Source organism: Aulonocara sp. 'chitande type north' Nkhata Bay, linkage group LG3 (genome assembly GCF_057382095.1).
Source record: "Aulonocara sp. 'chitande type north' Nkhata Bay isolate Kocher_YH1m ecotype deep benthic linkage group LG3, A_spYH_male_GT1.1, whole genome shotgun sequence".
Taxonomy (NCBI): Eukaryota; Metazoa; Chordata; class Actinopteri; order Cichliformes; family Cichlidae; genus Aulonocara; species Aulonocara sp. 'chitande type north' Nkhata Bay.
In genome coordinates this window covers 6,511,935-6,567,871 of record NC_141346.1, presented here as the reverse complement: position 1 = coordinate 6,567,871, position 55,937 = coordinate 6,511,935, and the positions used below count along the sequence as shown (strand labels likewise).

At 45.2% G+C, this 55,937-nt stretch overlaps 3 protein-coding genes and 1 pseudogene across 3 annotated transcripts; all 4 read right to left on the bottom strand.

Moving 5' to 3' along the window:
- Positions 1 to 11,017: 11,017 nt before the first annotated feature.
- LOC147333694 (E3 ubiquitin-protein ligase TRIM21-like) lies at positions 11,018 to 12,945 on the bottom strand. The gene has a single exon (XM_086268976.1). The coding sequence runs from the start codon at positions 12,855 to 12,857 to the stop codon at positions 11,175 to 11,177; it is 1,683 nt and encodes a 560-aa protein (XP_086125102.1). The 5' UTR covers positions 12,858 to 12,945; the 3' UTR covers positions 11,018 to 11,174.
- Positions 12,946 to 23,411: 10,466 nt separating this feature from the next.
- Positions 23,412 to 25,583, bottom strand: LOC147333693 (uncharacterized; annotated as a pseudogene).
- Positions 25,584 to 26,287: 704 nt separating this feature from the next.
- Positions 26,288 to 28,867, bottom strand: LOC147333692 (uncharacterized). The gene is made up of 5 exons (XM_086285828.1): positions 28,837 to 28,867; positions 27,252 to 27,293; positions 26,903 to 27,172; positions 26,583 to 26,822; positions 26,288 to 26,493 (listed from the first exon to the last, which is right to left on the bottom strand). The coding sequence occupies exons 1-5, from the start codon at positions 28,865 to 28,867 to the stop codon at positions 26,288 to 26,290; spliced, it is 789 nt and encodes a 262-aa protein (XP_086141954.1).
- Positions 28,868 to 33,175: 4,308 nt separating this feature from the next.
- LOC147333691 (E3 ubiquitin-protein ligase TRIM21-like) lies at positions 33,176 to 45,979 on the bottom strand. Its single transcript, XM_086268837.1, has 2 exons — positions 45,927 to 45,979; positions 33,176 to 35,635 (listed from the first exon to the last, which is right to left on the bottom strand). The coding sequence occupies exon 2, from the start codon at positions 35,624 to 35,626 to the stop codon at positions 33,956 to 33,958; it is 1,671 nt and encodes a 556-aa protein (XP_086124963.1). The 5' UTR covers positions 35,627 to 35,635; positions 45,927 to 45,979; the 3' UTR covers positions 33,176 to 33,955.
- Positions 45,980 to 55,937: the final 9,958 nt, after the last annotated feature.

The following is a 55,937-nucleotide window of genomic DNA, read 5'->3' as shown; positions in this document are numbered from 1 at the left end:
TCGTGCCTTGGAGGGAAAACCGGGATGGACATTTTTTCCTTCAATTTGGTGTCAGAAGTGGGATGGACTGACAGAAGGTAAATATGCGTCTTTCATATTTATATAAAGACCGTATTATACCTCTCTCAGTGATCGATCCATAAAAAAAACGGGATATGCTGACGAAGTTTCACTTAGTGATCCAGAGAGATACACTGACGACTTCCTCAGTCCCCGAATAAAGTAAATTAACCCTTGTGTGGTGTTGGTGGACCCGCTCAGAAAGACACAGGAAGTTGCCTGTTGTCTTGAATATTTTAATTTTGTTAAAAAAAAAAAAAAAAAACGGGTCTCAAGGGTTAAAAGCAGTAAATTAAAAGCAGAAAGACACAGGAAGTTGCCTGTTGTTTTGCGAGAAGTTGCTCGTTAAGCGAGAAGTTGCTCGTTAAGTGAGAGTTGCTCACCCAAACAAAAATTGCTAGCAATAAATTTAAAGTAACCTCAGCTGTGCCGCAGCGAAAATACTAACCTAAATCCTCCTAGCGTGTAAACCCCTCTGGAAATCACTGAACATGGGTCAGAATAATTCAAAGACCACAGACAGGTCCGATAAAAAATCTAAAGTACCTGTAAAACCAAAAATTAATAAAATACAAAATAAAGTCTCAAATAACGGCTCAGTACAACTCCCATTTCCGGTTACGTGTAACCCACGTCCACGAATCGGCGAAGACTTCCATGATTACGTATCCAGAACATGCGGAAGTGCTTATGTGACTGACTTTGTTTACAACTTACGGACTGTAAGTTCAATGCATTCTAATTTATTTCCGGAGCCCTATCCCGAACGATTATCGCCAGAAAACAGGTCAGTAAAACTGAAGGCCAGTGCAGATACTACCACGAAAGCTAAAAGTGTTAAGATAAAGTTGAATTTTGATGTAGAAGGCTCAGAGGAAAGTGAGAAACTAATGTATGCAGGATTACCCGCTCCAGCACAGCAAGGAAGTTTCAGAGGACGGAAGGATAAAAGTAGAGATATGTGTTTTTATTGTGGCTCAGTTTTCCAGCAGCCGCAGACACCCAGAGCAAAAATGAATTTGTGTATTTCATTTAACATAAAGGGTGAAATGTTTGCTGACACTGATAACAGCTTATGTTTTCTCTGCCCTATGTACCGACATGATGGAGAAGGAACATCCTCTGTGTCAGCTGGACCCTCAGCAGAGAATGAACTCAACATCCTTTTTGTCCGGTACTCTATGTCACACACTGTGCCAAAAAAACGTGTACAGACGCCACTACCAGGTAATCCCATGACTGGGAGCCACACTTTTGTTTCTCTAAGGTCAAACAGTGATTTTGTCACATAACTCAGACATAGGTTATGACATAACTACACCATGTCGTCACATAGATCTAACCTACCCTATCCACTGTACTATTTCTGCAGTTACATTGCCAGCTGAATACCAGAATATGACATTGTGGTCTAAAAGTGAGAATGATATAGGATTTATTGACTGTACACTTTATCACGTACACCTATTAAAACACAACAAGCCAGTATATGTCAAGCAACATCCCATTTCTGCCGAAAAAGCCGCAGCCCTAGATGTCATGATAGGAGATTTATTGACTACAGGAGTAATAAAGCCCACACTCCTGTCAATCCTGTGCCAAAGCCTAACAAACCTGGCGTATGGCGTTTCATACAAGACTTAAGGCAAATTAATGCAGTCAACATTCCTCTGCCACCTCTCGTTTCAGATGTTCACAGCATATTGACATGCATTGCATACACATTTTACCGTGGTGGATTTATGCTCCGCTCCTTTTTCTCAGTACCTGTGCATGAAGACACACAGCCGTTATTTGCATTCACACATAGAAATAAGCAGTACACTTGGACTCGTTTGCCCCAAGGCATGATAGACAGCCCTGCTGCTTTCTCAATGGTGGTCCGTGCTACCCTGGACAGCTTCACTCCTCCATGGCTGCACCCTGATCCACATGTGGATGACCTGCTCCTATGTGCTGAAAGTGAAAAATTGTGTCAAACTGCTACACACATGCTTCTCCAGCACCTCCAAAAGACTGGCCACAAAGCATCAGCAAAGAAAATGCAGTACTGTCAGACTTCTGTTCAATATTTGGGATTCACACTGTCTCACGGAAAACGTTCCATGACTGCAGACAGGGTCAAAGCTGTGACCTCCGTCCCTCGTCCCACTACACAGAAGGAAATGTTGTCCTTCCTGGGCATGGTGAACTATTGCAGACAGTGGATACCAGACTGTTCTTTTCATGACCACATTCTGCGTGACTGTTGTAAAAAAGAGAAGCCTCCTCGAATACTGTGGTCCACAGAAATGACTGCCTCTTTCAATGCATTAAAGGGAGTGCTGCTCTCCGCCACTCAAAGGTGCTGTCCGTGGTTGTTCAGGAATGCCGGCCTGCCTGAGGGCAGTAGCAGCTTGCTCTATCATGATAAGGGACTGCGAGAAGCTCACACTCTCACATGACACTATTCTACACACCAATCACCAGGTCACGACCATTCTAGCAAACATAACTACACAACATATGCAAATCTCACTATAAAAGCGAGTAGCACACCTGATTCGCCAGCACATTTATTGATCCTATGCTGTGTTCTTCTGACCGACAGGATGGCTCAGACAGGCTTGACGATCATGACTGCATGACACGTATACAGGAATCCACAGCACCACGTCCAGATTTAGAGCAAACACCTATCCCAGACTCAGCCACGGTTTATGTGGACGGGTCCTGTTCAAGGCCGAGAGACAACTCATTTCTTTGTGGCTATTCAGTGGTAACAGTGCCTGACATCATACTAGAGGCTCACTCATTACCATTTCACTCAGCACAAAAAGCAGAGCTCATGGCTTTAATACGCGCCTGTGAGCTACATTTGGATAAGCATGTGACAATTTACGCAGACAGCCGCTATGCATTTGGCGTTGTGCATGACTTTGGCACATTGTGGAGACAGAGAGGATTTAGATCTGCTGATGGAAAATAAATTGCTAAATTCTGATTTTGTTCAAAGACTTTTACAGGCTATACAGCTACCATCGGCCGTTGCAGTTGTAAAAACGAAAGGACACAGTACAGCTGACACAGACGAAGCAACAGGTAATGCCTTAGCAGATGTGACAGCCAAGGCTGCAGCTGCATCACAGCTCCCACCTCCGCAGGAAGTATTATCTGTGCCCCTACAGCTGCCACTTGTTACACTCCCAGACTATTTAGAAACAAATGTTGATTTAAAATTCATACAAGAGCAAGCATCTGCATGTGATTATACCTATTGGGAGAATAATGACTGTACCTTGGATGACAGAGATGGCTTATACAAAATCTTGAGGGTTTGATTGCCCTCCCATCTTCCCTGATGCCAGTCCTTGCCCGACATTTTCACTGTGTGAGTCATGTCGGACAAAGAGGGGTAATAGGGGCAATAAAATCAAGATTTGTAATTGAGAAAACATCACATGCAGTAAAAAGCATATTAGCAACTGTTTAACATGTGCACGAACTAATGTAGGAAAACCAAAAGCGAAACATCAGCATTTACCACAACCAGATTTTCCATTTCATACATTACAAATTGATTTTACACATATGCCAGCGCAAGGAAGCATCAAGTACTTACTGGTAATAGTGGATCAATTTAGTAAATGGGTAGAAGCTTATCCACCCTCAAAAGAAACTGCAGAAGTAGTCTGTCAAAAGTTGTGCAATGAAATAATACCCAGATTCGGAATACCTCACCAAATTAACAGTGATAGAGGACCTTCATTCACATGAGAAGTAATTAAAAAGTGTGCTAAAACTTTAATGACCTGGGTCAAATTACTTCCTCAAATCCTCTGCGAGATTAGAATGACTCCATCCGCAGCAACCAAATTATCTCAATTTGAAATAAGACCATTTCCAACACCATGGTCAGCTTCCAGAGGGGCACCGCTAGTAGAAGGTGATGTATATTGCATTGTCCACTGATGTTCACAACCTGGTAGAAACACTGAATAATAACTATCAGAAAGTTTGTCTCTCCCAGCCTCTCCCCTCCACAGATCCAACCCACAAGTGGAGACAAGGAGATGCGTGTTGGAGAAGTTGCTAAAACCAAGGACACTCTGGGAGGCCGCGTTTTCCAGCCCCCAGGCTGTACTGGCAGTGACGAAGAACCAGCATCCTCATAGACGGACAACCTCAGTGGATTCATGCCAGCAGGGTTAAGACCAGCCCAATCGGACCATCTCAGGCGTCGGATCAAGCAGATGACATCTCCGGCGGGCCAACGCCCGGAACCAGAGCAAATAAACACACGGGTAGACGACATCTCCGGCGAGCCAGCGCCAGGATCCAATGTACATACACACACACAATCACTGATTAACACACAACGCCTGAAAGAACAACAACAAGGTACTCAAACATCCAGCAGGAACAGAAAGCCAAAAGTACCATATGATGTCTAACCTGATAAAGCTAGACTCATTCCATCCTGATAATTGAGAAAATGAAATGCCCATTGTCATCATACGACGCTTATTCTGTGTCTCTCGAACCTGGGACCAGGCCAGAAGACAACTGAAGAACTGTTTTTCTTATATATTTAGGTTATCTATCATATCTATCGCATTAACCTTAGGATTTCTCTTTGCTATTTTGTATTGTAGACTGCAACCATGTTCACATTTCTGCAGGTCATATTTTGCTGACGATACCTCATGCTCCATTTTGCAAGACACCTACTTAATGCACTCCTCACGCTCCCTAAAATCAGTAAATGACAACATAGACGCCACTAATAAACCATTTTATGCACCCTCTAGAGCAGGAGCTAACGCCTGGTATGAAAATGCCAGAACAGCCGCTCGTGATTTAGGAAACAGTAACTGTTATGTCTGTTCAAAGGCTAATCCAGAACAGGTAATAGTAGGATACCCCATATCCGGTTTCCCCCTCACTGAGGGACTAGAGAAAATCGGCGGAGATAATGCTCTCTTTAAAGACGCTTTACAGTTGACTCTGAGCCCTCTCGACTGCCTACTTAGACACACACACACACCAACTAACCCTGAGACTCCATTAGGCGAATTATTGAAGTTATCTAATGACACCGCAGGGACCTGCGCCCCAATGAAACGCCCCAAGAATAGGTTAAAACCCTCACTGCCCTTAGGACAGATCCCTCTCCATTTTAACACTAGTATGATATGTCTGCGCAGACTAAAGTTAACTGGCCCAGACACCCACATAGATTATACAAAGGATAACTACACATTTTTCTCTGACTCCCCAGGTGCACGCTGTAATGAGACATGGCTAGCTGTCTCTATGGCTGAAGTTGTATCATATCTGGAGGAACACACACACAGTTCAAGTTCGAGCAGAGAATCGATCATTGTTCCCCCAGACGGTGTATTAAATGATACTGACTGGGGGGAGTTAGTTAAATCACACATGGTCACGCGCCTAACTAGAGCAATCCCACACGCTTATTGGATGTGCAATAATACCCTTAGATTAGCTTTACCTGTTAATTGGACCGGTACCTGTGGTCTAGTAACCGTTGATGTATGCTGTACTTTCATTCCCAATAATACCGCCCCTAACGGTTCATTCACACAAGCTATGAATAAACTTGAAGCATTGCGGATAGAACTAATTGCCAATACAGGCCACGGTCAGTGGCTACATAAGTGGCTACAGGACACGTTTGGAAGATGGAAGGAACTAATTGTAGCCTTTGTAACCGTTGCAGCATGTTTTCGATGATTATTGTCTGTTGTGTGATACCATGTATACGCTCTCGGAATTTTTGATATTAAGCTTGCTCGAGGGACCAGTTACATTTATGATTTGTTTTATGTTTATGATTTGTCTTTATATTATGTTATTACATTCTGTCTTTATACTATGTTATCATTTCATGATAAAAGGAGGGAACTGTTGTGATATTTTGATACCATCGTAGCATTTACAGGATATTGTTTTATTGTGATATTATACAGAAAAGAGTTACTCAATAAGGCCCATTTACTAGTTGTTTTTCTCTTTCTCTCTGACCCAAGAATTGATGTGTAAGACTCACAGGCTGGTACCCCAAGGTCGAAAACACCACAGAGACGAGACCACTTCCTTACTCCCATCCTCCCTTTTTCTTTATCTCTTAGAAAAAGGCTCGTTAAAGGCCAGGTGGTTTGTTTCAGAATTCACTAATGAAAGAACTCTGTATTCTATGTCTAGGAGTGTATTTTGCTGGGATGATCATAAATTGTAGCTGAACTGATAAACTACACACAGGATACTTCTTTGCTCACAAGGCAGGAAGACGTTTCCTTATTTGGTCTGTACCGGAACTTGCTGACACACGAACCTTTTTTTCTCTATATAAGCTGTTGTATACTTAATAAACCTTTGAGTCGATTGGGAAGGCAACCTAAAGCAGTCTCTGTTTTCTTGTTCTCCCAAGCTGCTCCCGAGCTCGTACTAACACGCTGAATGGCATACCTGAGTGTTACTTTAAATAATTAGGAATCTTAGAAGGAAAGGACAGAACTCTGCTTATCGCTCGTGCCTTGGAGGGAAAACCGGGATGGACATTTTTTTCCTTCAGGTGGTAACACATCTGGGACAAATCAGGCCTAATGACAGAAGGGAAGCAAAACCAAGCACACTGCACACAGGACAGGGACTATCAAAATAAAACAGGAAACACATGAGGCACAGACTTGATACTGAACAGAGGGAACACAGAGCACAGGGACAGGATTGACAAACTGCAACATGAGACACGACTGAACAAGAAAATCAGCATGAAGACAGAACTAAACCTTGAGTAAACATGAGGGCTGCAGGAAGAAAACCCAAGTAGATTAGATTAGATTAGATTAGATTAGATGAAACTTTATTAATCCCTCGGGTGGGTTCCTCCAGGAAATTCAGTTTCCAGTAGCAAAGCACCGAAAGAAGTTGCATGTTACAGATACATTAAGGGGAATGAGAGTAAGGATATAAGCATAAATACACCACATATACACATATATAGATACAGAATATACAATATGGATAAATAGGATTGCTCATTTGAGTGAGTATATTTCACCGTTGCTTTCGTATACATGAAGCGGACATACCTGAGTGGCCGCGATCTAATCCTGTTTACATAAAGTAAGCCTGCTCCCGAGCAGGTTTACGCTTACGGATCTGTTGCTATGACAGCAAGTCCCGGATGAGCTTCGGAGAACCGAACGATCCAAGATCACGCGAAATCGTCAACAATCAAATCCAGCTAACTTACTTACCCCCTACCCACCTGGCCTGTTGCCGGGTAACACTCTGCTGTTGTCTGGTGTCCAGAGGAGGCTGTCCAGGTGAGACACACATAGACAGGCTTATAAATGTTTGGACTCTTTATTTGGACTCATTTCCAACAATGTCACCCCCAATAAAGTTATGGATTATCTTGCATTAATAGGCTGCTGGTTTTCTTTACTCGTTTCAGGTGTTACCAGCAAAATAGTTGTTTAATCATCTGGAAATGTACCCAGATTTATTTATTTAGACAGAGATCTTGACCCCCCAATGTTCAATACAAAGTCACGCCGATGGTTACGTACCTGTGCGGTTTACCTGTGTGTGTGTTTCAGGACAGGAAGTGTGTACTGCACGTACTTACCTGTCAGCTCCATAACTGTGGTCTCCCTGGGAGACACCAGGTAAGTTTACAGGTAAAGTCTGGTTCACGTGTTTGTCGTGCTGTTGTTTATTTGTTTGTTTGGTTTCTATACGCTCGGCCCAGCCTCCTCCTCCTGCTCCCATCATGCACCTGGGTGAGTGGGCTCTGAGCAGTGAGTCACGTGCTCATCGTCGTCTTTAAACTTTATTTTATCTTTAAAAATTTAAGATCGGGTCATGTTTTTATTCCTGAGGCTTTAACTGTGAAAGGGCACATCCTGTTTACATCCTGGTAACAGCTCCGTCTGCTCACACTTTACTGCCGAACTGGTTTGGGGGCGTGGCGTCAAACTGAGGGTTTTCTTCATATTTACAGTCGGTGTGAAAACGTCAGAAGGTTTGAGTGAAAAGAGAGAAAAAGATGTTTGTGAGGATTCACGTTGTGGATATCTGAGGTTATCAGAGTGTCAGGAAGGGAAACCTGAAGAAAGTCAAAGAGCCGCCCAGCACAGAACAAGCCTGTCAGAGCAAAGACTTCAAAGACTCTACAGGCTGCACAGGGACGCACTGTGAGCTCACAGAGCTCCACGTCTGCAGACACCTTCAGCCACACTGCTGAGGACGAAGACCTGCAGACTGAAACGTCCTGTGGAGGTGAAACGAGAAGAAGATGCAGCTACAACCCAAAGAACAGCGTCCACACAGTGAAGCACGGTGGGGACGCTGTGGGGGGGCCACCACAGAGAGAAACAGGCGTCCTGCAGGACGTTTCCACAGGGCCGAGCCGTGACTCTGCAGAGACATAACCTCTGTGTCTGTCTCAGGTGTGTGACGGGGACGCTGACGACTTCCTCCTCCACTTCCTGTTGTGTCTGTGCAGCAGTGATGTCATGATTCGGCCGCTCAGCCTCACCTGCAGGAAACACACCAACCAGAGACCAGAAGGTAACCCCACCCTCACCACCCTGACCAACCCTGACTGCAACCTTCAGAGTCGTGTGTGTGTGTTTCAGAGGTGAGGAGGTTCACTCGAGGAGACAGAGAGTTCCTGACCAGACTGGCTCCTCCCCTTCAGCTCACCTGTCTGCACCTCCACCCTGACTGAGCTCCACCTGCTTCGTTCTGACTTCATCTGTTCTACATGTTCGTACAAATAAAACTTTATTGTTCCTCCTCCTGTCACATTGTATCTCACCTTCACTGACCCTAACGCTGGTGATCAGGGTCAGAGGTCACACGAAGCTCTCTGGGTTTAACCTCACACGAAAGGGGCGTCGCTGTCATCATCACAAAGGGGCCTATAACAGGTCATGTGACCCTTCTACAGGAAGTGATCCCTGTGAGTGGCGCCCACATCAGAGACGTTCTCAGATGGTGATTCATCAAACCTGCACCAGTAAAATCTGACAGTAGAAGGATGATGAGTGAAACTGGTTAATCTGGTGTTTGTGGCACAGAAGGTTTGACCTCCACTGTGTGACACGGGTCAGACTCCAGCTGGGCCTGCCGCTCTCAGCCTCACTCTGAGGAAGCCTACAGTCTGTCACAGTGGAAACTACACCGGGGGACCCCATCCTTGGGGTGGACCCATTTTTGTTTTAGCGTGTTTTGGGGTTTAAAAGCCACAGAGACGCGGTGCTTAGGAAAAATGCATTTCAGCTGTGCTGATGCTCCTGACACGTATAAGACTGGGGAAACCTGCATTCAGCTGGACCTGAAAAACACTATGTCCAGATAAACACAATCAACTTTTGGAGAAAAATAAAAGATTCTTCATCAGACTAACAACTAAAAACATGACACTTACCTTAACAGTATGGGCTACATCAAATATATTCAAGACCGACAACAACACTTCTCACTGCTGCTAATTTTAACAAAACTAAACAAAAAGTAGAAAAAGGCAATTCACCAAGTCTTGAAAAGTAAAACTGAAAAATAGAAACACAGAATAAAATAAAGCATCCATCCAGATCTTTACCACCAACAACATAAAATCTATCTTAATTAAATGGCCAAATTCTCCAATAAATTAGCAATAATAAAGTAAGAAAAAATAAGACATTCAATTTATGGACGCTCAAATTAACAGAGCGACATTAAACGCACCTCATTGCCTGCCGTAGCGTTCTTCGCAGCTGCACTTCACCTCAAAGGTCGGTTAATACATCGGATTGAACTTAACCAAAGTCCAATTAAAGGAAAATAAATGTTTCTAACAAATACAATGAAGAAGATTAAAATAATTCACTGTCAGTTACTGTCGCTGTGAGTTTGACGAGGTCAGCTGCTTCATTTGGTTCTGCCTAAAGTTCTCTCAGTGATCCAGTGTTTATATGATAAGATACGTGTTTAATGCAGAAAGTTGGAATTACAAGTTGGTAAGAAGCTTTTTAACAAAGGTTTGATTTAAGCTTTAAGTTCAAAGGTGAAAGAAATTTCACGTTTGATGAAGGAAGATCAAGGCTAACAAGGACATAGGTCAAAGGTCAAAATAAGGTAAGGTGAGAAAATATAATAGATATATATAATCAATCAATAAGGTGAAAATATCAGATAAAAGGGTTTTTTTTGGTTATAAGGAATAAAGAGGTCAAAGGTCAAAACAAGAGACACTGGTAGAGACCTCAAATCATTGTTACTGAAGAAGGAGGAGTTCTTTAACAGTACGACATTGATAGAGTTTGTTTGTGTGTTTGAGAGTTCAGACTGAAAGGGAGCGCACAATCGTGTGTGTGTCTGCAGCTGTTGTGTTGTTGCTGCATCGTTGCCTCAGGGGGAAAGTTGTGTGTGTGTTATGCAGACTAGCAGAGACTGCAGCTGTCAGCAGCCACACACACTTTCTATTCTTCAAATCAAATCACAGTGAAACATGTTCACTGACAGCTCAGCTTCAGCATCGTCTTCATGCTGTGACTGCAGCCGTTCAACTCTGTTTGTCTTTAACCCAAATCATCACAACATGCAAATATAATCATCAAAATGATGTGACTGGAAGGATGCAGCAGTCTGTGCTCCACCTTTCTCCTCCACACCTGCAGGTGGAGAACATGGATGCATGAATCTCTACAGAGTTCTTTGAATATTATCCGTCTCATCAGTTTTCAGTGAACAAAACTCCTCACAGAGCCAAAATAAGCAGTTTGTATCCAACATAACTCAGCTGGACTCTGATGCTCCGTATAACAGCCACACATGAGTCTGGATTCACTCAAAGCATTGAACAAACTTTATTGTAAATGAAGCTTTTGGACATTTGTTCTCTGATATTTGCTCTTCAGCTCGAGTCTCCATCAGTGGGAACATTTCCTGATTCAACTTTTCTTCTGTTCAAATCAAACTCCATGAGAATCAAAGTGTGAATCAGAGTCCTGATGATCAGATTCTATAGAAACATGGAGACTGTAGAGGATTTACACTCAATATGTTCATTTGTTCCCTTCAAGAAAAATCAATCATTCATCCAATAAAATCAGTCATTGATCAGTTTGATTGACAGGACAGATGATCAGAGGTGCAGAGTTTTTACCTCCATCATTGGTACGGGGATTGAAGTATGGGTGGAGTTTGTGAGTGAAGGAGCAGCCAGTAAAGGAGTAGATCAGAGCTGCAGCACCTACATCATAAAAGGAGACCAGACCCTCCTCATAATCCACAAACACCCCCACCTTCTCAGGACCAGGATGAAGACAGAGGGGGACTAGAGGGTCAGCAGCAGCTTTGTACTCATTTCCATTTCTCAGCCACACAGTCCAGAAACCATCCTGAGGTCTCGCTGTGATTCCTCCCTTCCTGTTGATCGACTCTGTGGCCACTCCTAAAGTCCACTCAGTCTTTCCTTTAACCTGAACCTCAAAGTAAAATCTGCCTGAAGAGAAACTCTGCTCTCCTAAAACACAAACACAGTAAGAAAATCTCTCTGGGTTGTCTGGAAGTTTCTTCTTCACATCACTATGATAAACTTGTTTTCCATCATCAGACAGGATGAGATTAGGATGAGCTGTATCAGGATCCAGAGTCACATCCACCTCATGCTGCTGCACCCTCTGCAGCTCAGCCTCAAACAGCTTCTTCTTCATGAGTTTCCTGATTGTCTCCTCCAGCTGAGCCACAGCTCTCCCCACAGTCCCCTCATATGATGGTGGATGAACTCTGACCTCTGTCCAGTCCTTGCTGGGTGGAGCAGCTTTCAGGGAGGAGAAGCTTTGGAGGAGGTGGAGGTGGTCTTCAGAGCGTGAGAGCTGCTCCACCTCAGAGCTTCTCTCCATCAGCTCAGAGATTTCCTGTTCCAGATCTTTGATGAGACCTTCAGCCTGTTTCTCTGTAGCTTCCTGTTTGTCTTCGATCTCCTTCATGAGCTCCTTCAGGCGTCTCTCAACAGACTCCATCAGAGCCGTGAGGACCTGAACACCTTCTGCTTTCTGTCTGTCTGCAGCATCTTTACTCATCTTCACCGACTCTGTGATCTCCTGAATCTTCAGTCGTCTCTTCTGGATCATCTGCTGAATCTCAGCCTCTGTCTTCTCCAGCTCTGCCTTCTTTCCTTCATATTCTTCTCTCAGAGGAACAAACTCGTGGTTCTTGTGGTCTAAAACAGAGCAGAGCGTGCAGACACATGTCTGGTCGGTCTTACAGAACAGCTGCAGGAGGTTATCGTGCTTCGTGCACATCCTGCCTTCCAGGTTCTCCACAGCATCAACCAGCTGATGTCTATTCAGACGTTTCAGTGTCAGATGAGGCTCCAGGTGAGTCTGACAGTAGGAGATCTGACACACCAGGCAGGACTTCAGGGCCTTCAGTCTGGTTCCAGTGCAGACGTCACAGGGAACTTCTCCTGGTTTGGCAGCTTGTTGCTCTGAGCTGCTGCTGCTGGCTTTCTGCTGAGCTTCACGTCTGAACTGAGCAACCATCTCAGAGAACAAAGTGTTGATCTTCAGCTGAGGTCGAGTGTAGAAAGTCTCTTTACACATGGGACACTGACAGCTCTGACTCATGTCCCAGTGCTGACTGATGCAGGTTTTGCAGAAGTTGTGTCCACATGGTGTAGAGACTGGATCAGTGAACACATCCAGACAGATGGAGCACAGAAACTGATCTTCAGATCGCAGATTGCTGGCAGCAGACATGTCTGCACTCTGAGGGAGAAAGAAGAGAAACATTTGATTCAAAATTCACTTTAAATTTCATTTTACAAAGAGAGAAACAAGCGTCAGTAGTCTGAGGAGCTTGGAGAGAAAAGCGTCTGGACTTCTTTAAGTTTCTTGAAGACGTTTCATCAGAGAAGCTTCTTCAGTTCTCAGAGTAACTGGTGGAGACCCAGCAACACACTCAGACACAAACTGGTTCATCCAAACACAAACCTAACATCGTAGTGTCTGCTGTACAGTGCAGCGTCCAGATGAACAGGATCAACGTTTGGGGATGAAGATAAATACAGTCGTTACAAAGATGTGAAATTGTTTCTCTGACTGTTTTACAGAAGGTCCAAGATTCATCCAGATCATTTGTATACTTGAATAAATCAGTTTGTTGGATATATTCCATCAATTACTGTGAAGTAAACTTCAACCTTGTTGGTGACTGAATACTTCTTATTGTACGTCCAGATCAACGAGCCATTAATATTAAACAGTGACTGTTCCAGTAGAGCTGACAGTGAGGAGGACGATGAATCACAAACCTAAGAAATGTGTTATTAACTGTTGATCCAGTATTTTAATGGCATTGATGAGAACATGTTTATTCAGAGGTGTCTGTATATTTGGTCCATTTGTGCGTCAGTAAAAACTGTCCTGTTTTCTCTCACAGATACTGGAACATCACAGCTCCTCACAAACTCAGGATGTGGAAGAAGATGAACTTTTCCAGTCACTCGCTGGGATACATCATTCATGTTATTCTGGATCCTCAGAAAACATTGATTTATTTTTGTGTTTCATATATTTGTTTGTCCAAATCAAAGATTGATGTTAGTAGAGAAGAAGCCACCATGATAAAGCCTGTGTGTGAAAATGAGATCAGTGGATTTGATCAAAATCACATTTAAGGAGGAATTCTGTCCTCCAGTTTGTTTAAATTTGTCATGATCCTGGGTCCTTTTGACCCAGCGTTTTGTGTTTTCTCTTTGCGATTTTGGTTCTGTTCTTCCTCTGGTTAGTGTTTACTCTGTTCTGCCCGTGTGTTCCTGTATCTAGTCCGCGTTTCTTAGTTTGTGTCCTTTCATGTGTAAGTTCCTGTTTTATTGTGAAGGTCTGTGTCTTATGTGAGTGTTTTCAGTTTGCCTCCCTAGTCTCGTCATGTTAATTACTCCCAGCTGTGTCCCCACCTGTATGTAATCCCCCTGTGTTCTCTGAGTGTATTTAAGTTGTGTCTTCTGTCATAGTAGTTGCTGGTTCGTCTGTGTTGTTTCCCCTCGGTCTCCCTGCGTCTCTCCGTGTATAGTTCTCCGGATCTCCCTGCATCTTCGGTTCTGGTTTGTGTTGTTAGTTTTCCCAGTTTAGGTTTCAGTTTCATGTTCCTAGCGCCTTTGTTGTTTGCATTTTTGTTGTTAATAAACACTCACCTGCACCAGAGCTGCCGCCTTTTGGTCCTATATAATTCCACACGGCTTGCCCCCGCAAACCGTGACAGAACGAACCAGCCTCCATGGACCCAGCGGCAGTAAATCCGTCCGAGGAGCTCCAGGACGACATCACATACAATGTGGAGATCCTTCTCAGCCTATGGCTGGAACATCCCCCGGAAGAGCTTCGCCGCGCAGCAGAAGACCGGCTGCAACGGCTCTTTTCCGGCCTGCCATGGCTATTGGACTCGCTTCCTCCGACCATGCAGGCTTTTCTCCGGCTCACACCGCACCTTCTCTCAGCCACTCCTGCCTCGCTGCCCGACTCGCCGGATGTGATCTTGCCCGGCCCGTCGGAGCCGTCTGCGGGGAGGAGACGCCAATCGCGCCGCAAGCGCGCCACCCCACAGCTGGACGTTCGGACTTCTAATTCGCCGGCTGTGGTGAGTGAGGACTGTTTTTCATTTTCGGACTGCATGACTGTTCATTCAGGGGCTGCGTTTTGTGTGGCGGATATCAACGCGAGCTGCTTATCGCCTGTGCAGCTACCGGCAGCTAAGTTAGCTCCCCCGCAGCCACTCTCAGCTCAGTTTCCTGTGCTTCCTTCAGTTCAGTCTCCGGTGCCACCCTCAGTTCAGTCTCCTGTGCCACCCTCAGTTCAGTCTCCTGTGCCACCCTCAGTGCAGGCCCCAGTAGCTCCAGTGCCGCCTGTAGCGCAGGCCCCAGTAGCTCCAGTGCCGCCTGTAGCGCAGGCCCCAGTAGCTCCAGTGCCGCCTGTAGCGCAGGCCCCAGTAGCTCCAGTGCCCCCGCTACCCGTAGTTCTGGCTCCAGCATTACCGGTTCCACTCATTCACTGCATGCAGGGAGAAAATTTAAGGTCCAGTCAGGGAGTTTCTCGCACTTTAGCTGCTTCAGGCACCGTTCTGCACTCCAGGGCTTCCCCAGAGGCTAGGTCTCAGTCCCCAGCTGATTCTGGACCCCTGAAGATTAAGCAGCCCTCAGAGAACAACTCCGTGTCAGTGCTGTCTGGGCAGGGCCAGTGCTCAGCACAGCATCCATTGCCTTCGTGTCTGCCAGAGGACTCCATGCCTGCTGGCTTTGTGATGGCTTCTGCTGGAGGGTCCGAGGGACCGCTCCGGCCTTTGTCTTGTGTCTCCGCTGGAGGGTCCGAGGGACCGCTCCGGCCTTTGTCTCCTGTTTCAGCTGGAGGGCCCGAGGAGCCCGTCCAGCCTTTGTCTCCTGTTTCAGCTGGAGGGCCCGAGGAGCCCGTCCAGCCTCCTGCTTCGTCAGCTGGAGGGCCCGAGGAGCCCGTCCAGCCAGCGCCAGCTGCAGCCTCATCGCCAGCTGCAGCCTCATCGCCAGCTGCAGCCTCATCCGGTCCGGCCTCATCCGAGTCTTCGTCCTCGTCTGGTCCGGCCTCATCAGAGTCTTCGTCCTCGTCTGGTCCGGCCTCATCCGGTCCGGCCTCATCAGAGTCTTCTGCTACGCCTGGTCCTGCGGCCTCTGCTACGCCTGGTCCAGCTGCATCCGCTACGCCTGGTCCAGCTGCATCCGCCTGTGCTTCTGCTACGCCTGGTCCAGCCTGTGCTTCTGCTACGCCTGGTCCTGTGCCCTCCAAGCCTCGGCCGGGGCGCCTGACACTTGGGCGCCGCCGCTGCCTTCCGCGCGGCCGGCCCCCGGACCGCCATCGCCCGAGTGGCCGCCGCTGCCTTCCGCGCGGCCGGCCCCCGGACCGCCATCGCCCGAGTGGCCGCCGTTGCCGTCCGCATGGCCGGCCTCCCGAACTGTATCCACGTCGCCGCCGTTGCCGTCCGCACGGTCGGCCCCCCGAACTGTTTTGGACTCCTGTGCTGTCGGCCCCCTGGCCGGCCCCCCGAACTGTTTTGGACTCCTGTGTTGTTGGCCCCCTGAACTCTTCTGTTTTGGACTCTGTTTTTTCCTGTGTTTTGGTGTGCTTCGTTTCTTTTGGTTTTGGGCTCGTTTTTTGTTTTTGTCTTTTGGCCTTCTGGTGCTCCGGTTTTGTTTTGCTTCGAGCCCTCCTTCCTGGGCCCCCGCCGCCCGCCCTGGTCGGGTTGTTTTCTGTTTTTTCTGGCTGTTTCTTGTTGGGCTGTCTGGAGCCAGCCTTTGGGGGGGGGGGGGGGGGGTACTGTCATGATCCTGGGTCCTTTTGACCCAGCGTTTTGTGTTTTCTCTTCGCGATTTTGGTTCTGTTCTTCCTCTGGTTAGTGTTTACTCTGTTCTGCCCGTGTGTTCCTGTATCTAGTCCGCGTTTCTTAGTTTGTGTCCTTTCATGTGTAAGTTCCTGTTTTATTGTGAAGGTCTGTGTCTTATGTGAGTGTTTTCAGTTTGCCTCCCTAGTCTCGTCATGTTAATTACTCCCAGCTGTGTCCCCACCTGTATGTAATCCCCCTGTGTTCTCTGAGTGTATTTAAGTTGTGTCTTCTGTCATAGTAGTTGCTGGTTCGTCTGTGTTGTTTCCCCTCGGTCTCCCTGCGTCTCTCCGTGTATAGTTCTCCGGATCTCCCTGCATCTTCGGTTCTGGTTTGTGTTGTTAGTTTTCCCAGTTTAGGTTTCAGTTTCATGTTCCTAGCGCCTTTGTTGTTTGCATTTTTGTTGTTAATAAACACTCACCTGCACCAGAGCTGCCGCCTTTTGGTCCTATATAATTCCACACGGCTTGCCCCCGCAAACCGTGACAAAATAAGCTTTGGGATTAAACAGCATCATCTATGTTTGTGTCTGATGACATGTTTGATCCAGGTCAGCTTGAATATCACAGCTGATGTGTGGAACTCTGACATGTTTAAAGCCTGATTATCAGGATGATTCAAACACATCTGTTTAAATAATGAGATTCATGTGAGGATCATCTGTGACTCTTACAGGATACACTAAGTCAGATAATCTTTGTAAAATGTGTGAATGACTTTTTGAAGTACTGACCAAAATCTGCTGGTTTACAGTGTCAAAGGCTTTATATCAATAAAGAATAAATAGGTGTTTTCACATCTGTAATCCTTATGATCAATCAGATCCAGAATCAATCTAATAGGAACAGGAAGTGATGAATAACCAGGAAGTGTGGAGTCAGTCTGAAGTCCAGAGCACAGCCTGAGTCCACAGTCCTGAGCAGAGCCACAGTGAGACTGAAGCAGCAGCTCGATGCTCCTACAGTGGATCTGTGGTTACATGAGCAGATTTCTATGGATCCAGTGTGACTGTGATGAGTCCTGATGAAGTGAACAGAGTGAAGATTTGTGTAGAAACAGGAAGTGTGATCAGCTGCACTCACCACTGTTGCTGAGAGGAACCTGATGGACTCCAGTGAATCTTCTTTTAGAGACAAACAGGACTCGACTGCAGCTCTGCTGCTGCTCTCTCACACTTTCACTTCTGCAAAATGACGTTGAGCTTCTTGTTTTTCAGCTGTTGCTCCGCCTCTTCTTGCCTCTCCCTTTACAGGAATCAGCCGGTCTGTACTCAGTGACTGTGTGCAGCGGGTGGGAGGAGTGAGGAGTGGTGTGTGGGTTCACACAGTAATGACGGCCTCAGGTGATCAGGAGAAACTACCTGGATTTCCTTTTTCCACAGCAGACTGAGAGCTTCAGGTGGACCCTGAAGGAGGTCTCAGACACAGGTGGTAAAAGTACATACAGTCTGTACTGAAGTAGAAGTACTACTGTTAAAAATACTCCAAGTACTAATTCAACTTCTTTACTCAAGTAAAAGTAAAAAGTACTGGCTGTGAAATGAGAGTAAAAAGAGCTGATTGAAGAACATTTCTAACACGTGTTTATACAAAGCTAACTGAACCATGTGCTGCATCAACGTGATAATAAAATAATATTATTCACTTTGTTTCTAATAAATATTCCCAGCTTGAATCAGACAAGTTGAACATGAGCAGAGAAAAAGAAGGAAATCCAAATATTCCTGTGTTCAGTTTTCTCCATTTACAGGCCGACTGTGCCTCTAAACAGGAACATGAGCAGGAAGAGGCTGAAGTGGATTCAGCAGGTGGAGGATGCCTAACATCAGCTGGAAAGATTTACTGTGACGTTTGTTTGCTGTTTTCGCCTCGTGCACGAGAACATCACCAAATAAACTCCAGACAGTTTTTAATATTTCACTGTTCAAGAGCAAAAAGACTGACGGACTGTGTTTAAGGCCACCTCACAAATGTCACACATGAAATATTCAGTGTTTATTTGCTGGTTTGTTGGCAGCAGCTCCTTAAAGTCTGTCACACATCTGTTTGACCGTCTCCAGTTAATCTGAGACACCAGTTAATCTGCAACACCAGCATCAGGCGGCTCAGCTGATCTCTGGTGTGTAGCTGCCTGATGCTGCGGTCCCATTCCTCAGTGAAAGCAACAGCAGAACAAAAACTCTCTTGAGCCACATGTTTGAAAAGAAAGCTTTTAAACAGATGAACACACTCAGTAAACTTCAGACTTTGGACAGACCTGAAGAGATTTCATTTTAGAGTCAGTCAGTGAGAGCATCCAGCACACACTCTGTTACTGTGTTATAAGATAAATGAATGCTATGAGTGAGTGAAGGATTTCAGCGTTTGACTCACCGAGGAGCAGAGACACAGATGAAGTCTTCATGTTGTCGGGACGACGACTGGCAGCAGAGTGACACCTTCAGCTTCACCACTTCCCTGTCAAGATCATCACGCTGCTGCTTCTGGACAGCGAGGACGAGGAAGAGCTGGTGATGCGCAGTTAGCTGATTTGGATCAAAGCTGGCTCCTTATTTGGTACAGAGGAGGGAAGTAGAGGGCGGAGGTGGCTGTGAGCTGGGGTTTAAGAAGCTGCTGTACATCCAATCATCCAATCAACACTTAGGAACTCTTTCAAACCAGCAATCAGCAGCATCCACCTGCCTCAACAGTCAACACACACATATCCATACTCACATCTCAGAGAAAGCAGAGAAAGATGCACACCATCCCGTGGGAGGAGCCAAACATCTAAAAATATTTGACCATGTGATCATGTATCATGAAATTTACCCCCACCCCAAAATCAAACATTTCTCCCCTAAAAGAAATGGACTTGGGGTTCAGAGTGTGTTTGGGGAGTGTGGGTTCATTTTTGCTTGTCTCCACACTGGGTGAGTGCTGAATATTTGTATATGTGTGTATGAGGGTGGTGTATGTTTGTGTCTGTGTGTGCATGTTTGTCTATGTCTATGTGTCAAGTCAGGTCTCACATACTGGCTCACTCCCGGCGGCTGCTTGGCAGGGCCTGGCATCCGTGACTCCGTCAGGCTACTTTGGGGGGTGGAGGGCCCTCAAACCTCGGGCCTCGGTCTGCTCTGGTGCAGCTGGCTGCCGGCCCTCTCTGACTTCTGTACTGTGGCTGCTGGGTGACATCCCATATAGGCATCTCCTCAGCTCTTTCAAAGAGGGTGGAGCATCCGCCCATCCGGTGGTCCTTGGGGGGGCAGAATCTATGGCTCCCCACACCCACTATCAGATCTTTACACGGAAAAACCTTTTGAATATAAGTGCACACAGGTGTGCGTCAAGATGAACCGAATCAACCTTTTGGGACTGCAGGGAGGGCACTGGCTGCCTCGAGAGCGAAATGCCGTGACCTGTTATTGGAGATACAACATCAGGAAATCTGGCTACCTGTGATTTTACCATATTAATGGCTACTTTTAAAGCGTTCCTTGAGCTTGTTGAGACCCACATTACAAATGATGTTACATCCTCAGATCAGAGCCCCAAATAAAGCTTATTGTTATTCATGTTTTTATTATTGGCTCCAATGGAGAGGTTGTTGTTCAGTTCCACCTAGAAACACAGATCCCGTTTGAGTTGCCTCAGGAAGCTCATCTAGTGCAAAACTGCCAAATCAAACATGCTGAGCTACCGGCTCCACCTGTTTATTATTTATTAATAATAAATTATAGAATGTGTTACTGTTTATCTGCAAGACCTCCATTAGGAACCTGGAATTTTTAATCATTATGCTATTATTATCATTTCAAAATGCCAATCACTGGCTGTCACTACAGGTCTGTGCTGGACTTTCAGTAACAGCCACTTCCATGCAACAACTGCCTGAAGCATAGTACACTAAAAAATCATTCTTTACAAATCCCTTTGCAGCCCTGGCAAAAGCCTGCTTTTAGTAAATGGTAGAAGGACTGGTTCTTATGTAGCACTTATATAGCGCTACTCTGACGCCACAGCCAGGGTTCAGTTTATCAGCAAGAGATTTTTATTTAAACAAAGGAATAAACTGAAGGCTTATTTTTGGCCAAGACAAACATCAAAGTTGAAGGCAGCTGGACATTTGGATGCAGAATGTACACTTTTTAAGCAATGGCAAGAAAAACAGATGAGCAGGGCCTTCATACTGAAAAACAGGACAAGCTCTAAATCTTAGCAGGGAGCTGACGGGACTGGCAGAGAGAAAATCCTCTTCTTCCCATCCTCCTTTAAATTTGATCTGGGAAACTCCATCAATAACTCAGCCCTGATGCACAAGAGAACGAGAATGAGTAGATGGTTAAAAGAGAATCCAGGAGATGGAAAGACAAGAAGAATAGAGGAGCAAAGAAATTATCACAAGGACCCACAGTGGACAAAGGGTCATAATCATATTTTGTGAAGCAATAACTTGTTGGATAACAGCTGAATGTGTACCTGCAGTGTCCTCGGACTGGAGAAAACAACATGTGAGTGTGTATCTGTAATTTTATTGGCTGATTGTCTGAAGTTCATATCCTGATAGGTGACTTGACTCAGACTTGATGACAGCGTCCTTTCTGCAGGAATGAGAAAGACGAGGATTTAAACACGAGACAAATAATAAAAGATTCTAAACCGAAGACGTCTGCCAGCATGGAGCACAAACTGGGAGTCATCAGGACGCTACAACACAGAGCGAACACCATCCCCACAGACACAGCAGCCAGGAGGAACATCACATCAAGAAGGCCCTGAGTAAATGTGGTTATCCCAGCTAGTTAGATTAGATTAGATTAGATTAGATAGAACTTTATTAACACTAGCATCCCCAGGCTTCGGGTGGGTTCCTCTGGGAAATTCGATTTCCAAAAAAGCACAGCACCGACAGAAGTTACAGAGTTACAGAATATTATATATATATATATATATATATATATATATATATATATATATATATATATATATATATATATATATATATATATATATATATATATATATTCACACACACACACACACACACACACATATATAAATACAGAGACAATATAAATAAAATATACAAAGGGGATAAATAGAATAAATAGGAATAAAAAATAAAAATACAAGTGAATTGCACATTTCAAGTATTGAGGTCTATTGCACTGTTGACTATTTACAAAAGTATTGCACAAAGGTATTGCACAAAGGTATTGCACAGTGAGGTGAAGAGGCACTACAGCTTAGTTGTTCCCTCCTTTGTCCTCCTGTCTCCCTGCCCTCTCCCCTCCAGAGAGGAGTTAAACAGTCTGATGGCGTGTGGGACAAAGGAGTTTTTAAGTCTGTTAGTTCTTGTCTTGGGGAGAAGCAACCTGTCACTGAACAGACTCTTCTGGTTGTTAATGACTGTGTGCAGAGGATGCCCAGCATTGTTCATAATGTCCATCAGTTTCTTTAGTGTCCTTTTCTCTGCCACTGTCACCAGAGTGTCCAGCTTCATGCCGACCACAGAGCTAGCCCTCCTGATCAGTTTCTCCAGCCTGCATGAGTCCTTCTTTGCTGTGCTGCTCCCCCAGCACACCACAGCATAGAAAAGTACTCCAGCAACCACCGACTGGTAAAACATCCTCAGGAGCTTCCTGCAGATGTTAAAAGACCTCAGCCTCCTGAGGAAGTACAGTCGGCTTTGGGCTTTTTTATACAGGTGCTCTGTGTTGCATGACCAGTCCAGTTTATTGTCCACCCACAGCCCGAGGTACTTGTACTTGTTGACCACCTCCACCTCCTCCCCCTCTATCTGAACCGGCAGTGGACCTGCTCTAGACCTCCCGAAGTCCACAACCAGTTCCTTAGTCTTTGAGGTGTTGAGTTGCAGGTGGTTTGTGTGACTCCATGCGACAAAGTTCCTCACCAGACTTCTGTACTCCTCTTCCTGATCATCCCAGATACACCCCATGATGGCTGTGTCGTCTGCAAACTTCTGAATGTGGCATAATTCAGAGTTGTAGCAGAAGTCAGAGGTGTACAGGGTGAAGAGAAGAGGGGACAGCGCAGTTCCCTGTGGTGCTCCTGTGCTGCTGACCACTGTGTCAGACGTGATGTTCTTCAGCCTGACGTACTGTGGTCTGTCGGTGAGGTAGTCGGAGATCCAAGCCACCAGGCAGGGGTCCACCTCCATCCTGTTCAGTTTTTCCTGAAGCATACAGGGCCGGATGGTATTAAAGGCACTGGAAAAGTCAAGAAACAGGATCCTGACCGTGCCTTTTCCCCCATCCAGGTGTGAGTGGGCTCTGTGTAGGAGGTACAGGATGGCATCCTCCACTCCGACACCCGCCTTGTATGCAAACTGTAGTGGGTCCTGGGCATGTTGTACCTGTGGTCGGAGGAGGTTGAGGAAGAGCCGCTCTAGAGTCTTCATAAGATGTGACGTCAGTGCCACCGGTCGGAAGTCATTCAGCTCATTGGGCCGGTTCTTTTTGGGGACCGGGACGATGCAGGATGTCTTCCATAGGGCGGGCACTCTCCCCAGTCGCAGACTGAGGTTGAAGACTCGTTGTAGTGGCTCCCCAAGTTCAGCAGCACACGCCTTTAGCATCCTGGGACACACCTTGTCTGGGCCTGCTGCCTTTCTGGGGCGAAGCTTCCTCAGTTGTCTCCTGACCTGATCCACTGTGACACTGGGAGATGTTTGGGAGGAGGGAAGGGGGGGAGATGTCTTGCTGCTGAGAGAGGGATTGGAGGAGGGGGGTGTCATGGTGTCAGGAAGGGGGGGAAGCGAGGGAGGTAGGAGAGTGGGGATTGGACTCTGTAGTGAAGGTGAGGGTGAGGGTGGGGGGGTTGTGGGCTGGTCAAACCTGTTGAAGAAGTTGTTGAGTTCGTTTGCCTTCTCCACAGTCCCCCCCACTGTGCTTTTCTTGGTGTTGTGGCCTGTGATGGTTTTCACACCATTCCAGACCTCCCTCATATTGTTCCTCTCCAACTTCTGCTCCACCTTCCTCCTGTAGGTGTCCTTTGCTTCCCTCAGGCAGCGTTTCACCTCCCGCTGTGCTGCTTTCATCTCCTCCTTCACTTTGCTCCTGAAAGCCTTCTTCTTCATGTTGAGGACAGCTTTGACTTCCTGTGTTACCCACGGTTTGTTATTAGGATAACACCGTACCGTCTTAGCAGGGGCGACCGTGTCCACACAAAAGTTGAGGTAGTCTGTAAGACAGTGTGTCGCCCCCTCTATGTCCTCACCATGTGGGCTCAGGAGCACATCCCAGTCTGTGGTGTCATAACAGTCCCTCAGAGCATCCTCCTTTTCTGGGGTCCATCTCCGGATGGAGCGCGTTGTGACCGGCTGCCTTTGGACGAGGGGTGTGTATTGTGGCTGTAGGTAAACCAGGTTGTGGTCTGACTTCCCTAGTGGGGGGAGGGGGGTGGCTCTGTATGCATCTCTCACATTAGCATACAGTAGGTCAATTGTCCTGTTGCTCCTTGTGGGACAATTCACAAACTGGTGAAAAGCAGCCAGAGTAGAGTCCAGTGTGGCATGGTTAAAGTCTCCAGATATAATAATGAAAGCCTCGGGGTTTTGTGTCTGAAGTCTTGCTGTGACTGTGTGTATTTTCTCACAGGCAGCTGTTGCGTCGGCCCTCGGAGGGATGTAAACACACACACAGATCACATGACTGAACTCCCGAGGTAGATAATATGGCCGCAAGCTAACAGCTAGCAGCTCCAGGTCCGGACGGCATACCGAAACTTTAACGGAGACGTGTCCAGGGTTACAGTATCTGTTGTTAACGTAGACAATGAGTCCCCCACCTCTGCTTTTTCCGCTGGGCTGCGTGTCCCTATCGGCTCTCACGGATGTGAAACCGCATAGGTCTACGTTAGCCTGCGGCGTTAGCTCGGTTAGCCACGTCTCCGTGAAGATAAACAAGCTGCACTCACGGTATAGTCTGTGGTTGTTCAGAGCGCACAGTTCGTCAATCTTATTCTGTAATGAGTTCACGTTGCCCATGATCACTGTCGGGATTGATGGTTTGAATCGCCTCCGGTGATCCGCTCTCCTCGCTCCAGCTTTGCAGCCTCTGTAGCTCCTCTTTAGCTCGGCCGGGATATTGTGTCGCATGCCGGTCTGTCCCTTTGTTTTTAGTGCCAGCAGCTCCGCTCTCGAATAGATGAAGGAGCTGGTTCCAGAAGTTTTAAAAAGTGCATTATCCATCTTGTATCGCTATATCTAAGAGGTATAAGTAGAGGAAGGTGAAAAAAAGTTTGAAAAGCCTAGTCTAAAAAAGTTAAAGTTAACAAAAAAGGTGCGGTGTTGCAGAGCTACTTGGAAAGGCTGCCGTCACTCCAGCGCCATCTTTGATTTTGCTAGTGATGTGTCGGTCGCGAAGGAAACGCTCAGAGCCGACTCTTTGACTCTTTGGTGTGTGGTAGTAACAGGTAAATGAACATATTTTTTCAATTATTTGACTATAAATACACAAACAATACACACATGCTTTCATGCTTTCAATTGTGTAATTTAAGTGATCTGCTCTGTTTGGAAGTTCAGTTAAAGCTAGAAATGTGTTTTGGAGTTTGCACGTGCTTTGTGTCGTAGTCCTCGTGCCTCGCTGGCTCACTCTGTGTTTGGCAACATGTTTTGTGTGTTTTGTTTCCTTTGCGCTCTCTCTCCTCTGCTGGGGCGGTGCTCATTACGGGCTCCCGCCCCTGGCCCACGCACCTGTGCTCACCGTCACACCTGCAGCCGATCCCAGCTGATTTGGAGCACTATTTATGACGGCGGACCTGAACCTGTATCTGTGAGTTTGAGACTATCCCTAACCTGGACGTCTTTCTCTGTGTGTAATATATATCTATATTTTTCATGTAAGATAAGTTCTCTGCTAAACAATGTGAATGGGGACAGTTTATAATTGAATTATAGTATATAATTACATAATTATTAAGGAAAATTTATTTTTCCATGTAAAATGTTTAATCTAATGAGCTCTGGGGGGTTTGACACACTTAAGACAGCACAACCACATGTGCTGTCTTAACCACATGTGGTTGTTGTTTGATCCCATGCCTCAGAGCACTAGTAGTTCGTCTTATTGACAGGGCCGTAACCTCAGGGCCGGAGGGCCAGGGGGTCATGATGCCTCTGTTAAAGGATGATCCTGAGGAATGGAGAGACGTGGACCTTGTGACCCTGGAGTGCGTCTTGTAAGTGATCTCTTTGAGAAAAGAGATCAAAGGGGGTGTTGTTAAAGACTAGTAGTTAAACATATGCCATTTTATGACCAGTAGTCAATGTAGTAAATTAGCTTAACAGCTGCAGGCCATATATTATCCTTTAGTTCTAATGGTGTGCTATGTATGTAGTTTAGTCTCTATTATACTCTTGAATAAAAGAAACATAATCATTTGTAGTTCATTAGACAAAATGTGCATTACTCTGTATCCTTGATCAGCTGTGAATGTCTGACACTGTTTTCTTGAGAATGTTTTATTGCTGAATCATGTGAAGAAGGCCATAAGAGGGAGACTAGGTGTCTGGGCAGAAGAGATAAAACCACATTCTTTACCCCCCTTCCAATTTCACACAGAAAGACAGGGAGGCAAGGTCAGGAGCCAGGCTCGCTAAGAATTAGAAAAACATGTGAAGATGCAGCTTTTATGACAAAGAGGGGGGCTGGGATTAGCTATAAAAGTCTGTGAAAGTTGCCACCATTTTGAGACATGCTGTCGAACCTCTGCAGGCATCTCTCCCGTCCGGACGTTGTAATGCTCTTATTGTGAAGTGTACCGAAATAAATGATTGTTGATTGAGCATATATACACCGAGTATTGTCCTTCCTTCAGCCCAAAGATTCAAAGAACTGCGTGTTTTCAACAACTTGCAAAGCTGCAACCAGAATAAGATCTAGAAGACCCAGAGAACCCAGAGCAGCTACAGGTGAGATGATGGAGGAGGACGATGTAGAAGGAGGGGAATTGAGATTGATAGTTGTTGTTGGTGGTGGTTTGGTGGCACTTGGTGAAATGGTGGTGGTGTCATAGACATCTGCAGGAGAGATGATAAAACTGGGTCATTGAATTTATTATAAGCTCAGCAGGTTTGCTTTAAACAGGAAGTGATGTCAGTGATCTGACCTCTGACCCTCAGAAAGCTCTGAGGAGATGATCCAAACTCATCAGTAGCACACCAGTAGAGACCTTCATCAGACTGCTGCACGTTAATGGTGATTATGTGCTCTGATTTAGGTCCAACAGGACGTCCATTAAAGTAGAAATAAGCTGCAGCTGTGCCACCAATTTTCTTTTTACAGCGTAGCGTGACATCACTTCCTGTCCTCACAGGAAGTGCAGGGATCTCCAAGATCACTTCTTTATCTGAGGAAAAGACCCACAGAGTGATGTAGAGGTGGTATAACAGTCTGCTGTTAGTCTGATGAAATGAACGACTTCATTACCTGATACAGTGATGTTGACTTCTTCACTCTTCTCTCCAGCTTCACCTTCACACCAGTAAACTCCACTGATTGGCTCGCTTTGCTTATCAAGCAAACAGGATGAACCATTGAACCTCCCGAAGCCCCGCCCACCTGCTCCACATGACTCAGTCCCACTTCCTGTGTCCCTCTTCACTGTGTATCCATCAGAGCCCAGCTGACCGTCACATGTCAGAGACACTGAGGCTGCTGTGAAGAACTGCTGAAGGTTTGGACTGATGCTCAGAGAGACTGGAGGACAGACGGACAGTTTCTATCAGTGTTTACACTCAGTGTTTGTCCTGGACCATGGTGCACTTCATCTACTCACCTGCACAAACAGCCAGTGCAGACAGCAGCAGCACACACACACCTGCAACAGGAGGTCAGAGGTCACTGAAGGTCAGAGGTCATTTAAAGAAAGACTGAGGCTGCACAGTTTTTTTTTGTTGTTGTTTTTTTTCTCTCAGGAAACTTTTTAATCTCCTGAAGTATCTGCCACAACCTAAGGAGCTTGGAAAGAAAAGCGTCTGGACTTCTTTAAGTTGCTTGAAGACGTTTCACCTCTCATCTGAGAAGCTTCTTCAGTTCTAGGATCAAACGGTGAAGAGACCCACATTTAAGCTCTGTGGGAGTTTCCCCCTGAGAGGGACAATGGACCCCCTGATGATCCTCTACCTAATCACATGAGCCAAGGTGTGGTAATGGGTGTGGGTCACAATCAGCCAGGGTTTTACTGCTACTACTTTGTACTTTCTTACTTTGAGTACATTTCCTAGTCTGTACTTTTTTTTACTTTTACTTGAGTTAATAAGTTGAATCAGTACTTCATCTTTTACTGGAGTATTTTTGAACAGTAGTATTTGTACTTCTACTTAATTATGGAAGGTCTGTATTTTTGCCAGATCTGTGAGCCACGCAGATTAAACTACACAAACACCACCGTGCACTGTAACAGGAACAGGAAGTTATAAAATACCACCGAGACAGCAACGCAGGTTAGCCTGTCTTTTCCTGTTTTCTATACATTTTTTGATCAGATGGCAATCAACGGTAAACATCACAGTGCACAGCATTGTAAACAATGGAGAACTGTGCATGGATGAGCTTTCATTCATGTGCAGAGAAGAAAGTGTGGGACTAAGAAGCCACCCTTCAAAAGCACAGTTTTCATTTTCAGATTTGCGGCCTGTTTCACTCCCACACTGCTGCTGTTTAAAGGTCATCATGTCAACGGGAATGGGAACTTTAACAGTCAAAACCGTCTGTGGTTGTTTGAATACACTCAGTCCTCTTAATGGAAAATTGGCTGTGAATAGAGGAAGTGAAGACTAGATAAAAGAGGGGACGCAGTCAGAGGACCCTGTGCTTCATGCAGTCAGAGGCTGTGGTTTCCTGACTGAAGAGATGTTTGATGAAAAGAGGTCAAGTCTCTTTTGTTCTTTTTGGTCTTCATGTTGCTGACACTTAGCTGGGCAGAAGGTTTAATCGCTGACTTAGTCCAGACTATATGGTGACTTTCCTGCAGGATTCCAGGTTAAACTGCTGAGTCTGAACCTCTGAGAGGTTTGCAGTGATGATGAGATCGATTTAAACCGAAAAACTTTCATCATGCATGTTTGAAACCATTTTCTATCACTCTTCATACATTTCAGTTAAAACTGTGAGCTCCATTATTCAACATTAACATCACGTCTTGGTTCCTGCCCAACTTCACAGCCACCAATCCAATGAAACCTGAAAGACATAAGAAGGAGAATGAACTGTTCCTCTCGCCTTGACAAAACTTTTCAGAATTTTTACATGAACTTTAAAGTCAGTAGCTGCAAGCTTGTAACTGCTGAAAGGTTGTTTTCCTGCCATATTGTTTGTTGGAGCTGTGATAAATAAATCGATGATTTTAGTGTTTGACTCACCGAGGAGCAGAGAGACCGGTGCAGTCTTCATGTTGTCTGGATGACGACTGAACGTCAGTCTGAGCAGCAGAGAGACGCCTTCAGCTTCAGCACTTCCCCGTTAACAGTCTTCAGTACGTCACGCTGCTGCTCCATCACAAAGAGACAGAGCAGCTTCTCCAGCAAACATCAGTGAATGAGATGTTCCGTTGGGTAATTCAGCTCCGAATCTATAATCCTTTTAAAAAACAAATTCCCTTTTCCCACAAAATGTTAATTGAACTCACATGTAGTTATAAGGAAAAACAGACTGTATGTGTCCAAGTCCAAACTATAAATGTATATCATCACTTTAGCTCCATCTTTGTAGAAGTAGTCGGTTTAAATCTGGTTTTACTATCTTAGAAAACATTATGAGTTGCAGCACTTTATAATAACTAAGAAGCTGTAAAATTAAAGGTGTTGAGGTGGCAGGCAGGATGTAGGACCCAAACGCAGGACTAGTGATGTGTCCTGTGTGTCGAAGCTTCGAATCGTGCGTCGGGTAATCGCGGGGGCGTTTTTCTGAAGCGCGTATCGAGGCTTGCTTTGATTACGTATGCAGTGACATTCGAGGCCTCGCGGGCAGTCCGTACCACGTAACTGATTCAGGGACTGGTTCACCGGTTCGCGCCAGATTCGAAATAACATGGGCAGGAAAACAGCTGATTCCCCATCACACCGTGTTGTGGAATTGGATTACGTACGTGCTACATAGTTACTTGTGCATTTCTTCTTCGATGGAACCAGCAAGGAAGAGATTTTTTTTTTTTAATTTTGTCTCTCCTAATAAAGTATGCACACAGTAATAAATATCACAAATGATAAACACCAAAATATAAATAAACAACACTACACATCCTATAATCTGATTTCTGTCTTTTAGTTTATTAAAAAGTGAAGCACCAAACACTAGTTTGTGTCATTATCCAGATGTACATAAGGTTTACACATCATTATAATCAAAGAGCCCGCTTCACTTGAATTGAGTAGTAGAACAAATGAATGATCACAATGCTTCGAACCATGAGTCGACCAATTGGATGGAAAGCTTCAGTTCATCATGAGGCTTCATCTCACCATCACTACGCAGGACCCAGAGACAGAATGATTAACTAAAGTGGCAGCTTTATTGCTGGAGAACACTCGAATAGAAATAGAAGAAAACAAAACTAGAAACTCAAAACTTAAGCCCAAACTAGAAACCCGGGAAAGTAGAAAATCAAACCAGGAAAGAGTGAACCAAAACATTACCAGAAGCACATAGAAAACAAAACACAGTACAGTGAGGGTACAACACAACAACTAACAGAGAAACACAGGGCTTAAATACACAAGCAGGACTACGAGAAGATGGGGAATAGGTGGTAACACATCTGGGACAAATCAGGCCTAATGACAGAAGGGAAGCAAAACCAAGCACACTGCACACAGGACAGGGACTATCAAAATAAAACAGGAAACACATGAGGCACAGACTTGATACTGAACAGAGGGAACACAGAGCACAGGGACAGGATTGACAAACTGCAACATGAGACACGACTGAACAAGAAAATCAGCATGAAGACAGAACTAAACCTTGAGTAAACATGAGGGCTGCAGGAAGAAAACCCAAGTAGATTAGATTAGATTAGATTAGATGAAACTTTATTAATCCCTCGGGTGGGTTCCTCCAGGAAATTCAGTTTCCAGTAGCAAAGCACCGAAAGAAGTTGCCTGTTACAGATACATTAAGGGGAATAAGAGTAAGGATATAAGCATAAATACACCACATATACACATATAGATACAGAATATACAATATGGATAAATAGGATTGCTCATTTGAGTGAGTATATTTCACCGTTGCTTTCGTATACATGAAGCGGACATACCTGAGTGGCTGCGATCTAATCCTGTTTACATAAAGTAAGCCTGCTCCTGAGCAGGTTTACGCTTACGGATCTGTTGCTATGACAGCAAGTCCCGAATGAGCTTCGGAGAACCGAACGATCCAAGATCACGCGAAATCGTCAACAATCAAATCCAGCTAACTTACTTACCCCCTACCCACCTGGCCTGTTGCTGGGTAACACTCTGCTGTTGTCTGGTTTCCAGAGTAGGCTGTCCAGGTGAGACACACATAGACAGGCTTATAAATGTTTGGACTCTTTATTTGGACTCATTTCCAACAATGTCAGCTCCAATAAAGTTATGGATTATCTTGCATTAATAGGCTGCTGGTTTTCTTTACTCGTTTCAGGTGTTACCAGCAAAATAGTTGTTTAATCATCTGGAAATGTACCCAGATTTATTTATTTAGACAGAGATCTTGACCCCCCAATGTTCAATACAAAGTCACGCCGATGGTTACGTACCTGTGCGGTTTACCTGTGTGTGTGTTTCAGGACAGGAAGTGTGTACTGCACGTACTTACCTGTCAGCTCCATAACTGTGGTCTCCCTGGGAGACACCAGGTAAGTTTACAGGTAAAGTCTGGTTCACGTGTTTGTCGTGCTGTTGTTTATTTGTTTGTTTGGTTTCTATACGCTCGGCCCAGCCTCCTCCTCCTGCTCCCATCATGCACCTGGGTGAGTGGGCTCTGAGCAGTGAGTCACATGCTCATCGTCGTCTTTAAACTTTATTTTATCTTTAAAAATTTAAGATCGGGTCATGTTTTTATTCCTGAGGCTTTAACTGTGAAAGGGCACATCCTGTTTACATCCTGGTAACAGCTCCGTCTGCTCACACTTTACTGCCGAACTGGTTTGGGGGCGTGGCGTCAAACTGAGGGTTTTCTTCATATTTACAGTCGGTGTGAAAACGTCAGAAGGTTTGAGTGAAAAGAGAGAAAAAGATGTTTGTGAGGATTCACGTTGTGGATATCTGAGGTTATCAGAGTGTCAGGAAGGGAAACCTGAAGAAAGTCAAAGAGCCGCCCAGCACAGAACAAGCCTGTCAGAGCAAAGACTTCAAAGACTCTACAGGCTGCACAGGGACGCACTGTGAGCTCACAGAGCTCCACGTCTGCAGACACCTTCAGCCACACTGCTGAGGACGAAGACCTGCAGACTGAAACGTCCTGTGGTCAGAGGAGGTGAAACGAGAAGAAGATGCAGCTACAACCCAAAGAACAGCGTCCACACAGTGAAGCACGGTGGGTACACTGTGGGGGGGCCACCACAGAGAGAAACCAGCCTACAGTCTGTCACAGTGGAAACTACACCGGGGGACCCCATCCTTGGGGTGGACCCATTTTTGTTTTAGCGTGTTTTGGCGTTTAAAAGCCACAGAGACGCGGTGCTTAGGAAAAATGCATTTCAGCTGTGCTGATGCTCCTGACACGTATAAGACTGGGGAAACCTGCATTCAGCTGGACCTGAAAAACACTATGTCCAGATAAACACAATCAACTTTTGGAGAAAAATAAAAGATTCTTCATCAGACTAACAACTAAAAACATGACACTTACCTTAACAGTGTGGGCTACATCAAATATATTCAAGACCGACAACAACACTTCTCACTGCTGCTAATTTTAACAAAACTAAACAAAAAGTAGAAAAAGGCAATTCACCAAGTCTTGAAAAGTAAAACTGAAAAATAGAAACACAGAATAAAATAAAGCATCCATCCAGATCTTTACCACCAACAACATAAAATCTATCTTAATTAAATGGCCTAATTCTCCAATAAATTAGCAATAATAAAGTAAGAAAAAATAAGACATTCAATTTATGGACGCTCAAATTAACAGAGCGACATTAAACGCACCTCATTGCCTGCCGTAGCGTTCTTCGCAGCTGCACTTCACCTCAAAGGTCGGTTAATACATCGGATTGAACTTAACCAAAGTCCAATTAAAGGAAAATAAATGTTTCTAACAAATACAATGAAGAAGATTAAAATAATTCACTGTCAGTTACTGTCGCTGTGAGTTTGACGAGGTCAGCTGCTTCATTTGGTTCTGCCTAAAGTTCTCTCAGTGATCCAGTGTTTATATGATAAGATACGTGTTTAATGCAGAGAGTTGGAATTACAAGTTGGTAAGAAGCTTTTTAACAAAGGTTTGATTTAAGCTTTAAGTTCAAAGGTGAAAGAAATTTCACGTTTGATGAAGGAAGATCAAGGCTAACAAGGACATAGGTCAAAGGTCAAAATAAGGTAAGGTGAGAAAATATAATAGATATATATAATCAATCAATAAGGTGAAAATATCAGATAAAAGGGTTTTTTTGGTTATAAGGAATAAAGAGGTCAAAGGTCAAAACAAGAGACACTGGTAGAGACCTCAAATCATTGTTACTGAAGAAGGAGGAATTCTTTAACAGTACGACATTGATAGAGTTTGTTTGTGTGTTTGAGAGTTCAGACTGAAAGGGAGCGCACAATCGTGTGTGTGTCTGCAGCTGTTGTGTTGTTGCTGCATCGTTGCCTCAGGGGGAAAGTTGTGTGTGTGTTATGCAGACTAGCAGAGACTGCAGCTGTCAGCAGCCACACACACTTTCTATTCTTCAAATCAAATCACAGTGAAACATGTTCACTGACAGCTCAGCTTCAGCATCGTCTTCATGCTGTGACTGCAGCCGTTCAACTCTGTTTGTCTTTAACCCAAATCATCACAACATGCAAATATAATCATCAAAATGATGTGACTGGAAGGATGCAGCAGTCTGTGCTCCACCTTTCTCCTCCACACCTGCAGGTGGAGAACATGGATGCATGAATCTCTACAGAGTTCTTTGAATATTATCCGTCTCATCAGTTTTCAGTGAACAAAACTCCTCACAGAGCCAAAATAAGCAGTTTGTATCCAACATAACTCAGCTGGACTCTGATGCTCCGTATAACAGCCACACATGAGTCTGGATTCACTCAAAGCATTGAACAAACTTTATTGGAAATGAAGCTTTTGGACATTTGTTCTCTGATATTTGCTCTTCAGCTCGAGTCTCCATCAGTGGGAACATTTCCTGATTCAACTTTTCTTCTGTTCAAATCAAACTCCATGAGAATCAAAGTGTGAATCAGAGTCCTGATGATCAGATTCTATAGAAACATGGAGACTGTAGAGGATTTACACTCAATGTGTTCATTTGTTCCCTTCAAGAAAAATCAATCATTCATCCAATAAAATCAGTCGTTGATCAGTTTGATTGAAAGGACAGATGATCAGAGGTGCAGAGTTTTTACCTCCATCATTGGTACAGGGACCGAAGTATGGGTGGAGTTTGTGAGTGAAGGAGCAGCCAGTAAAGGAGTAGATCAGAGCTGCAGCACCTACATCATAAAAGGAGACCAGACCCTCCTCATAATCCACAAACACCCCCACCTTCTCAGGACCAGGATGAAGACAGAGGGGGACTAGAGGGTCAGCACAAGCTTTGTATTCATTTCTATTTCTCAGCCACACAGTCCAGAAACCATCCTGAGGTATCACTGTGATGTCTCCCTTCCTGTTGATCGACTCTGTGGCCACTCCTAAAGTCCATTTAGTCTTTCCTTTAACCTGAACCTCAAAGTAAAATCTGCCTGAAGAGAAACTCTGCTCTCCTAAAACACCAGGACATTGAGAAAATCTCTCTGGGTTGTCTGGAAGATTCTTCCTCACATCACTATGATACACTTGTTTTCCATCATCAGACAGGATGAGATTAGGATGAGCTGTATCAGGATCCAGAGTCACATCCACCTCATGCTGCTGCACCCTCTGCAGCTCAGCCTCTAACAGCTTCTTCTTCATGGGTTTCCAGACTGTCTCCTCCAGCTGAGCCACAGCTCTCCCCACAGTCCCCTCATATGATGGTGGATGAACTCTGACCTCTGTCCAGTCCTTGCCGGGTGGAGCAGCTTTCAGGGAGGAGAAGCTTTGGAGGAGGTGGAGGTGGTCTTCAGAGCGTGAGAGCTGCTCCACCTCAGAGCTTCTCTCCATCAGCTCAGAGATTTCCTGTTCCAGATCTTTGATGAGACCTTCAGCCTGTTTCTCTGTAGCTTCCTGTTTGTCTTCGATCTCCTTCATGAGCTCCTTCAGGCGTCTCTCAACAGACTCCATCAGAGCCGTGAGGACCTGAACACCTTCTGCTTTCTGTCTGTCTGCAGCATCTTTACTCATCTTCACCGACTCTGTGATCTCCTGAATCTTCAGTCGTCTCTTCTGGATCATCTGCTGAATCTCAGCCTCTGTCTTCTCCAGCTCTGCCTTCTTTCCTTCATATTCTTCTCTCAGAGGAACAAACTCGTGGTTCTTGTGGTCTAAAACAGAGCAGAGCATGCAGACACATGTCTGGTCGGTCTTACAGAACAGCTCCAGGAGTTTATCGTGCTTCGTGCACATCCTGCCTTCCAGGTTCTCCACAGCATCAACCAGCTGATGTCTTTTCAGACCTTTCAGTGTCAGATGAGGCTCCAGGTGAGTCTGACAGTAGGTCGTCTGACACACCAGGCAGGACTTCAGGGCCTTCAGTCTGGTTCCAGTGCAGACGTCACAGGGAACTTCTCCTGGTTTGGCAGCTTGTTGCTCTGAGCTGCTGCTGCTGGCTTTCTGCTGAGCTTCACGTCTGAACTGAGCAACCATCTCAGAGAACAAAGTGTTGATCTTCAGCTGAGGTCGAGTGTAGAAAGTCTCTTTACACATGGGACACTGACAGCTCTGACTCATGTCCCAGTGCTGACTGATGCAGGTTTTGCAGAAGTTGTGTCCACATGGTGTAGAGACTGGATCAGTGAACACATCCAGACAGATGGAGCACAGAAACTGATCTTCAGATCGCAGATTGCTGGCAGCAGACATGTCTGCACTCTGAGGGAGAAAGAAAAGAAACATTTGATTCAAAATTCACTTTAAATTTCATTTTACAAAGAGAGAAACAAGCGTCAGTAGTCTGAGGAGCTTGGAGAGAAAAGCGTCTGGACTTCTTTAAGTTTCTTTTCATCACAGAAGCTTCTTCACCTCATCCTCAACACGGACCAAGGAATGAATACTGCACTTTTGGAAGAACTCCCTCCCCTGCAACCTCTTATCGTCAAAGGGACAGAGGTGGAGAGGGCAAACAGCCACAGATTCCTGGGACTGCAGGTTACATCAGACCTGAGCTGGACTCTCAACACCACAGCAACTGTGAAAAAAGCCCAGCAAAGGCTTTATTTCATTCGGCTGCTCAGGAAAGCTGGCATGAACCACCACCCTCTCACCCAGGCCTGCAGAGGACTGATAGACAGCATCCTCACCGCAGGCATCACTGTCTGGTATGGAAACACTACACAGACAGAGAGGAAGGCTCTGCAGAGTCAGAAAGTCTGCAGAGAGGATTATGGGAACAACACTTGCATCCATGGACCTGCACATACAAAGCTGCACATACAATCTCAGACACAACAGAGCGGACAGCAGCATCACACACAGAACACGATTCTTCAACAGCTTCTTCCCCACAACTGTCAGACTGACGGCAAACAAAAACACACTGAACACTTAAAATAACACAGCACTACTTAACCTCACTTTGAATGTATCATCGGTTCACTGACCATCGGGCAATACACTCACAACAGACTTGTGAAACAGATCTGTGCAACAAATGTGCAACACTGTGAGTGCGATAAGAGGTAGAGAACTACACACTCTCTGTACATTTTCTTCTTTTTCTTTGTATATAGAAAATAGTACAAATAAAATAATTCACGCGGAGTGTGAGGCATGAATTATGATCAGTTATTTTTTTAAGAATTCTAGAAATGGTTGCCAAATCATACAAAAACTCGCCAGTTTCCCCTCTCTATCAAATCTTATCTGCTCCACCCTGGCCACAGACACCATCTCATTAAGCCACCTGTTAAAACACGGGGCCGAAGAAGACCGCCACTGTAAAAGAATAAGTTTCTTTGCAGCCAGCATACCCATTGTAATTATCTGTTTTTGTGAAAAGGAAAAAGATTCGACTGATGCAAATGATCCAAGTATAGCCAATGTACCATCACGTGGTACTTTTTTCCTAAATTGGTTTGAAAACCACATAAAAAATCTGGCTCCAAAAAGCATTCAAAACAGGGCAATGCCAAAATAAATGTGCAAGGGAACCTTCACCGACTTTACCTCTGTCACATAAGGGGGATACAGAATTATAGATCCGGTTAAGTTTAAGAAAAGTGTAGTCTATGAATGACTTTAAACTGGATTAGTTTATATCTGGCATTTATTGAGCCTTTCTGAATATTGGACAAACAATTTGACCATTGGTCTTCAGACAGAGGGACCCCGAGGTCTTCAGCCCATGTTTTCTTAATTCGGTCGGAATCAACTGGGATTGTAAAGCACTTAACAAACTGAGATATCAAATGTTTAAAATCTGCTTTCCGAATTATATCAAAGTAAGTATAACTTCGTGGCTTCAGTGGAAAGTCTGAAAAGTTTTGTTGAACAAAATTCCTTATTTGAAGATAACGAAAAAAATGTGATTGAGGTAATTGAAACTTTTCTTGAAGTTGAAGGAAGGACATAAATTTGTCATCTGTATATAAGTCCTCAATGTATTTCAATCCCGTTCCCCCCCCATTCTAAAAACACCCTATCCATTTTACCTGGTTTAAACAAGTAGTTATGTATTATTGGCATTCCTACTGAAAAATCAGGTTGTTTGAGAGATTTCCTAATTTGACTTAATATCTTTAAGGAGTGTTTAACAACAAAATTACGACTGAGCGAATTGTTAAAAGAACCCGTGTTAGAAAACAATAAGACCGGTAATGAGGCTTCAGATACTGTTGCTGCCTCTACCTGGAGCCAGATCTGTCAGGCTCAGGAGGGACTCGGAGGCAGACCGTCACTTAAGTTCGTGATTTATTTACACACACAGACACCAGGTGCGAATATATACAGGTGAGGGGGCACAGGAAGAGGGTCTCCGGGAAGCACAGGCACGGGAAGAAGAGGGCTATGTACAACATCCACTGAAGCTCAGGTAGCTCGGACTCCGGCTTTAGCTCACCAACGGCGGTCCTCAGGCTGGCGAGAATCCTGGCACAGAGAGGAAAGGCAGGTGAGTAGTGGCACGACAGAAACTCGAAAAACGGCTCAGATAAGTGATGACACTGACGAGTGTTACACAATAATCCAGCGAGGAAGCACTCTCAGCAGCCGCCTTAAGAAGTGAGTGAGATGATTGCTTGCAGGTGTCCGAGCCAGGGGCTGGAGCCGTCATGACTCCGCCCCGGTAGAGCGCAGTGCAGGGGAGAGAGAGAGATGCAGCACAACAAAAACACTTGTAGCCATACAGAGTCAGCCGAGAAGGCACAGGGTCATGACAGTACCCCCCCCTCAACGGGAGCCCCTCGGTGACCCACCTGGCTTACCCGGATGCCGCCGGTGAAACTCGCGGAGCAGACCAGGAGCCAGAACCGCCGACCGGGGCACCCAGGAACGTTCCTCTGGCCCGTAGCCCTCCCAGTCCACCAGGTACTGGACGCCCCGCCCCCGCCGCCGAGAGTCCATAATGCGGGTGATGTTAAACACTTCCTGCCCATCCACGAGCCGGGCGGGCGGAGGGGGCCCGGAAGGAGGGCACAACGGGCTGGAGAGCACGGGCTTGACCTGGGAGACATGGAAAACATTATGGATACGCATATTGCGAGGCAGCTTCAGACGGACGGATACCGGATTGACCAGGGCCTCAATCTCAAACGGACCGATGAAAGCCGGGGAAAGTTTCTTCGACTCTGCACGAAGGGGAACAAAGCGTGAGGAGAGCCATACCTGTTGCCCAACTGTATAGGCAGGCGCAGGGATCCGGTGGCGGTCAGCGATCTCCTTATTGCGCTCCGCCGTCCGCAGCAGAGCGGCTCGGGTGGACCGCCAGGCCCGGCGGCACCTGCGGAAATGATGTTGTACCGATGGGACGGCATGCTCACCCTCCACGGCCGGGAACAGGGGTGGTTGGTAGCCCAATGAGGCTTCGAACGGCGACAGTCCAGTGGCTGAAGAGGTCAGGCAGTTGTGGGCGTACTCAATCCAGGGGAGCTGCTCGCTCCAAGTGGCCTGGTTGAGAGAGATGACACAGCGGAGTGCCGCTTCGAGCTCTTGGTTGGTACGCTCGGCCTGTCCATTGCTCTGAGGGTGGAAGCCCGAAGAGAGACTGACCGCGGCGCCGATCTGCACGCAGAACTCCTTCCAAACCCGAGAGGTAAATTGGGGTCCCCGGTCGGAAACGATGTCCATCGGAATGCCATGAAGCCGGAAGACGTGGGTGGTGAGCAGCTGGGCGGTCTCCAGGGCTGTAGGGAGCTTGGGGAGGGCGATGAAATGAGCCGACTTAGAAAAACGGTCAACAATAGTGAGGATGGTGGTGTTACCGGATGACGGTGGGAGCCCCGTAACGAAGTCCAGCGCTATGTGAGACCATGGCCGTCCTGGCGTGGGGAGTGGTTGAAGAAGCCCGGCGGGTGGTCGGTTGGGACGTTTGTTCCGGGCACACGTGGTGCACGCCATAACGTACTCCCTGGCGTCCTTGTCCAAGGTGGGCCACCAGAAAAACCGCTGCAGGAAGGTGATGGTGCGGCGGGCTCCTGGATGACAGGTGAACCGGGCAGTGTGGCCCCAGTGGAGTACCTGAGGTCGGACAGCAGCAGGGACAAACAACCGACCAGGGGGGCCCGTCCCCGGGTCGGGGTCAGTATCCTGGGCCTCGCGCATGAGAGCTTCGATCTCCCATGTGACAGCTCCAACAACACAGGTAGCTGGAAGAATCGGTTCTGGATCGGAGTCTCCTTCCGTACTGGAAAACTGACGGGAGAGTGCATCGGGCTTCACGTTGCGCGACCCTGGTCTGTAAGTGATGGTGAAATTGAATCTTGTGAAGAAGAGGGCCCACCTGGCTTGTCGTGAATTTAGGCGTTTGGCGGACCGGATGTACTCAAGGTTCTTATGGTCGGTCCACACGATGAATGGGTGTTCCGCGCCCTCAAGCCAGTGCCTCCACTCCTCCAGGGCCAGTTTGACCGCTAGCAGCTCCCGATCACCGATGCCGTAGTTCTGTTCTGCGGGTGAGAGACGACGAGAAAAGAATGCACAGGGATGGAGCGTACCTTCAAATCGTTGAGACAGAACTGCTCCCACTCCAGAGTCCGAAGCATCCACCTCCACCACGAACGGTTGCCTGAGGTTGGGCTGACGGAGGATGGGGGCGGTAGTGAACTTCTCCTTTAGTAGGGAAAAGGCCTCCTGAGCAGAGAGGTCCCACTGAAAAGGAACTTTGGGAGAGGTAAGCGCAGTGAGAGGTGAGGCGATCTTACTGTAGTCCTTTATGAAGCGTCGGTGGAAGTTGGCGAATCCTAGGAACCGTCGGAGTTGCTGGCGGTTCGGCGGTTGAGGCCAGTCCACCACGGCCCGGACCTTCTCGGGGTCAGGTTTGAGATCCCCCTGAGAGATGATATAGCCAAGGAAGGCCACAGTGTCAACGTGAAATTCACATTTCTCCGCTTTCACGAACAACCGGTTCTCCAGGAGGCGCTGCAGGACCTGCCTCACGTGACTCTCGTGCTCCGCCTGGGACTTAGAGAAAATGAGAATATCATCAAGGTACACAAAAGCACATCGATTAATAAAATCCCTCAGAACATCGTTAACAAGGGCCTGGAAGACCGCGGGCGCATTGGTTAAGCCAAAGGGCATGACGAGATACTCATAGTGTCCGATATGAGTGTTGAAAGCGGTCTTCCACTCATCTCCCTCCCGGATCCTCACCAGGTGGTAAGCGTTTCGCAGGTCCAGTTTGCTGAACACCGTGGCCCCCTGGAGTAGTTCGAAAGCAGAATTAAGGAGGGGAAGAGGGTACTTGTTCTTTACTGTGATCTTGTTGAGGCCGCGGTAATCAATACATGGCCGGAGCGTCTTGTCTTTTTTTGCAACAAAGAAGAATCCTGCCCCCACGGGGGAGGATGACGGGCGAATTAACCCAGCAGCCAGAGAGTCGTTGACGTATCTCTCCATGGTTTCCCTTTCGGGCTGTGTGAGGCTGTAGAGGCGGCCAGAGGGGAGAGGCGCCCCAGGGAGAAGATCAATGGCACAGTCATAGGGCCGGTGTGGTGGAAGCGAGCCCGCCTCATCCTTACTAAAAACTGCTGCGAGGTCACGATAGACGGAAGGAACCGAAGACAGCTCTGGTGACTTTGAAGGCTTCCCGGGGGGGGGGGAGAGGGAGCAGATGGCGTGGCGGCCCGAAGGCAGGTCATGTGGCAGCCCACACCCCACCCCATAACTTGCTCCTTCTTCCAGTCGATGTGTGGGTTGTGTTGTGAAAGCCATGGATAACCTAGTACGAGCGGGGTTACTGGAGCCTTAAACACACAGAAACAAACGTTCTCAACGTGGTTACCGGAGAGAGTGAGTGTGACAGGTAGGGTGACGTGCGTTATGTCAGGCAACCGGTGACCAGACAGGGCGGACACGCGGAGAGGATGAGGCAGTGGTCGTGTGCCAATGCTGAGCTTGGAGACTAGCGACGCATCAATGAAATTCTGTTCTGCACCAGAGTCAATTAACACAGAGAGGGAATGGGACAACGACCGGAGGGTGAGTTTAGCAGGCAGCAAGAGACGGGGAAGAGGCTTGTTGCTGGACAGGTCGCCCACCAGTACCCTCTCAATTACTGGCGGGCGCCCCCTTTTGCCAGCGCCGGGCAGGCAGAGATGTAATGCCCCTTGCGACCGCAATACAGACACTCACCCGCGGAAAACCGGCGTTGTCGCTCCGCAGGGGTGAGTCGAGAACGTCCCAGCTGCATGGGTACCTCCTCCTCAGTTCCAAAAGCTCTAGCCTCCCGTGCGTCGGGTTGGGGCTCCCGAAAAGCCAGGGGCTCGCGAAACTGCTGTCTTCGTGAGCTCTGGCGCGCCCGCAGGCGATCATCCACCTGAATACACAGGGACATCAAAGCATTTAGAGAAGCAGGAAGCTCACGCATCATTATCTCATCCTTGAGCTCTTCGCGGATATTATTTAACAGAGTGGTCTTCAGGGCCTCAGGTCCCCATTTGGTCTGTGCAGCTAGAGTCCAGAAATCAACAGAAAAGTCAGCCATGCTTCGCCTACCTTGCTTCAGATTAATCAAACGATAGCCAGCTGCCTCTGTACTAGAGCCTTTATCAAACACCGACTTGAAGCGCGACAGGAAGTCGTCATAAGACATTCCGGGGCAAGCCTGCAGCTGGGCCTGGGCCCAGGCCAGGGCTCGATCACGTAGTAGCTGGGTGACGTAAGCGATCTTAACCCCGTCAGAAACAAACACATGGGGCAGTAATTGAAAGTGCATAGAACACTGCAACAAAAATCCCGCACATTTTCCCATCTCCCCAGAAAAAGCCTCAGGTGAAGGCAAAAGCTTATCCAGCGAAACCGCGGAGGCTACTGATGATACCGCGCTAGCAGCCTGGGTAGCTGTGGCTGTTGTAGTGACGGCAGGAGCGTGCGTTACCTGGGGAGGGGCCGCGGGAGGCTGGTCCTCGGCCAGCGGAATCCGTTGGGCGAAGGCCTGCGTTAGAGACGCCACGTCTCCGCTGAGCTTCACCAGCATTTGCTCGTGTCGGTGCAGAAGCTCCTCCAGAGACATAGGGGCTGTCGCTGCCGAGGCTGGGCCTGCTGAGTCCATAGCGGTGGCTGGATTATTCTGTCAGGCTCAGGAGGGACTCGGAGGCAGACCGTCACTTAAGTTCGTGATTTATTTACACACACAGACACCAGGTGCGAATATATACAGGTGAGGGGGCACAGGAAGAGGGTCTCCGGGAAGCACAGGCACGGGAAGAAGAGGGCTATGTACAACATCCACTGAAGCTCAGGTAGCTCGGACTCCGGCTTTAGCTCACCAACGGCGGTCCTCAGGCTGGCGAGAATCCTGGCACAGAGAGGAAAGGCAGGTGAGTAGTGGCACGACAGAAACTCGAAAAACGGCTCAGATAAGTGATGACACTGACGAGTGTTACACAATAATCCAGCGAGGAAGCACTCTCAGCAGCCGCCTTAAGAAGTGAGTGAGATGATTGCTTGCAGGTGTCCGAGCCAGGGGCTGGAGCCGTCATGACTCCGCCCCGGTAGAGCGCAGTGCAGGGGAGAGAGAGAGATGCAGCACAACAAAAACACTTGTAGCCATACAGAGTCAGCCGAGAAGGCACAGGGTCATGACAAGATCGGAAGCTTGTCATGACAATAATCAATAGGCGAGCCCCACTGCCAGTGCAATAGAGCTCTTGAATTTGCTGCCCAATAATAATGTCTAAACACAGGGAGACCTAACCCCCCACAGGAAGTGTTTTTTTTGAAGATGAGCCATGGATATCCGAGGGGGTTTTCCTGCCCAAATGAATGAGTGAATCAATGAATCAAGCTGCTTAAAAAATTTAAGTGGCAAGTGAATAGGAAGGTTTTGAAAAAGATATAAAAATCGTGGCAAAGACACCATTCTAACTGGATTTATTCGACCGATCAGAGACAGAGGAAGCAGCTTCCATTTTCTAATATCATCTTTGAACTTATCCAGCATTTCCAGGAAATTCAATTTATAAAGGAGTTTGGGATTTTTAGAGATCTTAAGACCAAGATAGGTAAAAGACGTAGTTACTAATTTGAATGGGAGTGAGCTGAGGAACTTTGGGCATAGATTATCTGTTATTGGCATAAATTCAGATTTATCCCAATTGATCATATATCCTGATAATTTCCCAAAGTGTTTAATACAATTTAAAAGATTAGGGAATGAGATTTCTGGCTTGGAAAGGCAGATCAGTAAGTCATCTGCATAAATGTTAACAAGACTTTCCACATTCCCAAATTTAACTCCCTGTATACCTGGGTGGTTTCTTATGTTAATGGCTAGGGGCTCCAGGGCTATATCAAAAAGAAGCGGTGAGAGGGGATCCCCCTGTCTCACCCCGCGTTGTAATTGAAAGGGAGAGGATTTATCTGCATTAGTGAGAATACAGGACACCGGACACAGATAAATCATTTTAATCCAATCCCTAAAGTACTCCCCAAAACCAAATTGTTTTAGAGTCTCAAATATATAAGACCATTCAATCTGATCAAATGCTTTTTGAGCGTCCAGAGAAAGTACTGCTGTTTTAACCTCTTTTCCATAACCTAAATTAATTGTATTTAATAATAAACGGACATTATTAAATGACCATCTACCAGGAATAAAACCTGTTTGATTAGGATGTATAATTGTTGAAATAGTTTTTTTTTCTTCCTTTTCTTTTTCTTCTTTTTTCCTTTCTTTTTTTTTTTTCTCCTTTCTCCTTTCATGCTCATAAGTTCACAAATGTTAAAAACAGTAATTGTTCTTGGTTGATTTTGTATAAGCATGTTATGTTTAATTTAAATGCAAAAATAAAAAAAAATTTAAGAAAAAAAAAAAGAAAATAGTACGACTACCCTACTCCGGACTTCATTTCTATCCTTCTGCTTTTTCTGTCTTTATATTGTTAAAGTGTGATTTGACTTGGAAAGCTCTGCACAAGTATTCCACTGTGCATGGACTGTTGGTCCTGTGTGCAAATGTCAAAATAAAAATCTTGAACCTTCAGTTGTCAGAGTAACTGGTGGAGACCCAGCAACACACTCAGACACAAACTGGTTCATCTGAAACACAAACTGAACAACGTCGTGTCTGCTGTACAGTGCAGCGTCCAGATGAACAGGATCAACAGGATGAACATCTTTTTAACAGTCGTTACAAAGATGTGAAGTTGTTTGGCTGACACAGACAAACAGTATCCCACATTCTTGATTTTTAGCTCACAAACACGTCTTATAAGGACTTATTGATCCTGAAATGTTGGAGGTTTTAGCTCTTTAAACAGTAAAGTTACAGGAGGATACAGATAATTATCAGGAAAATGTCCTCGGTTTGTTAAAATGATCCCGTCCGATAACACACGAGAACAATAAATGTATCATTTTCTGTTGTAACCCACAAACTGAACGGTCACACTCATCTTTCATGTTGTCACTAAAACATCACTCCTTCCACGTCTAGTTGGTCGTGATGGAGGCGGAGTGCGTTGGGTCCGCTTTCCCTGCCCAGCCGATGTTCCTGACGCAGGGAAACAGATCCTGTTGGGGATCCCTACCTTGGCACAACACCTGCCATGGTCTTTGCACACTCACCACAGTAAATGCATCATGTTGTGAGCTTTACAGTATCATAGTCAGAGAAACTGGTCAGGCCGCTCTCTTCCAAATGTCTACACTTCACCCTTTTACTGTCAGTGGGCTCAGAGTCCATCTAATGTGGCTCATTATCTGATGCCGTCTGCAGACCAGTGTTAGACACTGAGAGGTTGATGGCTCCGTGTCAGAGCACCGGCCTTAACGAAAAAGTTATCAATCGTTCTTTTCATCTTTTCTCATTACCCACAGCTACATCCACTCCTATCACGCTGCTCACCTCTGCTGCGACGATTCAAACAGCCGGAAAGTAAATAATTTGGAGACGGTGCGTTTGTGTCACAGTGAACAGTGAAAACAGAGACTTTCTAAAACAATGATGCATGTTAGTCATGTGATGCAGGCATGTGACCAATTAAACAAAGATAGTGGAGAGCATTATACAGCAGCAGTTTTGACAGTCCTATTAAAGATGAATATCAGTCTGCACATGCTCCACAGAGCTTTTCTTCAAATTCTTTATTTCTCTCTCGCTTTTGCAACTTTGTACTTTTGTGTTACTCGCAGCAACAACTCCACCTCATTGTTAGTCCATTTTAAAACTCGGTGCTTTTCCTCCACCTTTTGCCGCGACGTTTCAAACAGCTGGAAAGTGAATAAGCGGCAGACAGAAATGAGACCGGTCGAATCGTCTTGCGTTTCACGCATGCGCAGGACTGGAACGTAAGCGTTTTCAGCCGTCTTAATGTGGACGCACAACTCTGTGAAAACGACTGAAAACACTAGTGTGGACGCGGAGCGCTGTTTTCAAATCTATCCGGGCGAGTGTGGACGTAGCCTAAGTGGCACCATGGAGAAATGAGGTGGCGCTCTAGACCCTGATGAAGTGAACAGAGTGAAGATTTGTGTAGAAGCAGGAAGTGTGATCAGCTGCACTCACCACTGTTGCTGAGAGAAACCTGATGGACTCCAGTGAATCTTCTTTTAGAGACAAACAGGACTCGACTGCAGCTCTGCTGCTGCTCTCTCACACTTTCACTTCTGCAAAATGACGTTGAGCTTCTTGTTTTTCAGGTGTTGCTCCGCCTCTTCCTGCCTCTCCCTTTACAGGAATCAGCCGGTCTGTACTCAGTGACTGTGTGCAGCGGGTGGGAGGAGTGAGGAGTGGTGTGTGGGTAAAGTTCAAACAGTAATGACGGCCTCAGGTGATCAGGAGAAACTCACCTGGATTTCCTTTTTCCACAGCAGACTGAGAGCTTCAGGTGGACCCTGAAGGAGGTCTCAGACACAGGTGGTAAAAGTACATACAGTCTGTACTGAAGTAGAAGTACTACTGTTAAAAATACTCCAAGTACTGTTTCAACTTCTTTACTCAAGTAAAAGTAAAAAGTACTGGCTGTGAAATGAGAGTAAAAAGAGCTGATTGAAGAACATTTCTAACACGTGTTTATACAAAGCTAACTGAACCATGTGCTGCATCAACGTGATAATAAAATAATATTATTCACTTTGTTTCTGTCTAAATTTGAATTCTAATAAATATTTTAGCTTGAAATAAGTGAAAAAAATCTGCCAATGGAACAAGTTAAAACTCTCTATTTTTTCTCTGGTTTCAAGATTCACTGTCTTGAAGAAAGTTCATATCCGGTGGCGGACGCCCTCAGACATCAGTGCGTTGGTGGTTCTTTGTGTCCGGGGATGGGCGTCCAGCTACACACCGGCTCACTCCTTGGTGGGTGCTTATCGGGGCCTGGAGCCTGGGGCTCGCTCGGGCCTCTCGGCCTGGGACTCTGTCACTCAGGCACAGCTGGCTGCCGGCAGAGCTCACGGGCGCGTCACTGCAACTCCCCCTGGCTTCTGCTCCGCGGCTGCTGAGTGAACCCTCATCTGGGACTCTCCTCAGCTCTTTCTTTTTTTTTTTTTTTATCTCCTCCATACCTGCTTCATGCCCTGAAGGACGGGGCTGTGGCCCCCCCACACCCTCTAGCAGATCATTACATGAAGGAACCTTTTAAAAACAAGCGCGTCCATGCTCACAGGTGCACACACGGGTGCTGACACACACAAACTACACCCTTTTTGGCTCCTACCTCAAAGCACACTGTGTTCTGTTGATCTTATGTGCTTCACAATAATGTTTAACATTTAGTATTAACTGTTATATTCCCATATATCATTGTGATGTTGTTTATTCTATTGCTCTTGTTCTCTGGATTCAAATATTGGGGATGGAAAATGGACTATTTTTCCTTTTAATTTGTTTTTTAGGTAGAAATTCTCAAATTACACGAACCTGCTCTCAACTCAGGCATTTTAGACTAAACCAACTTCAGAATTCTCAAAAGAACCTCAAACCTATTTTCAGCTCTGGAGACCAGAGTCACTGAATTAGAGACTTGGATTTGCACCCTTTAAAAATGTGTAGCTAGTGTTAGTGTGTTTATTTAGGAATCACAAGCCAAAACACTTTATTTATGACTATTGTTTTTTAATGCATTGGATGATTAAAAAAATCGGCATGTACATGGATCTCTTCCATTCAGAAATCCGCATGGCTGCAGCCAACTTCCCAGGAGAGAGTAACCTGTCCTAGCAGTTTTATATCAGGACCAGTTAAAACTGGTGGGGTTGACCTGCTTGTTTTGCAGGCCCTAATTCTTTTGTATTGATACGTCTGCAGGTTTCTAAGTAATTGTTCAGTAAGTAAAAAACTACAGATTCTACTAATCACAACATTAAACCCAACATTAGCAGGTTCCCATAGCCAGTGCTGGCGAAGGTAGGTTAGGCCCAATCAGCTCTTACTGGCTAAGTAAAACAGAGACATTTTAAAAAGCAATCAGAGTTAATGAACCATCAAACCACCGAGATCACTGGATTAAAGTTAGGCGACTTTGGCAATATCAGCTGCTGAGTGAGCGACCTGAAAAATCTGTTTAGTATACATTACAGTCGTTTGAGTCCCGCTCGTCTAAATCGCCATCAGAAAATTAACAAAGCGTACAGAAAATGAGGAAAATCCGACGTTAATTCTGGAAAACCAACTATCTTCAGTCATTTAGTTAGACTCAGTCAGTCTGGTCTGAACAGAGGAAGTGATGATTACAACAGGCAGATAAGGAGAACATGTGGTACATGCAGCTAGGAGCCGTGGTTTCCTGAGTAAAGGTTAATGTTTGATGAAAACAGGTCACTTTCCTCTCTTACAGACACGACATGAAGCTTCAGCTCTGTGAGTCAGTCCAGATTACAGGACAGAGAAACGCAGAGTTAAACTTCTAAATTTTAAAGAGTTTATGCAATTGAAACAGTTTTCTGTCATTTGCTGTATCTTCATACACTCGAGTTACATATGAGGTGTGTCATGATTCGAGTTTTGAGGAGAAGACAAACGACTGCATGGTCTCAGTAGATGCCAGAATAGTGATCTTTATTACACACTTCTAAGACAGAAGCATGGGAAGACAAGCGTACAGCCACAGATCTCCGCCGGGCGGCGGCTCTCCATATCTTTTATATTATTCATGATGACGTCACACAGACCTTACTGGAAATGATATCAAGTCCCCACAATCCCAAAAGTTCTCCTTATATAGACATCATATGGTACTTTTAGAGAAAAACAAGTGTGTGATCTGTTGTGCATTTTGTGAAACTGTGAGTCCAACTAGAGGAGATGTCCTGAGACGACCTCCCTTTGTTAATAAGTATGTATGTGAGGGAACGTGCGTGTGTTACATAAGTCTGTATATATGTGCACGTTAGTGAGGCCTGACTACGTGCATATCTGAATGTAACAGTCCAGCTCGAGTGGAGTGGTGATGTTGCAATAGTTTAAGCAGAGAGAAAGTAAGCTGGTGGAGAATTACCTTATAGCCGATTTACTAAGAAACTAAGAAACTGATAAACTGATGCAGACTAATGAAGTAATAATGAACTTACAACAGTGCATGTAAATGATATCAGTGAGATTAAAATAACATCCATTATCCTAACAACTCCTTTGAAACAATGTAAGACATTCAACATAATACAGGTCAATCCAACAGATCTAATGATTTTCACACTCTTCTAAGTCAGAGGTCTAATGCAAACTAAAACTACATACCATATTATAATGCAACTACTTTGATCTCATATATAAGGTAACATATGATAACAAATTAATCTCCACAGGTGCTTACAGGAAATACACTACTTGATTTGTGTCCAAACACACAAACAAATATCAGATACAACCAGCCTTAGATAAACAAAAGAAGTAGTGATCACTTCTTCTCACCAAGGAAAACAAAACCAACAGATCTGAACAGATTTCATGTGAGAGAAACTATCAGCGAGAGCTTCCAGCTGCTGAAAATAGGCTCTTTACCTTTGACCTTTAGTGTGTGTTGGAGCTGTGATAAAGAATGGAAGAAGGGAGGGTTTGACTCACCGAGGAGCAGAGCGACAGATGAAGTCGGCATGTTGTCATGTTGGAGACCGACAGCAGAGTGATACCTTCAGCTTCACCACTTCCCTGTTAACATCATCAGCTCGTCACGCTGCTGCTTCTCCACAAGGACGAGCTGTTTCTAATACACTCGTCTTCATCAGAATCAGAGAAACTTTATTGATCTCAGAGGGAAACTGAGTTATCATATCAGCAAATATACAAGAAACAACATATAAAATCAGTGTAGAAACAGAGATATGATAACAAAACTATTAAGATAAACAGATGAATACAGAGACATGGGACTAAATATAAATATACATATGAACGTGGAAAGACAAGCATACAGTCCTGAGTGGACATAAATTATATGTGCAGTTTGCTAATACTGCAGTTTATGCAGTCTATGAACAGCTCAATGCTCCTTCTGAGAACAGGAAATAACAAAGAGAATACAACTTTATTTATACAGCACATTTAAAACCAGCAGTACCCCAAAGTGTTTTACAGTAATACGATCATTTATAGGAGGGAAACATTAAAAGCCAATAAATACACCAACAGGTGGAGCGCACTAATTTGCTGCAGTGCAGTGAAAATATGTAAAAGAAAATACAAACACAACTCGACTAGGAGATTATTTAACAATAAAATAAAATAATTAAAAATACATAAAAGAACATTTACAGGATACAGACAATAACTAAGGAAGGCTAGATTGAGTAAATCTTTTTAATAAATTATGACCCCTGTGACTTTACCTGTAAGCTTCTCACTGGGAAGCTGCAGTTTCAGATCGCTATGAAAGTCCCGTGACCGACTGTCACTGCAAGGCTGTGCTGAGCTTGAACAACTGCCTTTACAAACCCAGTTACACAAGATCTGGGGGCCTTCGTAAAATGTAAATAACAACAGAAAGAACTGTTTCACAAATCTCAGATTTCATTTTTTATTCACAATAGTATGCAGAAGTCATTTAGAAAAAGACTGAGGTTGTGATCAGGAAGATTTTTCATTTCATGAAGTTTCTGCATCTATAACCAGAAATGGTGGAATTATGTAAAAACATACAGAAAAATGTGCTTCTTTAATTACCTTATTAAGCAGAGAAGACATCAGATCATCTTTTTTTAATGGAGTGTTCGCCCAGGGTGCCAAACAGGCTAGCCTCTGCCTATTACTAAAAACATAAATAAAAACATTTAAGTTTGTGGTTTTAAGGTGAAAAAATGTGTAAATTTTCAAGGGGTATGAAGACTTTTTCAAGCTGTCCTAATCCCACAGATGATCTTCTGTAAGGGAAGTGAGTCTGGAATCAATGAGGCAACTAGAAAAATTTGCATTTCCTGCGAAAATGCAGTGTGGATGCTTTAAAGCTAAAAAAAAAATAATAATAAAATTCTGCCTGAGCAGGATTCGAACCTGGCCCTTCTAGTCTCAAAGAAGCTACTCATCTCACTGCCCCAAACTCTTTCTCACAAAGAAGAGGTGGAGAGACTGACAATTCTGCTGAAATGAGCAGAAGCTGCAGAGAATTGAGGTGAAAAGAGGTGAAAAGGCTAAAACTTTGCAGAAAAGAGATGAATCAGCAGAATTTCTGCTGAAAAGAGTTTTTTGCTGAAAACAGCTGAAAAAGCTGGGATTTGTGCTGAAAAGTGGTGAAAAAACTGAAAATTCTGCTGAAAAGGGATGAAAAAGCTGAAATTTGTGTTGAAAAGAGTTAAAAAAGTTTAACTGTTAACTGAAAGAAATGTTGCCATAAGCGGGATTTGAACCCGGGCCTCCCAGTCTGAGAACGGATGCTCATCTCACTGAGCTAAAACACAGCTCTGCCCGGCGAGCAGAAAAAAGTGACCACATTGATATTGCCAAAAAAAATTCAATATCTCAAAAAGTATAGAAGTTATGAGCACCAAAAGATATAGCCGGCATTAGCAAAAAATAGCAGAATAGTTTAAAATTTGAACGGTGAAAATCGGCTGAAAATTGTGGAAGTAGTTAAGTGCCAAAAAGTGTACGGAAGCAAGTAGAATAATAAAGTATAAAGATTAAAGAGAAACAGGAACTCAATAGTGTGGATGCTTAAAGCATCCACACAATTAAACACCTGGTTGGTGGCAGAGCCTGTAGTGTGGATGGGATTCACTTTGAGTTCCTGAAGGCTCTCGATGTTGTAGGGCTCACTTGGTTGACAGGCCTTTGCAACGTTGCATATCTGGGGCCCTTGACTCTCAGACTCGGGTAGTGGTCCCCATATTTAAATATTGGGGAGTGAAGGGTGTGCTCAGACTGTAAGGGGATCACACAACCTCAAAGTACAAATTTTGACCGAATTTTTCTTCCTTTAAGCTGATTGGTTAACGTCATGTCAATCACAAATTTAACAATCCAATGAGAGAACAGATAGGTTTGGCTGTTGGAGGGGTGCTTTACTGAGCTTCAGGTCCTGGAGGTAGTTCATTCTTATGGTTCTTATGGGCTAAAATTGTTGGTTCTTCAGCCTAATTATTATTAGGCTGGTAACAATAATAATTATTGTTATTATTAGTTTTCTTTTCTTTCTTTAAAAAAAAAACAAACAAAAAAACCCAAATCTTTCTTGCACACACACCAATTTGCATCTATAGATGCACAAACATAAATGTTTTAGATATTTTGGTTTACAAGGTTACAAAACTCAGTTCACAACTAGTCGGTCAGATTTACAAGTACAAAATATTTATGACCACAATTTGAGCCCATAGATGTGTGTGGAGAATCAGTTTGTGTTGAACATGTTTCACCTTCACGAATCCTCACAGTCAAGGGAGGAGGAGACAGGGAGGCAGGAACCAATGAGAGACAAGGAGGAAACTGAAAAGAAGAAAATAAAGAAGAGTGAAATAAATGAGACAAGGAGAGAGTAGGCAACGAAGGAGGAGTGAAGGATGAAGGAAACTTTGAGACAAGAAGATAGAGGCAACATAGGAGGAGGCAGGAGATAAAGTGAAAGAAGAGAAGGGTAAAAAGAGTAAAGAAGCAATGAAGGAGACATACATAGAGGAGGAAGGAACAATGAGACTGGAGAAGTAAGAATGTGAGAGTGGGGAAGACATGGTGGAAGGAGGGAGGAGACAAGGAGGCAAGATGAAAGGAGACACATAAAGGGAACAGAAATAAAGAAAGTTAATTTTGGACAATTTATGCCTTTATTTTCAATCATGTGACTCCGGCGCCCTCTGCTGGTCAGTGCTAACGTCACACAGCTCACAGAAGAAACATTTCCCTTTGTTTGCACTCAGGTTTACTTCTGATGTCATCACTCATCTCTGTGTCTGATAGAAGAGACAGGTTACTGTTAATGTTTGTCTGACTGACACAATAAAGCCTAAACATTTATTCTTTACTGACTTTAGTCACTTTGAATCAATAACCAGGATCCATTTACCTGACTTTACCTGTTTAAACTCATTTGTGCCTTTAATGCTACATGGAATATACAAAGGAGCATGAGGAAGATGAGGAGAGGACTGAACAGCGCTTGCCTTGCCTGAAGATCATTACCTCTCCTCACCAGCAAGTCTGCAGCTCTGACCTCAGTTTCCATCATTCATTTTCCATTTGATCTTCTTCTTTTGTGGTGTCTGTAGGCCCCAAAGACCTGGGCCTTCGCATGATGTGCCCAGTCACGCCACCCAGGTCTCACTGTCATTGTCCACATGAGCTCTAAAGTCTCCAAAGATTCACTGGATGAAGAACCCTTGAGTACCCCACCCAGTGACCCCCAACAGACTGGCTGCTCTCAACTGTTGTTTGGTGCATAAATACAAACCACAGTCAGGATTTGTTCACTTTCTAAAGATGAATTCATTTGTTCATGATTCTCTGGACCTCTGTGGTTAGTCCACATACAGGTACGCCCAGCCTACCTTCGTTCTCACCTGTGTGGCGACGTCAGTGTTGTTGTGTATGAGTGAGTGAAGGACTGAGTTTGAGTTTCTGTCTGTTGAACTGAACTCAGATTATTTGTAATTTTTTTTTTACTGAGAATGTTTAGAGACAGTCTGAATGTCTGAGAACAAAATGCTTTTGTTCATTTGTCCATTTTTGAAATTGAGGTGCTGCGATAGTCCAAAGCCGAGACCCTAACATTGAATGAAATGTGTTGGTGGGATTTCAGAGAGCTGTGCATAACGTACATAAACGTCAGTGAGCTGAAGCAGCACTGTGAAGAAGATCACGTTTTTCAGTAGTCTTGAGATCAATGTCTCATGGAGGCTTCACCTGTTCACCTGTAATGACCTACGCCTGTATTCACACCTCTGCTCGTGTGATGACTCACATGATCAATATTCGGTCAATGACCTTCAGGACAGAGGTTAGTGTCACAGTTTCAATGTAGAAACAGACACAGTTACTCTTAATGACCTCTTTGCAGATATAAATATTTAGTTCTCTTCCTCTGGTTCTGTTTTTATCTCACATTTACATCACCTGTCAGAGAACAGGTAAACGTGTACTTGTTAAACAGCTTCTAGTCTCAGGTGTAATCAGCTAAATCAGCTGCTTCACCCAGAAGAACTGATGTAGTGTCTGATAGACTTCATACTTCTGTGTTTCTTTCATAGAAGTTGAACCAAAACCAGAACGGCCAGAAAAACCACAGCAGCCATGACTGTGATGATGAAGGAGGAGGAAGAAGAAAGAGCTGGAGGAGGAGAATAGGTGGTGTGAGCGTTTGTTGTTGTAACGGAGGCTGTGGTTGGAGGACCTGCAGGAGACATGATAAAGCTGGTTCAGTCAGTTTATGATCAGTTCAGCAGATTGTCTTTATACAGGAAGTGATGTCAGTGTTATGACCTTTGACCCTCAGAAAACTGAGGAGATGATCCAAATTCATCTGTAGAGACCTTCATCAGACTGCTGCACATTAATCATGATGCTCTGTTTTGGTTAGTTGTCCATTAAAGTAGAAATAAGCAGTGACTATGCCACCAGTTTTGTCTTTGCAGCGTAGAGTGACATCACTTCCTGTCTTTTCAGGAAGTGTCAGGATTTCTTTATATAAAAATTAAAACAGCGTGCTGTTATTCTGATGATTAAATGAACGTGTCATGAGGGCCAGAACTGAGCAGAACCCTGGAGGAGAAGCAGGGTTTAACAACATTTATTGGTCTAGCACAGGTTAACACTTGGCAGTAGCAGAAAACAGCCACACAGAATGCAACAGTGACTTGGCGTGAGAAACCTGGTAACGTGGTTGTGGACCAAAAGCGGAAATTGGGCTGGAAGGGTAACTGGAGCGTGACAGCTTAGGTCTAGCTGTCAGGAGAACGGAGTTAGAAGAAGGGGAAACACTGGAGAGGGTAAGTTTAGCTGTATTTATAGCTCACTGGCAGTTGGAGTGAAAAACGCTTTGAGGGAGGGGCAGTGTGAGTCCAGGTCAGTTGGATGGTGTGAGCTGGCTGATCTACGTTCCACAGGTTTGGATGGAGCGGGATGGCAGGCCGGTGAGGCACGGAGAGATTTCCAGAGTGAAGGTAAGTTGTTCGAGGTCCAAGGGATGAGCTTAAGGTAGAGTAAGAGACGTGGAAAACTAAGGCACACGAGAACAAGGGACATAAAAGCCAGCTCCAACATGGAGTAGCTGACTAACTGGTGGAGAAGGAACGTCAGTGTGAGGCTTAAATATCTCCAGCCTGATTGCCAAAAATCAGCTCCAGGTGAGTGGAGCAGATGAAGAGATTATGGGCCTGCTTGGGGCGGATATGAAAGAGGTTCAAGAACCTGGTGGAAATTTGCAGCCACTCACCTCGATTGTAACGGAATGACACACCAGTAAACTCCACTGATTTGTTGTTTGTTTGAGTTGATGCTCCCCACTCAGGCTCTCAGCAGCTTTGGCTAAGTGGACAGTAAAGGTACTGCAGGCAGGTCTTGCAAAATAAAAAAGCACATTCTTGAAGGTTAGATGTTTATTCCACCTCAGCTGTGGGATGAACAGTGTGAAAAAGCTGTTTCATGGATTCTATTTGCAGGTTTACGTCCTGTTTGAGTCTCACTTTGCTCATATTTGAAGCTCATCATCAGAAAGTAACAAAGCATACAAACTCTGAGAGAAATTAAATTTGACTCAGTTGACATGATGGAAAATTTGTAAACAGAAGAGGAAGTGAAGACTATACAACAAAGGCCGGTCAGACAAACATTTAGTACATGCAGCTAGCAGCTGTGGTTTCCTGAGTGAAAGCTGATATCTGATGATTGTTGGCTGATATCTATACAAACCATCATGTTACAGAAACTGAAAACATCTCTACTTGATTTCCTCTTCACAACATGACAAACAAATATCAAATAAAACCAAAACACAAAAGAAGATGAGTGAACTCTTCCTGTCGCCTAAACAACACATGAAACTGTGGACAGACCTGAACAGATTTGATTTCAGAGTCAGTCAGTGAGAGCTCACACTCTGTTAGTGTGTCTATCTGTGACAGATGAGTGAAGCACTTCAGTGTTTACACTCAGTGTTTG

What these genes read in the sequence shown, in the direction of transcription:
- LOC147333694 (XM_086268976.1), bottom strand. Translation starts at nt 12,857, where the DNA reads ATGTTTCTCTTCTTTCTCCCTCAGAGTGCAGACATGTCTGCTGCCAGC.
- LOC147333692 (XM_086285828.1), bottom strand. Translation starts at nt 28,867, where the DNA reads ATGAAGACTGCACCGGTCTCTCTGCTCCTCG. An exon ending in TGCACTGGCTGTTTGTGCAG is followed by an intron (nt 27,173 to 27,251) that starts GTGAGTAGATGA and finishes TCTGTCCTCCAG; the next exon opens with TCTCTCTGAGCATCAGTCCA. An exon ending in GAGCTTTCTGAGGGTCAGAG is followed by an intron (nt 26,494 to 26,582) that starts GTCAGATCACTG and finishes TCTCTCCTGCAG; the next exon opens with ATGTCTATGACACCACCACC.
- LOC147333691 (XM_086268837.1), bottom strand. Translation starts at nt 35,626, where the DNA reads ATGTCTGCTGCCAGCAATCTGCGATCTGAAGATCAGTTTCTGTGCTCC.